General features: G+C 41.6%; 2 protein-coding genes and 2 pseudogenes across 7 annotated transcripts; 3 read left to right on the top strand and 1 right to left on the bottom strand.

The window, feature by feature from the left end:
• Nucleotides 1–28,346: 28,346 nt before the first annotated feature.
• LEO1 (LEO1 homolog, Paf1/RNA polymerase II complex component) lies at nucleotides 28,347–55,305 on the top strand. 2 transcript variants are annotated; one of them, XM_045823795.1, is made up of 12 exons: nucleotides 28,347–28,480; nucleotides 32,569–33,327; nucleotides 35,324–35,428; nucleotides 38,499–38,593; nucleotides 39,873–40,018; nucleotides 40,765–40,849; nucleotides 44,533–44,627; nucleotides 45,125–45,259; nucleotides 46,412–46,547; nucleotides 48,455–48,641; nucleotides 50,136–50,233; nucleotides 55,078–55,305. In XM_045823795.1, exons 1-12 carry the CDS (start codon nucleotides 28,423–28,425, stop codon nucleotides 55,180–55,182), a joined length of 2,004 nt encoding a protein of 667 aa, XP_045679751.1. In that variant the 5' UTR covers nucleotides 28,347–28,422; the 3' UTR covers nucleotides 55,183–55,305. The 2 variants fall into 2 exon arrangements, with proteins under 2 accessions (XP_045679751.1, XP_045679752.1); XM_045823796.1 differs by having other exon boundaries at nucleotides 55,082–55,150.
• A 914-nt stretch (nucleotides 55,306–56,219) lies between these two features.
• Nucleotides 56,220–56,468, top strand: LOC123808717 (annotated as a pseudogene).
• Nucleotides 56,469–57,998: 1,530 nt separating this feature from the next.
• LOC123808988 lies at nucleotides 57,999–58,097 on the bottom strand (annotated as a pseudogene).
• Nucleotides 58,098–66,849: 8,752 nt separating this feature from the next.
• Nucleotides 66,850–70,837, top strand: LOC123808654 (RNA polymerase-associated protein LEO1-like). 5 transcript variants are annotated; one of them, XR_006783814.1, is made up of 5 exons: nucleotides 67,118–67,187; nucleotides 67,907–68,099; nucleotides 68,887–68,984; nucleotides 69,648–69,670; nucleotides 70,642–70,837. XR_006783814.1 is itself a non-coding variant. In XM_045823430.1 (5 exons), the coding sequence occupies exons 1-5, from the start codon at nucleotides 67,506–67,508 to the stop codon at nucleotides 70,646–70,648; spliced, it is 525 nt and encodes a 174-aa protein (XP_045679386.1). In that variant the 5' UTR covers nucleotides 67,254–67,505; the 3' UTR covers nucleotides 70,649–70,837. The 5 variants fall into 5 exon arrangements, 3 of the variants coding, with proteins under 3 accessions (XP_045679387.1, XP_045679386.1, XP_045679385.1); XR_006783815.1 differs by lacking the exon at nucleotides 67,118–67,187 and adding an exon at nucleotides 67,188–67,244; XM_045823430.1 differs by lacking the exon at nucleotides 67,118–67,187 and adding an exon at nucleotides 67,254–67,709.
• Nucleotides 70,838–71,062: the final 225 nt, after the last annotated feature.

Raw genomic sequence — 71,062 nt, 5'->3', positions numbered from 1 at the left:
TAAATATCAAGTACTGTGACTTTCCTCAAGGAGCTTAAAATGTAGTGTGAGCTCCTGACTTCCAACAAAGACCTCCAAAATAACCTGTTGATCATGCAAAGCCAACTTTATTGCTTACAGAGCAATAAGAGAGACCACAATATTGACAGTCTTAGCAATATTTCAAAGAGGGAGGTCAAGAGAAAGTTAAAAGATTTGAAGGATCTGGTTTAAGATGGTTCTTTCAGTGAAAGAGCATAGCTAAATTTATGACATAATCATTTAGGATGAGTGGACATAGGGAGGGGACAGTCTTGAAGCAAGCCTGGAAGAGTAAACAGTTCTTTGATAAACCCAATAGAGTAATCTGTTTGAGGAGGGGACTGTTTAGCCTAATAAAGGCAAGGTCAGTCAGTAGTCTTGTTCAGAAAAATGGACTTTGAGGAAGTTCTGGAAACTGCAATTAAGTTATTTGCAACTTATGTTGGGCAAGAGTTTCTTGAAATTAATGTTTATGCAGACAGTTGCATGGTAAGATGTGCAATTAGTCTTAGTTTTTAATCTTATTGTGTGGCATTCAGTTCTCAGTAATTTTCCACAAATTCATAAGTGAATAATGAATTCATTTTGGTGAGTTATGACGAGCATTTTCTTCTTAATGAAATAGACCAAAAAACTGGAGAGCATCACCCATAACAAAGAATAAACATTGTTTTGTGGAACTTTTGTTTCAATTATATACCATATTTCAACAACTGTACAATGTCATCAATTGTGATATGCCATTATTTCATATACTATTGAGAAAGTTAATACCCTATCAAAATATGATAGCCTATTGCTACATCCTGATTCAGCAATATTAAAATGGAGAAAGTACTTCTTAAAATTGACTAAATATAAGGTATATATAAGTGTGCCAATTGGGTCAAAATGTATTTCTATTGCCCATTATTGCTATGAGCTATGATGTTGTTAGAAGAGGGTAAAGGCCCTGTTTTGGTGGAAGAATGCAGGAGAGGAACAGGTAAGTACACTATAAGGCAGCTTGAGATGAGTACTTCCTGAGCAGAGATACAAATTACTTATTAGAAGGACAATTGATGACAACTGGAGACATTAGGAAATGTTAGCTAGGAAGAAAGAATATTTGAGCTGGGCTTTATTCCATTAGAAAGTATCAGGAAAAAGACATTTCTGGATGAGAGAGCAGAGTGTACAAAGGAATAAATGTGCAGGGCACATTTTGGAAAATAGGGCAAGTCTGACAGGCCTGGGAGGATGAAGACAAGTTAGCACCAGATTGAGAAGGCCTTGATTGGATGCCAGAACTTTTGGATTTATGCTAAAGGTAGTAGAAGAGGAATTTAGATGATACAACTAGTTTTTTAGAACAACAATTCTGGCATGAATGGGAGGGAGAAATTAGATGAGCAGGAGGTTGGAGACAGGGAGAGGGTAAGAGAGTTCGTTGTTTTTTTGTTACCCTGCATCCAATCTACTTTACTCTGGTAACAATACACTACGTCTTTTAAGGGACCACCCATTCCTTTTTCCTGTAGTCCCTTCTTATCCACGATTTCCATGGTTTCAGTTACCCGTGCTCAACTATGTTCAAAAATATTAAATGGAAAACTCCAGAAGTAAACATTCATAAGTTTTAAATTGTGCGCTCTTCTGAGTAGCATGGTGAAATCTCAAACCATCCTGCTCCATCCTACCTGGGCTGTCAATCATCACTTTGTCCACTGTGTAAGTGCTGTATATGGTACCAGCTACCCACACTTTAGCCATCTAGGTTACCAGATGGACTGTTGAGGTATCACAATGCTTATGTTCAGGTAACTCTATTTTACATAATAATGGCCCAATACCCACTCACATAACTTTTATTACACTACATTATTATACTTGTTCTATTTTTCTTACTGTTAGACTCTTATTGTACCTAATTTATGAATTAAACTATGATAGGTATGTATGTGTAAGAAAAACAGTTAAAAAAGAAAAGAAAAAAAATAGTATATTTAGGGTTCAGTATTATCTGTGGTTTCAAGCATCCATGAGGGGTCTTGGAACGTGTCTCCTACAGGTATGAGGGACTACTTTTAAACTACAATACTGGAATTGTGTCATTTGGGTAATTTCATATGGGAGTTAAATGCTCTTATATTTGTATTTTAAACTGGCATTGTACAATATAAAAATTAATTCTAAAATTCTTGCTAATAACTTAAATTTTTAAAATTTTCCTGGGTCGGGGGGTGGAGCAGGGGAGAGCAATGGGGTAAAATTGGAATGACTATAATAGAACAACAATTAAATAAATAAAAATGTTTTTAGTTCTCCTTAGAATGATATTAAACAGTTATCATAGTTAAAACTATCTAAATTTATAACACTATGACGTGTCAAAAGGAAGAGACTGGAAGAAAGGAAAAAAGATTTATACTTTAATTCTTTAACTGCATTTTTTCCTACTTTTTGAACAAGTGGCCCCAGGAATTATGAATCCTTGAACCCTCACCCCACAAAAGAATCCCAAGAGCCCTACTCTGAAGAAGGTAGTCAGGGAAGACTTCCCACCCGTCCCCACCCCCCTCACTGACAGGGCTAGGGCAGGAGAGGTGAGAGAGCGAATACATTTCCACCCTGTGGATAAGGCATCCAAGGCCACAGCACTGGGCTGCCCACGTTCAGAAGCAGCATTTCCTATCATAAATACGCTGGATTCATTACTTATGGAGGTAGGAAGTGGGGGGGAGGAAGGAAGAGCTTGTCCTGCTGCTGGAGCACATTTTCCCATAGAAACAATGTTGTGGGTCACAGCTCTCATCCTCTCATGGTCCAGCTGCATGTGTGCTACATGGGCTTCTGAGTTGGCCTGAGAAATAACCAGCATTTGTCACATTGTTTCTCTGGGGAAAATGTATTTTCAGTTTCTAATAACCAAGTTAGAAATCAACTTCTTGTAGTATAACTCAGTCACACAGGGACTCTCTGTACCTTCCTAGCTCAGAAATGCTGAGACCATAAAGAAGAATGGTATCTGTAAAACTCAGGTAAATGACTAAATGTCAATGAGAAGGCTATTAAAAGTCATAACTTGCCCTGGCTGGTGTGGCTGAGTGGATTGAGTGCCAGCCTGTGAACCAAAGGTCACGGATTCGATTCCCAGTCAGGGTACATGCCTGGGTTGTAGGCCAGATCCTCATTAGGGGGCATGCGAGAGGCAACTGCACATTGATTTTTTTTTTTTTAATTTTTAGGATTTCCAGCCAAGATGGTGGCATAGGTAGACACACTGTGTCTCCTCTCACAACCAAAAGAAGGACAACAAATTTAAAAATAAAAAACAACCAGAACTGACAGAAAATAGAACTGTATGGAAGTCTGATAACCAAGGAGTAAGCAGAAACATTCACTCAGGCCAGTATGAGGGGTGGAGATGGGCAGCCAGGTGGAGAGGACTCACAGCAAAGTGGCAGCTGGAGGACTGGGACAGGCAAGGTGTGCTTGGCAGGCTGGTTGGTCCTGCATTCGCATGTGGATAAACCAAGAGGAACAACTAGGGAGCAAGACAGACCGTGCAATCCAGAGTTCCAGAGCAGGGAAATAAAGCCTCAAAGCCTCTGACTGAAAATACCTGTGGGGGTTGCGGGGGTGGGAGAAATGCCCAGCCTCACAGAAGAGTTTGTTGGAGAGACCCACAGGGTCCTAGAACATACACAAGCCCACCCACCTGGAAATCAGAACCAGAAGGGCCCAATTTGATTGTGAGTAGCAGGGGAAGAGACTGAAAATCAGCGGAGAGTGGAGCAAGCAGCATTGTTCCTTCTCTGACCCCTCCCCCACGTATAGCATCAAACCCAGCAACTTGGGTTACCCCACCCTGGTGAACACCTAAGGCTCTGCCCCTCACTACATAACAGGCACTCTGAGACACACACACACACACAAAAGCCCTAAGTGAAAGAACAAATCAAAGCTACAGAAAAAAATACAACTAAGTGACAAAGAGATAGCCAACCTATCAGATGCACAGCTCAAAACACTGGTAATCAGGATGCTCACAGAATTGGTTGAATAGGGTTGCAAATTAGAGGGAAAAAAAGAAGGCTATGCTAAGTGAAAAAAAAGTGTACAGGGAATCAACAGTCACGGGAAGGAAACCAGGACTCAAATCAACATTTTGGAGCAGAAAGAAGAAACATTCAATCAGAACAGAATGCAAAAACAAGAATTTTTTTAAAAAATGAGAGGCTTAGGAACCTCCAGGACATCTTTAAACATTCCAACATCCGAATCATAGGGGTGCCAGAAGGAGAAAAGGGAAGAGCAAGAAATGGAAAACTTATTTGAGAACATAATGAAGGAGAACTTCCCTATTCTGGCAAAAAAATAAACTTCCAGGAAGTCTGGGAAGCTCCAAGAGTCCCAAAGAAGTTGGACCCAAGGAGGCACACATCAAGGCACATCATAATTACATTACCCAAGATTAAACATAAGGAGAGAATCTTAAAAGCAGCAAGAGAAAAGGAGACAGTTACATACAAAGGATTTCCCATGAGACTATCAGCTGATTTCTCAAAAGAAACCTTGCAGGCAAGGAGAGGCTAGAAAGAAGTATTTGAAGTCATGAAAGGCAGGATCTACATCCAAGATTGCTCTATCCAAGAAACCTATCATTTAGAATGGAAGGGCAGATAAAGTGCTTCCCAGATGAGGTCAGGTTAAAGGACTTCATCATCACCAAGCCCTTATTATATGAAATGTTAAAGGGATTTATCTAAGAAAAGAAAGAAGATCAAAACTATGAACAGTAAAATGACAACAAACTCATAATTATTAACAACCAAACCTAAAACAAAACCAAAAAAATGAAATAAGCAAATGATTAGAACAGGAACAGAATCACAGAAATGGACATCACATGGAGGGTTATCAGTGGGGGAGGGGGAGGAGGAAAGATACAGAGAATAAGTAACATAAATGGTAAATAGAAAATTGACAGGGGAGGTTAAGAATAGTATAGAAAATGGAGGAGCTAAAGAACTTATATGTAAGACCCATGGACATGAACTAAAGGAGGAGAATGTGGGTGGGAGGGGGTGTGCAGGGCAGAGGGGAATAAAAGGGGGAAAATGGGACAACTGTAATAGCAAATATATTTTTAAAAAAGAAATAACAAAAGAAAATTTTGTAAGTCATAACTTCACGTTATGCTCTGGGTGGTATGAGGAGTCCAGTCCTTCAGATTTATAGCTTGAAGAATTTGATTGCAGGTTTACCAGGGTTGAATGGGCTCTGGCAACCAACACCCACCAACCAAAGCCCAGAGACTATGCACTATAAACCAGATGCTAATCTACCTAGTACACAAGAAAAACTGTGCTGAATTGAGCTAAAGATTCCTCCAGTCTGGTAACCTGATAATGACAGTGAACTTAGATGTTTACTCATTGTAAGCTCTAGTGTTGAGCACAATGCCTGAATATAGTGTTCTTTCAATAAATGTTTGCTGAAAATGAAGTGGTTTTGAATATTGCTATTGACCTCTATGACTTCAGAAAGGTGAGTAAAGATTTCCTCCAAATGTTCATCTGTCTGAAATGTATAATAATCTCCTTAGATTATTTTAGTTGCCCTTTCCAATGATCTAGTGTATCTACTACATTTTTTTTAAGTTTGGGGGCAGAATTATCTGAATGATTCTAGGTACAGCTTCATTACCATTTTGTCGAATATAGGACAAAACAATGGTGTCAAAAGCTTTCAATATTTGTTTTAAATTTATTTTTAGAGAAAGGGGAAGGAGAGAGCAAGAAGAACATCCATGTGTGAGAGAAGCGTAAGCCCCCAACCTGGGGACCTGGCTGGGAATTGAACTGGCAACCTTTTGCTTTGTAAGACAACACCCAGCCCACTAAGCCATACCAGTCAGGGCAAAAATCTTTCAGCTTTTCCTTCCACATTCTTAGCAACAACGATGCCCAGCATTTTATTGTTGTATGCCTTTAGGTAACAACAATAACTTGCGGTTCTCTTTCTTGGACTAAAACATTGCCCCAAGCTTATCTTCTTTTAAGTGTACTTCAGACTAACAATCCTAAATGCATTATCCAAAATCAGTACAGAATGAAACTCATTTGCCATATTGTGTCCATTCACATAGCTTTGTGCAATTATCTTCAATTCAGGTCCACCTGCTTTGTGTTTACTGCTCTGGAGAGCTTAAGGACATCTCCGCCCAGTGACTTTTCTTCTAGGAGCCCACAATCAGACAGTCCATGGAAGTCTTAAATAAGACAAATCCCCCAGCAGTAACCCTTGAGGGCTCCACTCTGAAAGTGAAAGATTCCATGTGGTATTCTGGCACCAGCAGTAATCCACAGACCTGGGCAAGGCTGGCCCCAGCTCTACCACTTGCTAGTTAGTTGTTAGACTCCAGGCAAGTCATTTAATCTTATCTTTTAAATGGTAGAACCAACAATGGCCTCATCTCCCTGGCATGATTGTTTCAGGGATTACATGAGATAATGTATGTGAAAACATTTTGAAAATGCTAAATGACTATACTGTATAAATAAGGGGTGTTATTAATACCTGCATCCAGAAACTTGACTGTTTAAACCATGGTTTCCTGAAGTTAAACCAGCTTTCTCTTCTTTCATTCATTTCATTCCACAGATATTCTTTAAGTACCCTTATCTAACATAGAACTTTCTCTCCACTTTCTTGGTAACTTAGCTGGGTAGGGTGTTTTTTCAATGTTTAATGTGTAAATTGGTAGAAACTTTTTAAAAAGTGCAGCATGCCAAGCCCTGGCTGTCATAGCTCAGTGGATTGAGTGCAGGCTGCAAATCAAAGCATCGCAGGTTCGATTCCCAGCCAGGGCACATGCCTGGGTTGCAGACCACGGCCCCCAGCAACCGCACATTGATGTTTCTCTCTCTCTCCCTCCCTTCCCTCTCTAAAAATAAATAAATGAAATCTTTTAAAAAAAGTGCAGCATTCCCTGATTCCATATTTATCCCTCAAAGAAATGTGTTCAAAGAGTGGAGCTTGAGACAGGCATGCTAACGTGCTCAGGCATGTTAGTGCAAAGGTAGAAGGCCTGCATCTCTCCACAGAACACAAGAGCGCCTCCTCCTCCTCCCAGCCTAGGAGAGACAGAAGGGAAGTCCAGAGGCGGGCACAGCTGAGGAGATGGCAAGAAGGGGATGAGGAATGACTGTATACAACCTCTCAGGTCCCAGCAACCATGATTATAATAAATAGATTTACTTACATGACAGCAGCTTAAGGCAGTCTCCTTTAATTTAGCCTGTGGTTCACTCATCAAAGAAAAATTTCTTCCATTTTTAGAAGCCTCTGGTGAAGGTTTATAGATGCTGTTCCAAAGGAAAAATAAAAGGCAAACAATTCTTTGGGGAGAGGGAAAAAGAAAATTTTAAAACATGATTTAGCTGTACAGCAGATTATGAGGGAGAGGAAAAGAGATTAAAATGGTTCTTTCCCTCCTCCCTCTATGACTCAGAAATTAAACCTAAAAATAATGTTCATTCCAGTATGGGGAAGTTGAACAAAGACTCACATCTCCATATTGCAACTTCCATGATGGCCTTGGAGAGGAAAGGAACAAAAGGCAGAGGGAGATACGGAATAGCTATTAAAGATAATCTGGGCCCTGGATGGTGTGGCTCAGTTGGTTGGGCTTCATCCTGCAAAGCAAAAAGTTTCTGGTTGGGTTCCCCAGTGAAAGCACATGCCTGGGAAGCAGGCTTGGTCCCCTGGGGGGGTGTGAGAGGTAGCCAATTAGGTGTTTCTCTCATCAGTGTTTCCCTTTCTCCCTCCCTTCCCCTCTCTCTAATTAATTAATTAATTAATTAAAAGAGTAGATAATCTCGAAAAGACTACTCAAAAATGGTGAGATGAAATTGAAGGCCAGTCTACCTGTGATGAAATAGGTATTTTCTCTTCTTGTCCTATTCTGAGGTGTGTTGCATAAGCAAGGATGAAGCCTAAACTTGCCTTTTCAGTCTTATCTCCTACTAACTCTCCTGGTGATCCATATTTTACTCATTCAAATGAATTCTCATCTTTCAACATCATGCTCTTTTCTCTGTATCAGCAACAGGAGGCTCCTTTTAAGGGGTTTCCTTAGTCACAATTTAAGTATGTTCATTTAAAACAAAAACTACTTATTTTGAAACAGTTTCAAGCTTACAAAAAAGTTACACACATAGCATAATGAACTTTTTGGTTTTTAACTGAACAATTTGAGAATAAGTTGATAACATGATACCTGTGGTGTACATTGAGATGCATTGACCAGCTGCCCTGTAAGGAAGGACTTGTCCCCCCATTGTGGGGACTGTGGTCAGCACACAGCTGTCAGTTCCCATTTCCCTCCTGGTTTCCCACTCTGCCTCGTCTGCAGAGAGCCACGTTGCCCAAGGAGAGGCCCCTTTCCTGGGTGACCCAAATCCAGTGACTGATCACAGCAAGGACAGAAAGGCCTGGCTGTTTCAGCCCTGTGCAGCACAACTTCCGTGGGCCAGTCTGCTCAAGAGCTCTCACTGGGGTCAGCTGAGGCTATCAGCCTGCATCTCAGATCAGCTTCTTCCTCTGTCTGAGACTCTTTCTTTCCCCACCCATCCACAGATACTGATCCCAAGAGCTCTACCAAATAATTATCCTGAACACGAAGTCTTCCCAAGTTTGCTTCCTGGAAAACCCGAACTGCCTCAGTTGGAGCCAGGAACGGCCTGAGAGAACAGTCGACTAGAAGGGTTTTTCAAGCAGGATCACTTTAACACCCGGCTGATAGGAGGACTTCGCCACTGCTGATAGATGGGGCACAGATAGCCCCTTTCACAGGGTGCCAGCCAGTTGTGAAAACTTTCACCAGTGGTGAGCTGAGATGGTTCACTAGTAAAGGAATGTATTAGTGGGAACAATATATGACGGAAATAGTAACTATAACAACAATGGGATTGGGTGATTATTGCTTAGCTCTCTTGAAGTTCTAGGAAAAGAAAACAAAAAGCTAAGAGAGAGACTACCAGGCAACTGAAAACCAAATGTGAAAGCCAGAGGGTCTCTGGTAGCATATACAGAGGCTTTGTTACCTGCAGTAGGAGGGAGGAGAAAACCAAATTAAATGTTTAATGTACAAATTGCTGAAAAAGTTAAAGTTACTTTTGACACAGCAATTCCACTCCTAAGGTATACACCCGAGAGAAATAAAAACATATGTCTACACAAAAATGTGTACACGGGTATTTATAATAGCATTATTCATAATAGCCAAACAGTGGAAAAATCTAGATGTCCATCAACTGATAATGGATAAATGAAGTATGTTAAATCCATACAATGGAACAGTATTTGGCTATAAAAAGGAATGAGACTCTGATAATGTTACAACATGGATGAACCTTGAAAACATTATGCTAAGTGAAAGAAGGCCATGATAGGAGACCACATAAAGTATGATTCCATTTACATGACATGTCCAGCATAGGCAAATCTATAGAGGCATACAGTAAATTCGTCATTTCCAGGGCTGTTGATAGGGAAGGATAAGGAGTGACTGCTAATTGGCACAGGGTTACATTTTGGGTTGATGAAAATATTCTAAAATAGATCGTGGTGATGGTTGCACAACCTTGTGAACATTCTAAAAACCACTGAGTTGTACACCTCAAAATGATGAATTTTATGTATGTGAATGCTATCTCAATTTTTAAAAAAGAATTCACAGCAGTGGGCATGTTGGTATAGATATACTCTGTAAAACCAGAAAATTCACCAGATGACTGTTCCACAGGAGGACCTGGAGGGTATGCTATCTACCAAAGCACTAAACAACGTTTTGGTGGGCACTGGCTGGTGTGTCTCAATGGATTGAACACCACCCTGTGAACTGGAAGGTCACCGGTTTGATTCCCAGTCAGGGCACATGCCTGGGTGGCAGGCCAGGTCCCAGTTGGGGGGCATGCAAGAGGCAACCGACTGATGTTTCTGTCACACATCAATGTTTCTCTCCCTCTCTTTCTCCCTCCTTTCCCTTTTCTCTAAAAAAAGAAAAAGAATGAATTGGTGAGAGGGCACCTGCATCACTATGAAGTTTAGTGGTGGCTCGATTTTGCAGGCTGGACTTGTAGTAGGAGATGCCATTTTAAAGCTGAGCTCCTATTATCAGTGGAGATCATACAATCCAGAAATAATTGAGCCAGATGACATCATGCACCTGTCAGAAACCATGTAGACATAATTAGGATAATGAGTGGCAAGATCAAAGTGACAACCAGGAGCACCTGACCTGTAGGGCATTGTGGAGATAGTTAATAAAACATCATGTCACTTAGGCCTGGTGGGGTGGTCGGAGCTTTGTCCCATACACCAAAATGTGGTGGCTTTGTTTCCCGGTCGGGGCACATACCTGGGTTGCAGGGTGCATGCTATGGGCAGCCAATTGATGTTTTCTCTCTCTCTTCTTCTCTCTAAAATCAGTAATTAAAAATATCCTCAGGTGAGGATTTAAAAAATACATAGTGTCATTTGATGAAAAAATAAATGGACAACCAATAAGGGTACAAGCAAAGAAAACAGAGGGTGAAGAGAATGGAAATATTTGGGAGCAAAATTTTTGTATACTTTTGAAATTAAGTTGTTATTCTGAACTAGATTGTTAGGAATTAAGAGTTAATTCATATATATATAAAGAACTGACAAGGGAATTAAAATGGTACATTAGAAAATATCTTTGCCTAGGCCAGTGTGACTCAGTTGGTTGGAGTGTCATCCCATAACCAAAAGGTTCAGTCCCCAGACGGGGAACATACCTAGGTTGCATGTTTGATCCCCACTCAGTCCAGGTGCATACGGGAGGCACCAATCGATGTTTCTTTCTTGCATCAATGTCTCTGTCTCTCCTTTCCTCTCTCTAAAAGCAATCCTTGAGTGAGGATTAAAAAAAATTCAAGGAAAATATCTTTTTAATACAAAAGAAGGCAATAACATAGAAATAGAAGAAGAAAAGGATATGGCATATAGAAAAGAAAGCAAAATGGCAGGTGTAAATTCATCATGCATAAAATGACTCAGCCAGTTGATTCTGCCTCTGTCCCTGACCACACTATTTCTGGCACAATGGATAAGCAAATAAAGTAGCCATAATAGAAGATACTGAGGCTATTCTGGGACCAACAGCATGGGTTCCCACTTATCAGGGTTGATCTAGTTATTGCCACTGGCAAATGTCCAACTTGACAGCAAAAGAGACCGATGCTGAGCTCCTGATAATGTCACCATTCCTCAAGAAGACCAACCCATCATTCAGCAGCAAGTTGACTATTTTGGATCCCTTCTACCCTTAAAGGGCCTGTGATTTGTTCTGACAGGAATGGAGACATTCTGGGTAAGGGCCTTACCTTCAGGCCTCACCCTGGTCTTGTACAATGTTTGATTCACCAGCAAGGGACCTTACATAATATTGCATCAGACTAGGGGACCCAATTTAAAGCAAAGAAAGTGTGAGAATGGACTCATGATATGGTATCTACTGGTAGTATCAGCTACTGCAGCTTCCTAACACTCCTGGCCTAATAGAGCATTGAAATGTCTCGCTGAAAGCACAGATGAACTGTTAGCTAGAATGCAATGCTCTGTGAGTGCCATCTTGCAGGATACATTAAACCTATCAAATCAAAGATCTTTATATGGTGCTGTGTTCCCAACAGGAAGAACACAGGGATGGGCAAAAGTAGGCTACAGTTGTTTGTATGGAAAAATAATACAATTAATAAATAAGACAAGAACAAACTCTGCATTTTGCATGCTCATGACCATAAACCTACTTTTGTGCACCCCTCTACATGAGTCTGTAAAGCAAAATATGGAAGTAGGAGCGGTCCTCTTTATCATCACTCCTAACAATGCCTTTGGGAATTTATGCTTCCTGTTCCTGCTATTCAGGGCTCTGCAAGGTTAGAGGATCTGATTTCTAAAAGGGGAATATTTCCACCAGGGACAAGTGGGCTGAAAGTAGAGGAACAATCTTGGCAGGAGTATTAACCCCAATCAGGAGGAGTTAGGTCTGCTATTGTACAACAAGAGTAGGGAAGAATATTTTAGCACTTAAACAATCTACTGCTTCTTGTTATTCTCTTGCCCCATTGCAATGGCAAATGGATATTGGAGCAAGGATATGGCAACTAGGAACTCATACCTCTTTGGGATGAGAATCTAGATGATGTCCACAGGTAAGTCACCAAAGCCAAGAGAAGTGAAGCTGAGAATGAGAGACATTTAGAAAGGAAGGAGGCTGTTAAGTTTTAACTGCAAATCTAAGAACAGCTGCAGCAATGAAGGCTTTTCTTCTAAGTTCCCCTGGGAGGAGAGGCTCATCAGAAACCTGGAGCAGCTATTCCTCAGCATATATGGAAAAGTGGATCTGACAACAGCACAGGGAATGAACATGGAGGGAGAAGGGAGATTTCCCTTTGCAGAGGACTTCTTGTCCCAGCTACTCGGAATACTGTCTGGCAGACAGCCTTCAGTTACCAGCTCCTACAACTGCAGAGATGCCTCATCAAAGCTCACACACTCTTTTGGGGACAACCCACATCCAATGACTAATCAAGGCATGATTTTAATTTTTTTAAAGATTTTATTTGTTTATTTTTAGAGAGAGGAGAAGGGAGGGAGAAAGAGAGGGAGGGAAATGTCAATGTGTGATCACCTCTTGAACACCCGCCACTGGGGACCTGGCCCACAACCCAGGCACATGCCCTGACTGGGAATCGAACCAGCGACCCTTTGGTTTGCAGGCCAGTGCTGAATCCACAGAGACACACCAGCCAGGACAAGGCATGGTTTTAGAACCCAGACATTTCAGCCTGGTTTGGGACAATGCTGAAGAGCCATTTCATCTCCAAAGATCCTTGTAGGGTCAGTTGAGGATGCTGGGCCTTCCTTACACACAGCTTCCTTTTCCTTCCCCCTAAGCCTACTTCCTTCTCTTCCCTACCACAGGTGTTAATCTCAGAGGCACTCCCTAATAAACATCCTGGACACCAAACTCTGACTCAGAGTCTTCTTCCTGCAGAGCCTAAACTGTGAAAATGCCCCATCATACCAAATACTTCTAGTGTGTGTTTCTTACTAATGAGCATTCATCTACATAGCCCAGTCCAAATCTCAAAATCAGGAATTTAACATTGACATGTTACTGTCTAATCCTCAGTGGTTCCAATAATGTTCTTCTTACAGTAAAAGGTTCCTGCCCAGAAGTTATGTATTGCATTTAGTTGTGTCTTCAGTATTCTTCAGGCTTGAACAGTTCCCTAATCTTTACTTTTATGACCTTGACACTCTTTAAGATTACAGGCCACTTATTTTTGTAGAAAGTCCCTCAGTTTGGGTTTGTCTGAGGCTTTTGCATGATCACATTCAGGGTGTACACCACTGGCAGCACTGTTAGAGAAGTGGTCCATTGTTCTCATTGCCTCTGAGTAGGTGGCACATGACTTTAATTTGTCCCATTACTGATGGTGTTAATTTGATTAAGTTGGTGTCCACCAGGCTTTTCCACTCTAAAGTTACTCTTTCCCCACCTTGGTAAGTATTTTGTTGAGGAAATACTTTGGGGCTATGTAAATACACCATTGTTCACCAAACTTCCTGGTTTTATTTATTTATGTCCATATTGGCTAAGGAATTTTCATTTTACTCAATGGATTATAATCCATTACTGTCATTATTTTGATACTCTAACTGTTCTACATTTGGTCAATGGAATCTCCTTCAAGTTGGTTTCTTTTTCCTTCTGACATGTCCCCATCATTCTTTTTATTTTTTCTGGCTTGCTCCTCAAGGTTGTCCAAGATTATTTTGTACTTTCTCTGCCACAACCCTGGAAACAGCCATTTCTCCAAAGAGCTCTTGTTCCTTTTGGTGGAGAATGGCATTTAGAAATTAAGATCTCAGCCCTGGCTGGTGTGGCTCAGTGGACTGAGTGATGGCTACAAACCAAAGGGTCACTGGTTTGATTCCCAGTGACGGTACCCGCCTGTGTTGCAGGCCAGGTCCCCATTAGGGGATGTACGAGAGGTAACCACACATTGATGTTTCTCTTTCTCCCTCCTTTCCCCTCTCTCTAAAAATAAATACATAAAATCTTTTTAAAAAATAAAATGAAATCTTTAAGAAGAAAAGAAACTAAGATCTCAGTCTTAGGGGTTCTCATTATATTCAGGTGTCACTGTTCTCGGGCTCTTACAGTGAACAGAGCTAGGGCTGTTATGAAATATATGTATGTATGTTAAATAAATACATATGTGTATTTCATATATGCTTACACAAGCACACATTTACTTCTATATTTATTTCTATATCTATCTATATATTCAAAATCATGGGTTCACACAGATATCTCCAATTCCAATCCAACACCAACTAATTCATTTTTTTTTTAAATTTTTAGAGAGGGGAAAGGAGGGAGAAAGAAAGGGAGAGAAACATTAATGTGTGGTTGCCTCTCCCACGTCCCCTACTGGGGACCTGGCCTGCAACCCCGGCATGTGCCTTAGACTGGGAATTGAACCAACAACCCTTTGGTTTGCAGGCCAGCACTCATCATCTGCTGAGGCACATCAGCCAGGGCCCAACTAATTTATTCTTATTTTTTCACTTTTCATCTATGTAACTACCATTTCTACTAATGAGAAACCTGATTCCCATTATCTTTAACATGACTGCTTACTCATGATCAAGCCTTCTGTACACAGTCTCTTGTGATTGTCCCTTCCCCCCAGTCTGGACGCCCTCCTCACCCTGCATTGAGCTGCTGCTCTGCCCAGATACCTTCTGCATCCTATTGGGGCTCCAATGCCTTGAGCTCAACCACCCCCTGCATAGTCACCCTCCTCACCCTGGTCTGACCCCCTGTGCCAGATGCCCTTCCTTCATGGATGCTCTAGTCGCCCATCTTGATCTCTGCACCCATGCTACACCTCCTCTCTTCTTCTCCCCTTTCCCTGCCCCATGAGGATAGCAATCTCACCCCCACTGGGCTTCAACACCTGGCACCAGGATGCCCCTCTATAGAAACTCCTTTCTCACTCTGCTCAGGATAGCACACAGGTATCCCCCTCCTTGTAGAGACACCCTCTTCGTCCCAGTCAGACCATACAGATGCCCTTCTCCCACCGCTTGGACTCTGACACCTGCACCAAGCTGACCTCTTTTCAGATGCTCTCCTCACACTTCTTGACCGCAATGGCTTCACACCCCTACCATAGACACCCACCTTGCATGGTCCCATGCAATGGCTTTGGGTTGATTTGTGCAGGAAGGGGAGGGCAGAGAATGAGAAGGTGGAGGAAGAAGTGGCAGACCATTACTTCATTTTTTAGTTCATTTTTAATAGAATCATTTTTCTGAGATTCACTTCCATCTTTGTTTTTGGCTAGATCTATTTCTGTCATTGTGTCTGTTAAATTCATATGTGCTCAGAGAGCCAAAGCTGCCTGCTCAACCCATGTTTTAAAATCTATGATAGCCACCATCTCATTTACCAGAACTGTTACGGCCACACAGGTCAATACATAACAAGTCAATACATACAGTTTGCTAAACCAAAAATTCCCTTCTCTCACCATGCTTTTCAGCTGGGTTTTCAGGATAATATGTAGATATGGGCATGCATATTTGGGAGGGGGTATCTTGCTTCAATATTTTCAACTACTTTTCCATTTCATCTATTCCCCTGTCAGAACTCTGTTAATCTTTCTAGGTGAGTTTAAATAGAACCTCAGTTGACTCTAACTTTGTTAGAATTTTTCCCATAGGGATTTACTTCAAATGTCCTAAAGTTGTATAGACCCCAGATCCCACTAAGAATGGATTTAGTCACTTCTCTTAAAATGTGTCCAAGCTCTTCTACCTGTGTGCCCTTGTTCATCCTGGTGCTCCTGCCGGATCCATCCTCTCATTGCTTCTCTGGAAGTCAAGGACCTACAACCTGCAAGGTATGCTTCACTTCACTACCTCCCACCCAAGCCTTTGCCAATATGCCCAGCTCTAGACCCCCAGAGAATTTTGTATCTGTCCGTGACATATATCTGTTCCTGACACATTCTGATTATTGTTCCTAGGAGACTGGAAACTAGTTCTTCGGGTATAGGAACTATTTCTTTTTCAACTCTTTACTCCCTGGAGGCCTTGCACATGATAGAGGCTCTACACATACTTGCTGAATTAAAACATAATAAAGGTTTATATATTTTTACACAATGGAATACTATTTGGCCGTAGAAAAGAAGAAAATTTTACCTTTTGTGACAGTATGGATGGACCTAGAGAACATTATGCTAAGTGAAATAAGCCAGTCAGAAGAAGACAAATACTATATGATTTCACTCATATGTGGAATCTAATGAACAAACTGAACTAACAAGCAAAACAGAGACGGACTAATAGATGGAGAGCAGATGACAGCTAGTGGTGAGGAGAGGTTGGGGTGTGGAAGGACTGAGCAAAAAGGAAAAAGGACTCACAGACATGGACAACAGTGTGGTGACTGCTGGGGGGAGGGGTATAAGGGGGATAAATGTAATTGGAAAAAATACAGTAAAGATTTAAAAAATAAAACATAATAAAGGTTTATATATTTTATATTAATTTTTCCTTACATAGTACACTCTTCAAAACCCAACTTCCTAGTAGTCCCTTCTGGCCTGAAACCTAAATATTCTACCTCATAAGAAAGAAAGATGTTTACTTTTATCATCTAAAGGGCAAAGAACTGAAGGTGTTTATCTTTTTCCAACATGATGCAGTAGGTTGGGTTAGTATACCAAGAGATAAAAAAATCAATTCTCAAAGCAAACTTATATTTGCCTATGGAAGCTTATATTTTTATCCTACGCAAATGGTACACCATTTAGAAGCTATTAGATATTGACAGTGTCTCTAGAACATATGTATTACTTTACACAGTGAATAAAATCAAATTTTTACCTGCAGAGAGATGGCCCCAATTCATCACTCCCGATGAGGATTATGTAACTACAGTAGGAGACCAATTTTTTTAATTAAAAAAATTTAGATTTTATTTATTTATTTTTAGAGAGAGGAGAAGAGAAGGAAAAAGAGAGGGAGAGAAACATCAATCAGTTGCCTCTCCCACACCCCCAACCAGAGACCCAGCCCACAACCCAGGCATGTGCCCTGACTGGGAATTGAACCAGTGACCTCTTGGTTCACAGGCCAGCACTCAATCCACTGAGCCATACCAGCCAGGGCCTAACCTATTTCGTTTGTGTCAGTCTTAGACTGGATTCTCATAATCTGTTCCAAAGTACGCATTGTATAAAAATCCAGGCTGCTTTGTCATATTTTCCCCTCTATTTTAACTGCTTATTGCAAGGGCAATCATTAGATTGTAAATTCTTTGACTCAGAGACATCTTCTATTTTGTAGCCTTCTTCTATGTATGATAATAGCACACTTTAGATGTGCAATGAATTATTTCATCAAGTGAGTCTTAAGTGTGCTTCACTTCCTAGGCTGTCACCACTAATCTTGTTGTTCACTAGCCCAAAATATGAACTTTCTGTGTTCTTCTCCTCATGCTTGATCCTCCTAAAGAATGTTAAGCTTCTCTTTCCTTTTTTTGGACAGCTTTTAATTGTGCTTTTATTCACCTTAGCTGGTTAAAAATGTACTTGTTTTAAAGATCCTATAAATACAGAGTTACCACTGACTAATATGGGATATAAGTCACCCCTCTCACCAGCTTCTCTTTCCTTGAAATTGGAAGAACTGAGTGGAGAAAGAAGGATTGGGGGCCATAAAGAATTTTTCCCGCATACTGACAGAACTCTTTCTGACAGTCATCTGTGGTAGGCTGAATCAGTGAACATTTTGTCCATTTATATTTGCCTATCTGTCAAATTATTTCCTCAGGATAAATTTCTAGACACAGATATGTTGAATCAAACAGTATACCCATTTACAATTTAGACAGATAATACCAAATTGCCTTTTCTTTTTAAAAAAATATTTTATTTATTTACTTTTTAGAGAGAGGGGAAGGGAGGGAGAAAGACAGGGACAGAAACAGTGGTGTGTGAGAGAAACATCAATCAGTGGCCTCTTGCACATCCCCAAATGAAGAAACTGACCCAAGATGAGGGCATGTGCCCTGACTGGGAATCAAACCAGTGACCTTTTGGTTTGCAGGCCGGCACTCAGTGCACTGAGCCACACTGGCCAGGGCCAAATTGCTCTTTCAAAAAGATTGTTTCATTTTTATACTCCCTTCACTAATATATGACAATGCTCTGAAAAACATAATTTAAATAATTACATATCATTTCAGTTTATGGATGTCTGATAATTTATTTGTTCAATTCCCTACTATGGTGTTTCCAATATTTCTCATTTCTATAAACAATGCTATAATAAATACCCTTATACTTCTTCATGTGAATCTCTTTGAGATAAATTCTTTGATGTTGAATTACAGAGTCAAATATAAGAGTGTTTTTATGACATTCTGATATATACTATTTACTTCAGGTCAATATTTAGAACTTAAAGTTGTTTTAAGAATTTACTTGATGCTGAATAGAAAAATATTTCTAAATAACTAATATTGTTTATGGAAATAGAGTCTTATGGAGTTTTAAAAAACTTAGGCTGTTTTCCCTTTACTTACTTCTTTGGTATTTTAGGCCCAGGTTCTAGCTTATTCCCCCAACTGAATTTTGTTTCTGTTTTAAGTAGCAGATAAAAGGTATGTGCATGTGCCTTCACATGTTAGAAAGTTAAATGTATCCATACATCAATATGAGTCATTATTAACATAAAATGACACACCAATTTAAGGTAAGGGATTAACCCTTAATGAGTAAGGAAATAAACTGCAGTCAAGGAAATAAAATCTTCACTTACTCTTCAGGGGAAGTTCATTTTATAGAGCTGGAGGAAAAAATTAACATTTTCCCAAAAGGTAAGAGTTAAAGGTAACAGTTTAAGTGTATCGCTTATCAGTAGATAACAAAAAAATCAGAGTATCTGTAGTTGAAGAATCATTTCCTCAGTGTTAGCCAGTCTTAAAAGTACTGCTTATTTTTTTAATTGGGAAAAAAGAGAAACCAAAAAGAAAAATACTTCCAAGTTTTGTTGCAAGAAGTGTTTTGATTACCATCTAAAGTTAGTTAGATATTCAAATCTCTTCTCTTCCTCACACCACCGCCTCTCCACTGAGCCAATTTTTTGCTGAGGAAAATTGGCAAGGGGATGGTTGTGTGTGTGTGTGTGTGTGTGTGTGTGTGTAATTTTGGGTGTACTATCACCATCTTGTGGCCTTTAGCCATATTACCATTAAGGGTTTTAATGCCCCAATGTTTTTTGTTTTGTTTTGGGTTTTTTTTTTTGCAATTGGAATCATGAAATACAGTGTAACTCCTTTTAGAAATCCCTCTATGATGACATATGCTCAGGGTCAGATTTGGCCTGCATGCTAAGGGTTCCCAACCTGCATGAGATGTTATTGCTGCATTTATGCTGTGTTCTCACATGGTTCTACAGTGTCAGATGGGCACCAGATTTATCAGGTGATCACTAAGTTATACAATGTCCAATCACTGGGTTATACCCCTTAAACTAACATAATATTGTATATCAACTGTCATTGAAAACAAAACAAATTTTAATAAAATAAAAATTTGAAATGTTTCTCAAAAATAAAATTAAATAACTAGTTGAATAAGGATTCAACTAGTAAAAAGATTTAATCAGAGTGGTTTTGTTATAAAGTGAAATTTTTATTTTTTAAAAAATTTGAATGTATTGGGGTGACATTAATAAAATTATATGGATTTTAGCTGTACAATTTTATAATACATCATCTGTATATAGCATTGTGTGTTCACCATCTCAAGTCAAGTCTCCTTCCCTCACCACTTATCTCTCCTTTACCCTCTTCTACCTCTCTCCCACTTTCCTTCTGATAATCACCATACTGTTGTCTGTCTATGAGTTTTGTTTTGGGGTTGTTGTTTGTTTGTTTGTTTGTTTTTGCTTAACCCCTTCATCTTTTTCACCTAGCTCCACAACCCCCTCCCCTCTGAGATCCTCAAATTTTCAGTTTTACATTTAAGCCGAATCTGTTTGAGTGGTTCCTTTTGATGTGTAAGTTATATTGGTTGGCAGGGGAGTCTGTAAAATCTAATTTTTTTCTGTCTCATTAGTTATACTGTTGGTTTTCCCCTTTTTGTTTCAATAGTCCCCCATCTTAGTACAATTTTATTTTACTTTTTTTAGAAATGTCTTTTCTATCCTGTTCTCTCTCTTGTGAATGGTTCCTCCTTTCCCTTTGTCTTCATTAATTTGTTCTTCTTTTCTCCCCGTCCTCGTATTTCTCATTTTCAGTTTCTTTGGTATCCTTGCTGCACGTCACTTACTTACTCAGCTTCCTCTACTAACACCCACACTCACAGCCGGGGAGGGCGGGCCCTCCCCTTTCTGTGTCCTCGTTTCTTGTTCCTTCCAATTCCTTCCCCCAGAAGTTACTGTTCCGGCTCAGTAGTGTTGAGTGCACTGACCTCATCCGGTCTGCTGTTTGGGTCTTTTAAGGACACAACTCCCTGGTAACCCTTAAGTTTCCGGGAGGAACCTAAATCCTCCCTGTTCCAGGAAACGAGTCCGTATATTTAAGCATAGATTTAAGAGGAAAGCTTTCAAAAGGACTACCTTTGCTTCAGTCCTAAGAAACAGTCTCTGACTCATTACCTTTTGTTCTTTTTTCTCAACATAAGTGCAGATTTTCATAGGACGCGTACTGGGATATTTCCAAGCTCATATTCGCCTGTCCAAACTCATATTTGCATTGCGAACAATTGTGTAGCAGTGCTTTGGAGCTGACACTTGAATCTCCTGAAAGTGAGTTAGATGAATAATAATGAGAGGAAAGAAATTTTGTGGAAAGACTATCATTTTGGAAAACAGTTTAAATTTTATTATGAGATGTTTGTTTAATAGCCTGAAAACTCTTCTATGATGTAACCAGTTTTACATGTAAATAGTTTTTATACTTCCAGCTGAGTAGACAGAGCTCCTGTAGAAAAATAATTAGTTGAAGACCACCATGGATTATGACAATAACAACTTTCATTTATTAGTCCAAGAACCCCAGATTTACACATTCTTCAAATCTGAACATGTTTACAGTCATAGAATCCTAGATACCAAATTAGTAAGAAAAATATAGTTGAAGTAAAGAATATACATACTCCCAAAAGAAGGTTTTCTCCTCTCCTATTCTAAAACTGACCCATGTTCATTGTAGAAAATGTAGAAAACAGAAAAGAAGAAAATAGAAGATCTCAGCAGCCAGAGTTAAATAGGCAGTACTGACATTTTGGTATCTATTTTTTTACTACTTTTAAATTTAGTCTTGGGGGAAGGGTTTGCAGGAACAAGTATAAAGGACACATGGACATAAACAAGTGGGGGAGGAAACAGGAGGGAGGTGGGGAGGGCTGGGGCTGGGCTGGGATTGGAGTAAAAGGCAGAAAAGAACAACAATTAAAATAAAATAAAATAAAATAAATTATTTAAAATTTTTTTGTTTCAAATTCAGTTACTTGGGACAAAATTCAAACAGTACAAAAAGGTACACAATACAAAGAGACATTGCTCTCCTACTGCCTTCCAGTCCCCCAGCTCCTCTCCTCTGGGGCAGCCGCTGTTTCCAGTCTCCCAGAGACAATCTAGCTGTTTACATGTCACACACACACACACACACACACACACACACACACACACACGGAAATTTCAATGGCAGCTTTACACACACACTATTCAGAATGTTTTTTCTCCACAGGTACCTTGAATTCTTCCATATCAAAACATAAAAATATTCCTCGTTAAAATCATGAGTGTGTGTGACATTATAAAAGTTAAGTATTTACTACTACACTTAAAATATTCAGTGTTTATAATGTTATGACTAAGCAAGTCTCAATAGCTTTGTGGCCTATGGCAAAGCCACTTAGCTTCTCTGTGCTTCCTTCTGGTTCTTCAAGTATAAAATAGGAATGTAATAGGATCTATTTTAAAGGCTTGTTGTTTGGATTGGGTAAGTTAGTTCTGGTCCACAGGCCCTTATCCACAACTCTGAAATCCATATAGCTCTGAAATGTAAAAATTCTTTCCTAATTCATTTGGTGGCAAATGCTGCCTGGAATGACCTCAAGTTATTTAAAGTTCTGTTTATCCCTTTTAGTTTGGATTTTCATACATTTTACCATAGAAATCTAATTTTGATTATAGGGTACTGCTCAGACACAACTGGATATTTTAAATAATAAAGACTATATACATGTACTGTATTACCTTTATAAAGTCTGGGAAAAGTTCTGACTTTTGAAACACATATGGCTCCAAAGTTTTTGGATTAGAGACTGAGGACCTATACATAAAAAGCACTTAACACAGCACCTGGCACAAAGTATTATTGGTTATCAGTATCAGCTTAACCACACAGTATGCTGTCTGCACATTCATCTTGTTTTTCTTGGAGTTAATAATTGCCTTGGTTTTCTGTTTGCTTAGTTTTAATGTGTCAGCTACAAATTTTTACATGCTAATTACAAAAAAATACTCAAAATATTCAAACATATCAAATATAAATATACAAAACTAAAGGTGTGTGTGTATAAATGTATATATGTTTATAAGTACAGTGTATTCCATTATTGTCTCTTCTTCCACCAAAACACAAGTTTCTGAGAACAGACGCTTGGTCTATTTTATTCTCTGTTGTATCTAGTGCCTAGATCAGTTTCTGACACAGAGAAAGCACTAAAATCGTATTTGATGAGTAAGTATAGCAGGTATTTTATTAGTTCGTTTCCCTCTTAGCCTGCTTGCTCTTGGAACTTCTGTGCTCTTGCTCCAACCTGGACCAGTGCCCTCTAGGCCTGCAGGCCCAAATATATCCTCCTGCTAGTTTTTTTTTTGCCCCTTTCCAATCTTACGTTTCCTGCCTCTAAAGCTTTTCTTTTTCTCGGTTTAGTCCCTCATTTTCGTGGACTACAATTCATAGACTGTAAAATTTCTGAGTAACTCTTCCATTCGCATTGCTGTGTAACAAACCTACTTGAAACTTAGAGGCATTTTATGCCACGATACCCACTTATTGTCTCTTGGTTTCTGGGAGACAGAAGTAGAGGAAAGGCTCAGCTGGGCATTTGTGGCCTGGGGCTTCTCACCCAGGTTGCATTCAGACTGGAGGGGGAGGGCAAGCATCTGCAGCCCCTGGGGGCTGTCAGCATTCTGCAGTTTCAGGGCCTTTCCACTTGGTCTCCCAGTGTGGTCTACCTGGGCCTCTTCAAAGAATCACAGCCTCATGGCAGTTAAAATGCTCACATTGGTGCAGACTTCTGCCCAATATCATTATTCTTCCCTTGTACTTAATGATAATTTGATGGGTATAGAATTCTAGCGTGGATCATTTTTCTTAATGATTTTGTTTTCTAACAATTCTTCATTGTTTTCTAACTTTCAGAATTGTTGTTAAGTCCAATGTCATTTTAATGCCAGATTCTTTCTCGTCAGATTTTTCTCTCTGTAAGTTTTTAAATGTTCTCTTTATCTCTGGTGTTCTGAAACTTCATGTGAATCAGGAAATAGATTTGATAAACTAACTGAAGTCTTGCTTGGTTGAATTTTATGTTCTGCTCCATTTTATGTCCTGAAAACTGGGTTCCCTTCCGTTACTTCATTAATCTAGCTTGAATTATCCTATCTCTCTTAGTTTTTCTGGGCTGCTACAACTATAAAATACCACTGACTGGGTAGTTTATAAGTAGCAAAAATTTATTTCTCACAGTTCTGGAGGCCAGAAGATCCAAGAACAAGGGGGCAGTATAGTTGCATTTTAGTGAGAGGTGGCTCAAAGCTAGCCCCTCAAGTGTCCTCACAGCTAGAAGTGCTAGAGAGTTCTTTGATAAGAGCACTAATCCTATCCATGAGGGCTCCACCCTCATGACCTAATCACCTCCCAAAGGACTCACCTCCTACTACCATCACTTTGGTGTTAGGATTGCAACATGAATTTTGAGGGGGGCACACATTCAGACCACAGCACTGTCTAAGCAACCTTTCCTGACTAACCCCGATTCATAATGATCATTTTCTAATTTTCCATTCTTTAGCACCTGCACATAGTTTATAATATACTTCTGAAACTACAATTCTTTAGATATTTTAGGCTGTTTCATTTCCCCCAAAACTCTTTTACATATATAAACAAATCATGTTTGCTATTATCTTTATATTCCTATTTTTTATATCCCTATAGTGCCCATTGCAGAGCCCTAATTCAGAAAAGAATCTAATAAAGGCAGACTTTGAGTGAATAAAGCCTCGGTGTCTTCCCAGAAATAAGCTGCCCACTGTTTACTGCAGGACTTTTCTCTTGCTTTCTTTAATTCAGATCAACCTCCCCCTTCCAAAGACTAGCTCCTTCTATGGTACTCAGAAATAAGTCATGTAGTTCTCTTACGGAGTGGCAGTTTACCATAACTGGAGTGAATTTTCAGTTAATGTATTATTTAATCAAGCTGTTGTTTTTCCTTCAAGTCTTTAAGATATTATACAAGTCTAGCCCTGGTTGGTATGGCTGAGTGGATTGAGTGCCAACCTGAGAACCAAAAGAGGTCATGGGTTGGAATCCCAATCAGGGCTTATGCCTGGGTTGTGGGCTGGGGCCTCACTAAGGCTGCATTCAGTTGGGGGTGTGCAAGAGGCAACGGATGGATGTATTTCTCTCACATTGATGTTTCTCTCCCTTCTTCTGCCTCTCTGACCCTCTCTCTAAAAATAAATAAAACGTTTTTCAAAAAAAGATATTGTACAAATTTAAAAACACATATTCCTATTTTCCTACTTGATATGAGCATGTATTTTATGAGTATAAAAGTATTTTCGCTACATTGTAAAAACATAATGTATACCTTGTGTTGTAATGTAAGCAATTAACCTAGTTAAATCTCTGTCCTTTGACTGGGTTATCGTGGTGCCTCACAGGTCACTGTTCTGAGAATCTCTCTTCCTGTTATGAAGGCAGAACATGGGGAAAGGAGGCAACTTCTTGAAAGCCAGGAAACAAGATAAAGTTACTCTGGAGTTGTTTTATTCAATCTTACACACCTAATAGATGAAATTCTTCACCCCGGGAAGAAATCAAGAAATTTCCTTGCCCTGACCAGTGTGCCTCTGTTGGTTGGGCATGATCCCGCAAAGCAAAAGGTTTCCAATTAGAGTTCCAGTCGGGGCACATGCTTGGGTTACAGGTTCCGTTCCTGGAAGGGGTGTGTACTTGTACCATCAATTTTTTTCTTGCTCACATCAATGTTTCTCTCTTCTTTCTTGCCCTCCCTTTCCTTCTCTCTAGAAATAAATAAATAAATACACAATCTTAAAAAATATATATTATCTTTTAACACCTTCTACTTGGGTTAGTCAAACACAAACCCAATAGGATGAACTTTTCTATCTCTGCTAGTAAGTGAAAAGGTTATTTTAACACTCTAAACATCAATGAAAGTGATCTGGGTGTGACCTCAGGCAAGCTACATTGGAAAATAATTGTGATTGATATAGCTGAAATATAATTGATTGCATTATATTCCATCTGAAGAACAGCAATGATTAGGTCAGCATGATGTATAATAAAAACAAAAACAAAAAATATCAAAGTACTAGAAATTATTTGCTTTGAATTATCCATATGGGAAAAACACATTATTTCTGCTACCCATGACATGGGCACAGTGCTTCAGCATGCCTCACTGTAATTCAACTTAAGATTTAATCAATGCACTTTTCAAGGCTAGTCCTTTTTTCCTTACTTTATTTTTATTTTTAACACTATTAGAACTGCCCATTTCCTCCCTTTTTGCCCCCCTCCACCCAGCCCCTCCATTCCCTCTGGCCATCACCAGGTGGTTGCCTGTGTCTAAGGGCTACACATACAAATCCTTCGCTAATCCCTTCATCTTCTTTCATCCAGTCCCCTCTCCCCACTCTTCTCTGACAGCCGTCAGTCTGTTCCCTGTATGGGACAGTACTTTAAATGAAAGTGAAGCTGAATCTCAATCAAATAGGATACTTGTTTTTCCAGTATTCCACAAAGTTTTTTATTTTTTAAAAGATTTTATTTATTTATTTTAGAGAGGGGGGAAAGGAGGGAAAAAGAAAGGGAGAGAAACACCAATGTGTGGTTGCCTCTTGTGTGGCCCCTGCCACCCCCCCACCCCACCGCTGGGGACCTGGCCTGAAACCCAGGCATGTGCCCTAACTGGGAATGGAGCCTGCAACCCTTTGGTTTGCAGTCCACTGAGCTACACCATCCAGGTCCAGTATTCCACAAAGTTTTAAAGTAATCCCATCTCTCTACTCTTACATCATCCACTTTATACACAACAGCTCTAGGATTGATGATAACATACCAAGTCCCATTTCTTTCCCATTGGAACCCTGGCAGGCACTCTTATTTGCAGCAAACATATATCTTATAACCTCCAAACTAAAAACCTATGTTGCTTGTCCAAGGTCAAAATCCTCATACTGGTCTAATTAGGTAATAATTTAACACAGGATGTACATTTTTTTAAAATTTAAGCTTTTGAAAGAGGCCCAGTTCTTTAACCTATGCAAGTCACTTCATTTTATTTTGAGCTTCTGTAAGGCAAGATGATTTTACCCATTGCTGTCTGATTTTCCAGTATACAATTGTGGTCATGTTTTCCAGAAAAACAAACTTTTCCTCTGCAAAATAAACAAGCCAATGGAACCTTCTGGATAGAGTTTTAGCGGTAGTTTGTAATCCATTAGCAAATCACAAAATCATTTTAGTGGGTGCACTCCCTGCTAGCATTAAAAATAAAACAAACAAAAAAAAGCTGAAGTGGAATAAAATAAAGGAGAATAGGAAATCTTAGACTGCATCTCAGCAGAAAGGGAAGTATTATTTTGTGAAATATTTATTTCAATATTTTACATAATGTGTGTACTGGACTAGAATGGAATTTTTTTTAAAAAAATCCTCACTTGAGTATGTTTATTGATCCTAGAGAGAAGTAGGGGAAGGGCAGGGAGGGGAAACAAGATAGAGGGAGAGGGAGAGGAGGGAGAGGGAGAGGGAGAGGAGGGAGAGGGAGAGGGAGAGGAGGGAGAGGGAGAGGAGGGAGAGGGAGAGGAGGGAGAGGGAGAGGAGGGAGAGTACAGGGAGAGGGAGAGGGAGAGAAGGGAAAGGGAGAGGGAGAGGGAGAGGGAGAGGAGGGAGAGGGAGAGGGAGAGGGAGAGGGAGAGGGAGAGGGAGAGGGAGAGGGAGAGGGAGAGGGAGAGGGAGAGGGAGAGGGACATGAGTTGCCCCCACCCCGCCCCTGTTATGTATTTCACCCAGAAGGGTTCGAACCCACAACCTAGGTATGTGGCCTGACAGGGAATCCAGGCCTTGACCTAGACCTTTTGGTGTACTGAGAGCATGCCAAACAACTCAGTCACTCCGCCAGCAGGACAAGGATGGGAATTTTTAATGTGTGAGATAACACTGCTTTAAGGCTGCTGTTGCAGGGTGGTCCGAGAAAGACCTTTTCTCCAGCGGGGGCTCTGAAAGGTCTTCCTTTTCCCAATCACATACATACCTACATAAGGCCAGATTTTCTTCATATGTCATCAACCAAAACAGACTGAATGTTTAAAAGTGGGTGTAAGAATTCAGCTGTCTTCAATCTTTTAACAAACAGATTGAATGAAAAAGCTGGTATGAGAATTCAACTTTCTTCTTGTAAGCCAGACATTAAAATCCTCAACTCTGTGAGACAATTTCACTCTTCTAATTTTTTTCTTAAAAAATTTAGTCATTTAAAATTTTTAAATGCTATTTATGTTAACTTGCTTATTATTTTTTAATGAATTTTTAAAATTTATGCTTTGGTTACTAATTCGGTAAATAGCAACAAATACCCACATATAATCAAGCGTTTTGGAATTCTCAACAATTTCAGAACCACTTGTCAATGTGAAACAAAGGACTTCAGGCCTGACTCCTGGCAGGTTTAACACGGTTAGAGGCCTTTCTAGGGAGCGTGCCAAGCACCAACGAATAACCGACACCCGGACGGTGAGAATCCTTGCCAATAAGAAGAGAGATTGATGAAACGGCGGGGTTTGTCCACCGTGTGAACGTACAAGAGTCGACAAACATACGTTAATGGGGCACGCGAAATCTAGGTCACAGAAAGAAAGAACCTTTTAGCGGATCTTTGCGACACTGTCGCGTGTCGTTGGTTCAGTGCCGTAAAGACAGTTGCGGACTAGCCTTCAGCTAGGCAACGGTGGAAGTGCGCGGCAATGGCGGATATGGAGGACCTCTTCGGGAGCGACGCCGACAGCGATGCTGAGCGTAAAGGTGGGGTCGACTGGGCTTCGCGGGAGGGGCGCGTGGCGGGACATCTGCGGCCAGAGCCCGACCGGGATCCTGTTCCGGGTTTGCGGACGCTACGACGCTACGTGCGAGTGGTCGCTCTTCTTCCAGTCCTCTCAGCGCCCCCTGCAATCCAGGCGGTGCCAGCTTCCCTAAGTGTTCATGGAACACTCTTGGTGTTCGTGGAGCATGCGATGCCTTGGCAGTGTGTGGAGAGAAGGGGGCAGGGTGCAGGGGTGCAGGCGTAGAGCCTTGGGGTCCCACTTTGATCTGTCTTGTATGAGCTAGCGCAGAGTAAGGGTTGTAAGTAAATGGGAATTAGGTATTCAGGAATCTGAGGAATGGGAGGACGAGTTTACAAAGGAGCTGGAATGCCCTCTTGAATGAAACCAGACAGACCATCGTGTGATGGGCAGTTTGAGATGTCTGGGTGGAGGGATTGGGAGGGATACCGGGGTAGGGTATGCATGGGCGTTGCACACCCGAGAGAATGTGTTTCCTGATAGCCTGTTCGGAAACTCGAGAATTTCTTGAGTCAGTCGTATTAGATTCAGGAGGGTATGGGGTCTGTGTTTGGAGAGGAGAGATGAAGTATTTGTTGATGGAATGAAAATGTTTATGGTGCGTGGAAGTATTTCTGGCACAAGGACTGGATATTTGAGTTTGAAATATGAATAGGAGTTAATTTGAGTGACAAGGGGCCCAAGATCAAGTTCAGAATTCTTCTAACCCTCCAGGCTCAAAGTAATTTTATCTACATTTTCCCTAAGCAAAATGCATTATTGTGGTTGCTTTTGTTCCCTCTAATTCCTGTGTGTGTGTGTGTGTGTGTGTGTGTGTGTGTGTGTGTGTATTTATTTAGAGTGTAGTAAGGGCAGCACCAGGTGGAAATCTAATCTGAAGGCTCTATCCAGTATTCTAGTCGGGATGAATCTGGAAATACAGAGTCCTATATACTACCTCTTGTTCCACTGTCTTTGCTGGTGTTTTTCATTCCCCCTCATTTTTATTTGTCCATATCCCATTTGCCCTTCAAGTCACACTTCTGTGTGAACCCTCCCACAACTCACTTCTATGGAATTGTTCATTCAATTCAGTTAAGTTTTTATTGATCCCCTGTCTTGTTCTGGCTACCTTGCTAGGTGTCAAGGATATAATGATGGAAAGATTGTCTCTGCATTCCCTGCTTCTTCACTAGCTTACATTGATGGTTAATGCATATTTGATAAATAATTAGATGGGTAGAAACAATAGTTCAGTAACATGTATCTTGCAGTGCTTTCCCACTCAGTGTATGGGGAAGTGATATATAGAGGTAGCTGCTTCTCTGGGCTCCATGTTTTACCTTCTTTTAAGTCAGGGGTGTCAAACTCATTCTTACCGGGGGGGCCACATCAGCCTTGCAGATGCCTTCAAAGGGCCAAATGTAATTTTAGGACTGTATAATGTAACTACTCCTTAACTACGGGCAAGGGGCTCGGCACTGCCGCTGGGTAGAAACAAGATGCCGGGCCAGATAAAACCAGGTGGAGGGCCAGATTTGGTCTGCGGGCCTTGTGTTTGCCAGCTGTGCTTTAAGTCTTTATTTCATCTTACCATTAGATAGTAGGACTCGGTAGGACTTACTTCCAATCTGCCCGTGAAGGTTGCTGTTGGTCCTTCAGGTAGTGTGGATGTGACAGGGTAATTCCTGTTGTGCCTACCATATTTTATTATCTCCCTGTGCTCAAAGGGCTGTAGAAAATAACCACGCCTGACAAACATGTTGGCATAACAATGGGTAGAATCTGTACCAAAGCCCAGAGTGTTTCTTTCATGCACAAATGTGCTGCATAAATCCTGCACCTACTAGGTTAAATTTATTCCTAAGTATTTTATTCTTTTGGATACTATTGGAAATGGAATTGTTTTCTTAATTGCACTTTTGGATTGTTTGTTGCTAGTGGAGACAACTGATTATCATGTTAATCTTGTATCTTGTAACCTTGCTAAATGTGTTAGCTCTAATAGTGTGTGTGTGTATGTGTGTGAATGAATTCTTCGGATTTTCAACACAAGTCATCTGTGGATATAGTTTTACTCTTCCCTTTCAATTTGGATGTCTTTTTTTCTTGCCTAATTGCCCTGGCTAGAACTTTCTGTGCAGTATTGACTAGAAGTGGTGAGTGGACATCCTTGCCTTGTTCCTGACCTTAAGGAGAAAGTATTATGGTTTCATACAGTATTAGCTGTGGTTATTACACAGGTGCCTTTTATCAGGTTGAGGAAGTTCCCTTCTGTTCCTAGGTTGTTGAGTGGTTTACACAGAACCATGCTGGTTGTAAAGTAAATCTCTTTTTTTTAAGATTTTATTTACTTTTAGAGAGAGGGGAAGGGAGGGAGAAAGAGAGGAAGAGAAACATCAATGGGAGTACCTTGGTCAGTTGCTTCTCCCATGCTCCCATCCAGGGACCTAGCCTGCAATACAGGTGTGTGCTCTGAGTAGGAATTGAACTGGCAACCTTTTGGTTCACTGGTTGGCACTGAATCCACTGAGCCACATCAGCCAGGGCATAAAGTAAATCTTTTTAGACAGCCTATATAGATGGATCATTTTTTAAAATCCATTCTGCGAATTTCTGCCTTTTCATTGGAGAAGTTAGTCCATATCCTATTTCAAGTAATTACTGATAAGGGAGGACTTCTTCCATTTTGCTGCTTGTTTTCTTTTCTTATTTTTATCAGATTTCTTGGGGGACATTGGTTCATAAAATTACATAGGTTTCAGGTGCACAAGTCTATAATGCATTATCTGTATATTGTATTATGTGTTCACCACCCCAAGTCAAGTCTCTTTCCATCACCAGTTATCTCCACTTGACCTTCTACTTTCCCTACCCCCTTTCTTGGTAATCACCATATTGTTGTCTGTGCCTATGAGGTTTTTGTTGTTGTTTTCTTATTCCCTTAAACTTTTTCACCCAGCCCACCAACAGCTGTCAGTCTGTTCTCCATCTCTATGAGTTTGTTTCTATTTTGCTTGTTAGTTTATTTTGTTCATTTGATTCCACATGTAAGTAAAATCATATGGTACTTGTGTTTCTCTGCCTGGTTTATTTCACTTAGCACAATACTCTCCAGGTCCATCTATGCTGTTACAAAAGGTAAGATTCCCTTTTTTTTTTTAATGGCTGAGAAGGAAAGAAAGGGAGAAAGAGAGGGAGAGAAACATGAATGTATGGGAGGTACATCAATTGGTTGCCTCTCGCATGCCTCCAACTGGGGGCCTGGCCTGCTACCCAGGCATGTACCCTGACTGGGAATCAAACAGGCAACCTTTTGGTTTGCAGGCCAGCATTCAATCCACTGAGCCATACCAGCTAGGGCTATACCACAGCTTTTTTATCTACTTATCTACTGGTGGGCACTGTTAATTGACTGATTTTAGAGAGAGGGGAAGAGAGAGAGAGGGAGAGAACCATTGATTTGTTTTTCTACTTATTGATACATTCATTGATTGTTTCTTGTATGTGCCCTGACCAGGGATCAAACTATTAACCTAGGGCATGGAGGTGGGGGGTGGAGGTGTAAAAAGGTATAAGGGACATGAATAGTAATGGAAAAAAATACAATAAAAAAGTAAACATTTAAAAAAACCCAGCAACCTTAATGTATCTGGATGATGTCCTCACCAACTGAGCTGCCCAGTCAGGGCCTGTGATTCTTTTTGAATGAGGTCCTTTCTGCTCCTTAAGTAGTGGTACATGTACCAGAAATTCAGACTCTTATCTTCAAGGCACCATTGAGCTGGGGAGCAGCAGGTGGCAGGGTATGGTGAGTGGCAGGCGTGTCTAGGGTACTGTAAAATGCCACAACAAGGTTCTGTTTTCTTTCTAAAAATTTAGCTGGTTTTTCCTGTTAAGCATTCTCTTGGTTGCTGCAAGTTTTGGCTAGTCTTCAGAGCACCAAGAAAACTCATACTAACAATTAGTATTTGAGAAATGTTTTCATTGCTTTTATGTTGGGATAGGCTTTTGGTGTTCCTTATACTGCCTTTTTTGATGACATCACCCAGTTTTTATGTGATTCCATAGATTCTGATTCCGGATCAGACTCGGATTCTGATCAAGAGAATGCAGCTTCTGGCAGTAATGCTTCTGGAAGTGAAAGCGATCAGGATGAAAGAGGTGATTCAGGAAAACCAAGTAATAAGGAACTGTTTGGAGATGACAGTGAGGATGAGGGAGCTTCTCATCAGAGTGGGAGTGATAATCGCTCCGAGAGATCAGACAATAGATCAGAACCTTCCGAGCATTCTGACCATGAAGACAATGACCCTTCGGATATAGATCAGCACAGTGGATCAGAAGGCCATAATGATGATGAAGATGAAGGTCATGGATCAGATGGAGGGAGCCATCACTCAGAGGCAGAAGGTTCTGAAAAAGCACCTTCAGATGATGAAAAATGGGGCAGAGAAGACAAAAGCGACCAATCAGATGACGAAAAGATACAAAATTCTGATGACGAGGAGAGGGCACAAGGATCTGATGAAGAAGATAAGTTGCAGAACTCTGACGATGATGAGAAAATGCAGAACACAGATGACGAGGACCGGCCTCAGCTCTCAGACGATGAGAGGCAACAGCTTTCTGAGGAGGAGAAGGCTAATTCGGATGATGAACGGCCAGCAGCTTCTGATAATGACGATGAGAAACAGAATTCTGATGATGATGAACGCCCACAGATGTCTGATGAGGAGAAAATGCAAAATTCTGATGACGAACGGCCACAGGCCTCAGATGAAGAACGCAGGCATTCAGATGATGAAGAAGAACAGGACCACAAATCAGGTAATTCGTTTCTGAGGGTCAAAATGGATGAGTGGAAGCATCTAGGTACAGATATATCCCATTTATTCTTTTCTCAGCCGCATCTTCAGTGCCCTGTTTTTTCTCTCCTGTCCCTCCATTTCAGCCTTTTCTAACTCTATACATTTTGCCTTTGGAAAAGTTTCCTAATCTGTGTATTATTTCAGTTCCCCTTCCATTTATTAATTGATGGTAGGTCAGGAAGAAAATAATTTAAAGACAACAGTCTTAGAGAAGGATGTATGGTGCGCGAGTAGTGAGAGGTGGTTCCATTTCTGTGGGTAACTGAAGAGCATGCCTCTGGTGAGTATAGGTTTGTTTGGTGGGGAAAAAACTAATACCATTGAAAACTCATACCATGAAACATCCCAATAGGGTAGCTGTACTGAGATGTGAACATGTTTCAGCTCAGGTTTCTGAGATACAAAATCTGATTATTCAGAGATAATTAGGCTCCAAGGTGACTCAAAATAATTAGATTCATGGAAACTGATTTATAAAAGTTGAATTGCAAAATTGTTTCAAGAGAATCAGTTATTTCTCTTCTCATAGTATTCTTCCCTTGGTGAAAATCCACATTGGGTGACAGTTTATAATAATTAGAAGGTTGCCTGGGGAACATAACATCCAGAAAATGAAAAAGAGCTGGATGATCTCAAGGAGCTATGATAGCTTGAAGCCTACATTCTTACCCTAGGGAGATGTGGTTGGGTCAGAACATGCGTGCACTGGAGCACACTGGGAATGTACAGATGGCCTTGGGCTCTGGACCCCTTCTATAATAGTTGTTTACACTGTTCTGCTTGAGTTACACTGTTCTGCTCGAGTTAACACATTCTTGATGTAGAATATTTTTTAAGATGTAGAGATTTTTTTTGATATAAAATCCACCTTCAATATAAAAAGTCTTCCAGAAGGAAATCTGGATTGCTTCATTTCTGTAGGTGATTCATTATAATTATGTAGTAATTCTATTTTCTTAGCTTAAATATCAGGGGAAGGGTTTTTTCTCCTGTAATACGTATGTCATAGGGTAGTATTAAAGACCACATTTTGTCATCATTTGGGAGAGGAGGTCAGAAAATTTCCAGAAACATATATAGGTCCATATGGACCATAGGACTGCAGTAAGTATTCGGTAGCTAGTTCTGGGTAGAGTTAATAGTACTGTTGTCAGAATTGTTAAGGCTCATGTACTACTTCTCAAATACTATCAGACTGACCTAAGACAGTCTTATAGCTAACTGGTTATTCTGCTTAATTCTTAACTAGTTCTGCAGTGGTTCAGTTGATTTTCTTAAAGTTTACAGTTAGGTAAACAGTTGTACCATCCAGAACATGATGTGTTTTTCTCTTCCATTGCAGTATTTTTACCTCTTTTTTTATGTTATGAGTTATAGATAAATTTAATCACAAGTTTCAGTACTGCTTTTCTCATTGTACCGAGTTTTTCTGCTGACAGAAACCAATGTTCTTTTTATTAATTTTATTTTTTAATTAACTACAGTAAGTTGATTTTTATTTTTGTGTGTGCAGCTAGTTATTTTAATGTTAACATGCATACAGATTTGTGTAACTACCACCACTCCAGTCAGGATACAGAGCAGTTTTGTCACCCTAAAAAACTCCCTCATAATACCCCTTTTGTAATCACATCCTTCCCCCACCTCTGACCCCTGGCAGCTCCTCGTCTGTTCTGTCACTACTTTGGGTGTTTTTCAGAATGTCATCATATAAATGGGATCATATGGTATGTAGCCTTTTTTCTTTCCCTTAGGCTTCTTTCCGTTAACACAGTGCATTCGAGATGCATCAAAGTGTTTCATGTGTCAGCAGCTCCTTCATAGTCATTGCTGAGCAGCGTTCCATTGCATGGGTGCACCACAGTTTGTTTATCCCCAGTGTTGCTTTTCAAACGCAAAATTCAAAGTTGTGATAGGACTGCGATCATGCAGAACCTCTCATTTTACTCTTACAGAGTCCGCACGAGGCAGTGATAGTGAAGATGAAGTTTTGCGAATGAAACGCAAGAATGCAATTGCATCTGATTCAGAAGTGGATACTGACACTGAGGTTCCAAAAGGTACTTCAATTACTTCTTTTTTATGTATTTATTTCTGTTCCTCTTTCTGCATTTAACTATAGTACATGCTCAGTGTGGGCACACTTAGTGTACACAGGGAAGTTGTACAGATAAGAGAAACTGCTTATGCTGTTTGACGCTCGTTTGACGGACCTGTTTCTTCATTTACAGTTAGAAGGAATCTGTCGGTAGGGGCTGAGGCTCTGGTTCAGGCGGAGGTGGCAGTGTTCATGCTTCAGTTTGAGTGACAGTTCCAGAACAGCCTCTTCTTAAGTTCTTAAACAGGTTAATGTCAGATGAAGAACCTGGTTCTTTGAGCTGTGGGTTAGATGAAGAGTTCATAAAAATCAGTGTCAGATAAGGTAGGTTTGTTGTAAGGATAAAAGATCTTCCTCTTCATCTCTATGGATGACTGTTTCAAATGGCAAATTATTATGCATAAAGATGTTGGTATAAAAGTTACAGCAAGCAATATTGATAGTTTGATTATGCACAACCATTATTCTGCTGACTGTTAAATAAGCATTAATGTTGAATAGCTTATGTAAATTGTCATAAATAACATAACTAAAGCAAACACTTATACAGGCAACTAGAGAGAAAAGGAGAGCTGGACAGAACAGCATGCTCTACGCACATAACTAGTAGACTTTGAAATTAGATAATCCAGGTTAGAATCTTTGTAGCTCCACTTTCCAAACATATGATTTTGGTCAAATTAATTACTACACTTCAATTTCCTGATCTGTAAAAGGCAGATGATACTAGCCATCTTATAGGGTTGTTGGGAGAATTGGATATGTTCATTCTTTCATTTTGTTCACAGTTATTCCTTGAGCATCTCCTGTGTGTTGGTACTGTTCTGGGCACTGGGAATATAGCAATGATCAAAACAGATAAAGACCACTCTCAGCCCTGGCTGGCGTAGCTCAGTGGATTGAGCGCGGGCTGGGAACCAAAGTGTCCCAGGTTCGATTCCCAGCCAGGGTACATTCCTGGGGTGCAGGCCATAACCCCCAGCAACCGCACATGGATGTTTCTCTCTCTCTCTTTCTCTCTCTCTCTCTCTCTCTCTCTCTCTCTCTCTCCCCCCCACCTCCTCCCTTCCCTCCCTAAAAATAAAAAATAAAATCTTAAAAAAAAAAAAAAGACCACTCTCTAGGAGAACTTGCAGTCAGGTGGGGCCAGGGGAGGGCAGGGAGACTGATGATAACACAGTAAGTAAATTAAACATATAGTATGTTGGATGGTGGTAGAACTAAGAACAAAATGAATCAAGAAGAGACATGAGAGTGTTAGATGGTGGGTTGTAGTTTTTGTGATTTTTTTTATCATATAGATGAACTCTTTAGTACTTGACTGTCATTGTCTCATCTTTGTTATTATTAAGACTTAATTTTTAGACTGATTTAAGTTTCATAGCAAAGCTGAGGGGAATGTGTAGTGATTGTCTGTATACCCATAGCCTTCCCCATTGTCAGCATTCCTCACCAGAGGGAACGTTTGTTACAGCTGATGAACCTGCACTGACACATCATTATCCCCAGAGTCAGCAGTTCACACTGGAGCTCACTCGTGGTGTTGTATATTCTCTGGGTTTGGACAAACGCGTAATGACGTGTATCCTTCATTAGAGCATCATACAGCGTAATTTCACTGCTCTGCAAGTCCTTTTTCTCGCATATTCGTCTCTCCTCCCTGCTGCTGACCCCTGGCAATCACTGGTCTTTCACTATCTCCATAGCTTTGCCTTTTCAGAATATGCAGTTGGAACGTAGCATTTTCAGATAACTTCTTTCACTTAGTAATGGGCATTTAAGTTTCCTTCACACCTTTTTATGGCTTGACAGCTCGTTTCTTTTCAGCACTGAATGACATTCCATTGTCTGGAAGTAACAGTTTATCCACTCACCTACTGAAGGACATCTTGGTTGCTTTAAAGTTTTGGCAGTTATGAATAAAGCTGCTATAAATATGGGTGTGCAGGTTTTTGGGTGGACATAAGTTTGCAGTTCTTTGGGTAAAAATACCAAGGAGTGGAATTGCTGGAGTGCTCGGTAAGAGTATGTTTAGTTCTGTGAGAAACTGCTAGACTTCCAAAGTGGCTGTACCATTTTGCATTCCCACCAGTAAAGAATGAGACTTCCTGTTGCTTCACATTTTTGTCAGCATTTGTTGTTGTCATTGTGCTGGATTGTGGCCATTCTAATAGGTTGCCTCTCCTTTTTCAGTGATCTGCCCTTCACTTTGTCTCAGTAGCTCACTGTTTTATCCTAGACTATGTCATCGGTAATTGTAACACTTCTATGATCTCAGTTTCAAGCAGTCTACTTTCTGACCACGCTCCTGTCTTTCTCTTCACCCCTGTACTACCCACCTTGGTGTATTGGTTTATTACAGATTATTGTTGTTTCGCCCAAACCTAGGTGAAGTTCTGCTTGTGCACAGAGGGGCCTGGGTAGAAATGGACCTATAATTTTTTGTGTTTTTAAAAAAGATATTTATTTATTTATTTATTTATTTATAGAGAGGGGGAAAGGAAGGGAGAAACAGAGGGAGAGAAACATCAATGTGTGGTTGCCTCTCACGTACCCCGAACTGGGGACCTGGCCTGCAACCCAGGCATGTGCCCTGACTGGGAATCAAACTGGCATCCTTTGGTTCACAGGCCTGCCGGCACTCAGTCCACTGACCCACACTAGCCAGGATGGACCTGTTGTTTTAAAACTTGAAGGACTATGTAGAGAATAGGCCAGTATGGACTGTTTAAGCCCCAAATTTGAGTATATGGACTGTAGGACATTTGGGCTCCTGTGGTTAAAGGAAAGTAGAACAAGAAGCATACTGTGAATGGAGCAAGAAGTGTCTCCTCTGCAGCTTTGCCTTTCACTGGATTTGCCCCATTCCCTCTCCACAGACTTGCTAGTCAGCTCTTTGAGAGCCAGGCTCGGAGTGGTGTTTGGGTGGTTTCCTGGTGTGGTCCAGAGACCTTGGGAATGTGTTGAAGTGATAGCTTGGAAGAACCTTTGTTACAGATATTAATACTGTGTGTTTTTCTCCTAAATTGAAGATAATAGTGGAACCATGGATCTCTTTGGAGGTGCAGATGATATATCTTCAGGTAGTGATGGAGAAGATAAACCACCTACTCCAGGACAGCCTGTTGTAAGTAAAATTACTGATGTGAACTGGGCCCTTATTCAACGTTAATTAAAAAGTTTCTGAGACTAAGGATCTCTCTTACACCAGGAAGAGAAAGTTGAAAACTGAATTACAGTATAAAAATACATTGAACAGATGTCTTTCTTAGTTATGTAGGGGACTCTTGTTTTTTTTTTTTTAAGATTATTTATTTATTTTTAGAGAGGAAGGGGGGGGGGGAGAGAGAGAGAGACAGAGACATCAATGTGTGGTTGCTGGGGGCCATGGCCTGCAACCTAGGCATGTGCCCTGACTGGTAACCGAACCTGCGAGGCCTGGTTCACAGTCCATGCTCAATCCACCGAGCTACACCAGCCAGAGCGGAACTCTTGGTTTTAAGGGAGAGTAGAAATAACTCACCTGGTACATCTGTACTGAAGCAATAAAAAGGATTGAACTATTGATACATGAAGTTCCAGGGAAGAATCCTGAGTTGAAAAAAAAAGCCAATCTTGAAAGGTTACATACTGTATGATTCCATTCACATGACATTCTTGAAGTGACAAAAGTTATAGAAATGGAGAAGAAAGTAATGGTTGTTTGAGATTAAGGAGGGGTGAGGGCAAGAACCTAGTGGATGTGGCCATAGAAGATCAGCATGAATCTTTGTGTATGGAAATGTTCTATATCTGACTCTGAGGGTTAGCTTCCTGTTGTGATATTGTACTGTAGTTTTGCAAGATGTTACCATTAGGGGAAACTGGGTTAAAAAAGAAAGAAAGAGAGAGAAAAAGAAAGAAAAAGAAGAGAAGAGAAGAAGAGAAGACAAGACAAGACGGGAAGACAAGAGAAGAGAAAAAACTGCCCAGCATGAGGTTGGTGCCATGTTTTAAGAGACTAGACTGCAAGGGCTGTGATTTGAAAACCATTGATTTAAATGTTTTTCTTGTTTCTGCCGAGAAGTGTGTTGTGTGCTGTGTTGATAATCTTTGATCTTAATTGGTAGAGTGACTTCATAATTCCTATTGAAGTGTTGATTAATTTCTCACTTCTCTTGGTGAGTATGCGGAAGACAGACTTATCACAAGAGATTTTCTTATATCGATGCTTCTAAGCTGATCTTGTGTCCCAGGAGGTTTTGGGGGCTGGGTGGGTAGGAATGGGGATTGAGGGCTGCTTTCGCCCTGTAGCAATGTCTCAATGTGCTCTTGCCTACCTAAGTAATTAAAGTGGGGGGGTTGAGCTAGACCATTTCTAATATCCCATGAAGCTCTGAAATTCTATGATTTTTTTTTTTAACTAGGATGAAAATGGATTGCCTCAGGATCAGCAGGAGGAGGAGCCAATTCCTGAGACCAGAATAGAAGTAGAAATACCCAAAGTAAACACTGATTTAGGAAATGACTTGTATTTTGTTAAACTGCCCAACTTTCTCAGTGTGGAGCCCAGGTAAGGGGATCAGCAAAAAGTTTCTGTACATCGGGTAGAAATATGCGGGATGCTGACATCTTTCTTATTTTACATGAGTTGACTGATCACAGAGTGGTAGACTGGTCATGTGTCTCTGAAGAAATAAATCAGAGATATTCTGTGATAGATAAAGTAGGGACTATTATATCGATAAAGGAGATTTCTAATACTTGTAATTGTTTTTAGCACTTTGATACTTAGTCATTAACAGATATCATAAGCCTTTGAGTGTTTTTGACTAGTACAGCCCTGAAAACACTGAAATTGAGAGTAGGAAGTTTGCTAGGGAAATGGCAAATGTCCACCATGGCATCCATTGTGGATCTAGAAAAGCTAATAGTTTTGGACAGCTAAATAGTGTTTGTGGGTATTATTCACTACTAACATTCAAGTTATGTGTGATTTAAACTTTTTTTCCCCAAGCAAAATGATGGAGAAAGCAAGAGAACATGTGGCTTATTCCTTGAAGACTTATATAAGAATACAGAATATTTAGAATAGTTAGCCTTGCTTGCACTCTATTTCAAGCAACATGCATTAACACCAAATTTCAAGAAAGTGCAATGATTTGATTATTTCCTTAAAGTTGAACATGAAGATATTTGACCATTATGAATTTTAATTATATTATGATTTTTAGTACAGCAGTATTAATACATATGTTATTATATAGCAGTGATAATATTCTTTACAAAATATGATTAATAGTTTTTAAAAATTTACAGACCTTTTGATCCTCAATATTATGAAGATGAATTTGAAGATGAAGAAATGCTGGATGAAGAAGGTCGAACCAGGTTAAAATTAAAGGTACCATTTCATGTTTTACTCCTTTCTGTTTTTTTTAATAAAGTAAAATGTAGAGACCCTAACTTGAGACTTGAGCCTTTAAAAATGATTTTTTCCGGGGTGGTAATCATAAAATACAATATACAGATGATATATTTTAGAATTGTATACATGAAACCTATATAATTTTATTAATCAATGTCACCCCAGTAAATCCAGTAAAAAAAAAAAGAAAAAGAAAATATGTTTTATTAACAAATGAATTTTCTTCCCTTTAAAATTATTTTTTAGGAAGAAAATATATATCTTTTGCTCTGTAAATATGTTACTTTCTGTCACTTTTCTTGCTATTATACTTTTTTGATGCTTTAAAAAATAATTAGATACTTCCTTTAGAATAAATGGTACTGTGGTTTGGTGTTTTGAACAACTATCTCCATGTGTACTGTGGGTTAAGTTATAGCAACTTCCTGCAAGAGTAAACTCTTCAGGCTCTTTGATCTGTGAATAAATAAATCATGTAAAAAAGGAGAATTTGTTACTCATTCCTAACACTTCCCCTGTGGCTCTCTTTGCATTCTTCTGATTGCTTCTACCAACTCTTTATTGTATGGAATTCCTATTAATTCTTCTCTTTGATACCTTGTACAGTCTCGTTATGCCCCTAATCTTCCTTTAATGAAGGTGGATGTAGTTTAAGCTGATGCTTTAGCTGAGTTGTACCAAAGAACAAGAAGCAGTTTCTCTCATTATACTAAAACGAGCTGTGCATTTTAAATTCTTAAATCTGAAGGATTTCCTATAAATACTTTTCAATGAATATTGTACATGGTGTTAGAATGTTAAGAAGTGGCAGTCTGGCATTCTTAGAATTCAAGAGCTGAATTTTTAGAACAGTTTCATCCCTTCAAGTGTGATGGATCCACAAGTATCTAAAGAAGCTTGATATAAGCTAGTTTCTCGCCAAAGTGCATGGGCTTCCAAAGCTTTTCAGCAAAATTTCACCATTCCTCCCTCTTAATGGAAATGCAAATCATATGAGAAAATGGAGATATAAAGGTATGAATAACTTGCTCTAGGTCACAGAATTAATAGGTTTATTGCTTAGAGTGTTTTTTTTTTGTTGCTGTTGTTCTCCGTGTCCTTTGCCTTGCGTCTGCATAGCTCTCATTAGCCCATCTGTTAGTATTTTTCCTTGGAACATGTGTATCTATTTTTCATGCCTGTTTTAGTGCCTCTGGCATTATTCTACTTCTTTTCATTATTTCCCATCATTTATATAAGTTAGTGTGGTAGTTCCTTATTTGTTCACTTTTTATTGGTTTTTGCATTTTCCCTTACTCTCTATCATGACACATCAGTGAGTGATTCAGTATATCTATTGTATTTTCAGATCATGTAACATAAGACTCTAGTAGATGCACCGAAGTTTAGAAATAAATATTTTCTCTAAAACTTTGGTGCCTAGAGTTCAAAATGTTGGTGTTTAACAGACTATGTCTTAAAACCTTGGTACACAGTGGAAAACAACACCGCACCCTTTGTTTCTTGAGTGATATTCTTGAGACTAGGCTGACCATTCTTAGAGTGAGTTGGTGGGGTAACTAATTCTTTAAGGCACAGGAAACTGGGTACAGTTTATGTACGTACCTCTGTGAGGCCTCTGACTTTAGAAATACCTTCATGTGTCTTTCACTCCAACGGGGAAAGACCTAGCATTATTATTATTTTTATTACTATTATTATTAGAATCACCTTATATAATAGAAAGCATTTTTCTTTTTTTTTTTTAAAGATTTTATTTATTTATTTTTAGAGAGGGAAGGGAGAGAGAGAGAGAGAGAGAGAGAGAGAGAGGGGGAGAGAGAGAGAAACCCAGGAATGTACCCTGGCTGGGAATCGAACCTGGGACACTTTGGTTCCCAGCCCGTGCTCAATCCACTGAGCTACGCCAGCCAGGGAGCATTTTTCAAAAGTGTCTTCTCAATTAATAATTGTCCATATGTGTTTCCATATTTACATGTGGCTAAATATTTTGGATGAGAGGGAAGAAAGGAATTAGTGACAGATATTATTTTATTTAAGATTTTAAATTTTTGTTTATTTTTAGAGGGGGAAGGGAGGGCAAAACAGAAGGAGAGAAACATCGATCCATTGCCTCTTGCATACCCTGAACTGAGGACCTGGCCTGCAACCCAGGCACGTGCCCTGACTGGGAATTGAACCGGCAGCATTTTGGTTTGCAGTCCGGTGCCCAAACCACTGAGCCACACCAGTCAGGGCGTGACAGGTTATTTTGTTTTGTGTACTTTATTAAGAAAAATATATTTACTTTTTTAATATTTTAAATTTTTTTATTTTTAGAGAGGGGAAGAGAGGGAGAGAAACATCAGTATGTGGTTGCTCCTGTACACCCCCCACTGGGGACATGGCCCACAACCCAGGCATGTGCCCTGACTGGGAATCAAACCAGCGACCCTTTGGTTTGCAGGCCAACACTCAATCTACTGAGCCACACCAGTCAGGGCTATGAAGAAAAACTTAAATATACACAAATCTAGTGAGACCTGTATAAGAAACTCATGTACCAATCACTCACGTAAACATTTGTCAAGTTGATAATCTATATTTCCCATGCCACTGTACCCTCATTATTTTGAAATGAATTTAAAAATGACATCATATTTAACTCATGCATATAATTGAGTTCTTTAATCAGCTGGCCTTGTAGTTGTTTGTTTATTTAATGAGGAATATAGAAGGGAAAGGGGAAAAACTGGAAGGGAACCATTAGAAGCCAGTTGCAAAGACAGTCACATCTAACAGAATGGAAATCCAGAAATTCTAGTGGAAATGGGAGCAGCTGCTTTTGGGGTTGATGGCAGGGGACTGTGTCTAGGGAAGGATGGCCTTAGCTATCAGTTTCCACAATGTCGGCTTCTCTTTGCTGCTATCTTAATTCATAGTCTCTTTATCCTTGTGAGTGCATCCTTTTTAAATTCTTCACTGTCACATTAGTGGGTTTCAAGGATGCAGCAGTGATAAACTACATGCATTTAGTGTACTACATTTTCCCAGAAGTCCCACTGAGTTTTTAATTGCAGTAAGAGTTTTTCATTGTCGGAAGCTCTTGAATGTTTCTTTAATCTGCCTGGTATTTCCCCTCCATGTCGTTAAGATCAAGTTGGACTCTAAATCTGCCCAAAGCTGGGGTGTTAATTTTCATAGGGTGTTTCTTTTGGCTTATGCATGTGCGGGGAGCCTCTCTAGCTCCCTAGCCTGGTAGGCACAGTGTTTTGGTCCCACATCTATCAATTTGTAGCCTTGTGAGAGAACCTGCTTCATATAGGGAGTTGCAGTTCTAAATTGCTACCTCACACGGCTTCAAGCCTCACCTCTGTCCTGGTAGCTCTTGCTGTGACTTAGAACATCCCAGGGCTACTACAGGTTTAGTGTCTGCTGAGATGCTCTGGCCCTCAGTTCCTTCTGTGGTTCCAGCCCTGGGAGCTCAGAAATTCACTCAAGCTTATTTTTGTTCTTGTTGTTGAATTATTCAATGTCTCTTAGGTGATTAAAATTAGAGGGCTTCAATGTTTTATGTTTTTCTGTCACTACCTATACAGGCCTATTTTATGATTATGTGTTTCTAGAGAATAAAGGAAGCATAAGCTATAGTGTTCCAAGGCATTTATGCTTTAAAACAGGTAGAAAATACTATCCGATGGAGGATACGCCGGGATGAAGAAGGAAATGAAATTAAAGAAAGCAATGCTCGGATCGTGAAGTGGTCAGATGGAAGGTGAGCGCTGGCTGCCTGCAGAGTACTGAGACACCCAGAGTCAGGTTTTGAAATGAGACCTTATTGGTGGGTCACCTCTTATTAAAGAATTTCCAGTGCCTAGTCCCTGGCATTGAATAGAAAACCTGAGAGAAATAAGTAGGTGGTTGAGGGTCATTCCAGCTGGTGAAGATGTTAGAGTGGGCTGAAAATGTGATCGTCCTCTTGGCTATAGCACAGTAGTTTGGAAAAGGCACACCACTCCCCTCCTCCTGTGCACTGCTCACTGTGAGTTGACATTTTAGAAAAACTGCCTTTCACTGGGAGGTAGGAGAGGCTGAGCGAATGTCACAGCATGTTGTACTTCTAGGTGGGTGGTTTTCTGCATCCTGCCTTTTTTATTCTTCTGCGTTCTGTGTGAGGAGAGACAGCAGCAGTCGAATCACATTTTCAGTGAAGTAAAATGGTAGGAGCAAAGCTCTATAACTTTTAATATGTGAAGCGTTCCTTCCTTTCAGCATGTCTCTGCATCTGGGCAATGAGGTGTTTGATGTTTACAAAGCTCCACTGCAAGGCGACCACAACCACCTTTTTATAAGACAAGGTACCGGTCTACAGGGACAAGCTGTCTTTAAAACCAAACTCACATTCAGGTAACTATTCTTACCAATGTACTGTTGTTCCTTACAGTAAAGCAGCAAAATACAGGTGTCTAAAATGCCTGACATCTGACTGACATAATCTCACAGTATAATTTGCCAAAGACCAAGATCTGGTCCTTAGCTCTCTTGGTTCAAAGGCTGTTCTGTCTAGTGCAGTAAAAGTTGCTGTTTCACAGGAAACCAGGTTATGCTAACCAAACTTACAAAAAACTGTTATGTAAACCAGAACATCAACTTATTAATTTCAAGTGGCTACTACTTACTGCTACTAGTAAGAGGCCTAGAGTACTTGGTAGGCAGTGTGTCTTGTCTTTGTGGTACAATGGATCTGGGAGACTGATAACTAGAGGTTGTTAGTGTGCCTGCAGTCAGGAAAGGCTTTTGGGGGGGGCGGGGCGGGGCCCATCCTGTCCCTGGAGCTGCTGCATCCAGGACCACTCCAGGGTGCTTCCCCCCCCCCCCCCGCGCAGCCCCAGACACTCAGGTTAGCTGGTGAGAGCAGTCCCCTGCTCCAGACCGTAGACTCCACACTGACGTGTTCATGTTTTCTTTCCTTCGAACTGAGCAGATCATCCTCCTTCGGTAATGCTCATGTTGGAAAGGGCACAATAATCTTGGTCAGGACTTAGCTTTTTGAGAATTGGAACAGTCAAAAGTATAGGCTTTGGAATCAGATAAACCTATATTTGAGTCCTGTTTCTACTTGCATGACCTTGTGCAACTTTCTCAACTCCTCTATGCCTTGTTTTTCTAATATATAAAATGTAATCATTATCTCTTAGAGTAGCTGTGACTTGAATTCATGTAACATCTCAAACACAAAGCACAGTGCCTGGCACTTAGCGCTCAGCAAATGCTGCTTGAGCCTATTCATATGCTGTTTTTAGAGGGTGGTGGTTCTTTGTAAAGCCTTTTTGAGTCCAGCTTTCCATTCTTCACTTTACTCGTGAGATACTGTTTTGGTGAGCCATAGAATGAAGAAAGTTCAAAATCCCCCACTTGCTGTATTCGCTTTAGCGTCCCTGCCTATTTTTTCTAGAGACTTAAGTAATGGGCACTGGCCCTTTGGTTTTGTGATGTGTGACATGACTGGGCCACAAACATATATGGGAAGTAGTGAAACGTTTTGTTCACTTCCTGCAGACCTCACTCTACAGACAGTGCCACGCACAGAAAGATGACCCTGTCACTTGCAGATAGATGTTCAAAGACACAGAAGATTAGAATCTTACCAATGGCTGGCCGTGATCCCGAATGCCAGCGCACAGAGATGATTAAGGTACGTTTGCTAAGCTTATTCTGGGATTTTTGGTGTATTAACAATAGCATTTCCCAAAATGTTCGTTAATTACCTCCAATTGACTCACCTTTGTTCCTCCCAGCTGGTGTGAACAGGGAGCTGGACCCGTGTCCTGAGCATGGGCTGCACATGGTGGTGGCCAGAGAGCAGCTGGGGACAAAGAATCCGAACTTCAGCAGATACTTCCAGATATGACTAGATCATATGTCTGGTTTAGAATCCATGTCAAAAACTAGTGGAAATGCTAGAGATTTAGTCTAAAGTAAAGTAAAAATAGGACAGGATTGATGGAAAAGTGCCTAACAGCAAATCGGGCAAAGAATAGATGTGGTTTCTCAGGGCAGTTTATAACATTCTGCCTGGTAGGTGTTTGAACCTGACACAATGGTCAGTGAGGTGCAAATGCAGCCGTGGGGCGTTGCCCCTGGTAGACGGAGCGTGTGCTGTGTGGGCGTTGACACCGTTGCCCTTTGTGCTGCACTTGCTTGGGGAAGCTGAAGGCCCAGGTGCAGGCTCCCTCACTCTCCTCTGCCTTCTCTGGTCCGTGCTGGGTCTTCCCGCAGCCCTGCCTGCTTCCGGAGGTTTCATTCCCTAGTGCACCAGGGCACGCTGAGGCGCTCTGGTTGCCTCAGGATCTTTCTCAGTAATCTCATCATCAGGTTCAGTGGAAGATTTGGCCCTTTTCACTCCTTGTATTTTCTTCATGGGGGCAGGTGAGCAGAACCAGATTCAGTAGCAGGGCCTCAGTGGTGTGAAGGGACATTGGCTTGAAGTCTGAAGTGTTCATGTTTTCGTGCTCCATTTCCCCACTTTTTTCTCTTCACGGGAGCCAGAAGGAGCTGCAGACTCCAGTCTCAACATTATTGGAAGACCCTTCTGGACCACCTTGAGAAATCCCCCAAGCTCTCCTCCACTTCCCCCGCCCTCCACGGGAATTCACAAGGGGTCAGCTGGCTTGTTCTTGAGCTCTGTCCTGCTAACACTGGTTTTTACTCTACAGGGTCCAGCACAAATAACATCCCTTTTCATTACAAAATCTTTTACTATAAAATCATAAGCATGTGATTCTGTAACATAATAACATTACACTCAAGCATGCCATATGACATTTTAGGTGAAATGTTCAAATTAAAACTAAATTATTACACCTGTATTGTTATCCTACCAACCACACTCAAGCATGCCTTACTTCTTCCAGACCCTGTATATTCAGTACAGCCACATTCTACTTAAGGAAACAGTTTGCTGCATAGAATGTCTAGAAACAGAATCAGAGTTGTGTGTAGTAATACAGAGCAAATGCCAGGATATCCCCGACCTCTCATATCCTGCCTCTGCCTTGTGCACCCCAACATGTGGAATGCCAGGCAGATGGAAAGGGGTGAAGGCTGTAACTTTGGGGCTCAGGGACCCTCCCCCACCTATGCCTCTTGTCAGCAGGCCCTGTGGGGAGCTATCTGTCTGGATGGAGAGCCCCAGGCAGGAATGTCCGGGCACTGTGGTGGTTTGGGGGAGCCTGGCCAAGTCAGGTGTCTGTGTCGGGGTGACAGAAAGAGCCTCCCTCAGGTGTCCACTGGGCACACCAACATTGCTCAGGCTGGTCGCTGCTCTCCGGGCCCTGCCTGGCAGCACAGGGGACATGGCAGCTCCCAAGGCTGTGCCTGTGCCTGTGCCAGTTCTGCTGAGACAGTGAGTGTGGGGGAGCCTTCTGCCTCTTCGCCTGTGAGCAGCCCTCACGCCCTGGAACGAAACAGGGCGGTCACTGCGTGGTGACAGGTGTGGCATGGAGATAACGTTCCTGACAGAAGAAATAGAATGGAATTAGGTTCAGGCAGGCACAAAAGTTGTTCCTTTTTAAGTTCAATGATGTATTTGCTTCTTTACAGAAAGAAGAAGAACGTTTGCGGGCTTCTATTCGTAGGGAATCTCAGCAGCGCCGAATGAGAGAGAAACAGCACCAGCGGGGACTGAGTGCTAGTTACCTCGAACCTGATCGATATGACGAGGAAGAGGAAGGCGAGGAGTCCATCAGCTTGGCTGCCATTAAGAACCGATACAAAGGGGGCATTCGAGGTGAGTCTGTGCAGAAATTTCATTTCAGGGTTCAGGAACTCATCTTTGCATTGGGCTTGCTCTGAATGCTCACTCACTGGACATTTTACTTTAAAGGGGTGGTATACTTCAAGGTCTAATGACTAATTGTTGCAGAACTCTTCCAGGTGAGCCCGAAAGAGTGGAAACTGCTGTGGCTCCCACTTTCAGACTGTTGCTAAGTTTCTGCTTTTCTGGTTTGAGAGTTTGCCAATTATATTTGTAACTTTTCTCAACCTTTTAGAAATTACTAATTGGTACAAAACACTAAGAGGTTGTTTTGAAATTTAAGGATAATGTACATATAAAGCACTTCACCCAGTCCTGCCACATCACAAGTGCTAAATAGATGTCACCTAAAAGTGTTGTCATTGTTCTTACCACTCCTCAGCTTTGGGCAGGTGACTTCACATCTCTGAGTGTTGTGTCCTGCATCTGTACAGTGAGGCTTGAATCCTCCCCAAAGTAGCTTGGTTAGAGCTTTGGGAGTGCTGTTCACTGTAAGATATTACCACGGATGACCGTGCACTATAGTGTTGTCCGTATTGAGGGATAAATTTTAAGCACACTTAAATTTCCCCTTCTGTGACTGTTGTAAAACTCCTTTCTCCTTTTCTTGCAGTGATTGTCTCTGTTCTAGTGTGCTTCCTTCCTTCCTTCCTTCCAGTTATTTAGTTCTGAGCTACAGTACAGAGACCTTTTATTTATTTATTTATTTATTTATTTATTTATTTATTTATTTATTTTTGTTAGTGCTAATTTCCCACAGAAAGCATTAATTGTGGAAATAACCACACACACACACACACACAAAACAAAAACAAAATAAAAACAAAAAATTGAGGATGCTTTTAAGGAGAGAGTTCCATAATATTCAACTTACTAGAGAAGTGAGGCCTAACAGACAAACTCATTGACACTTAGTTTTTTCCAGGAGTCGGATAGGCAGGGATGGGGACACCGGGAAGGCTTTGGGTTCTGAGGCTGGAGGGTGCGCCTGGAGCAGGCTGCTGCTGCTCCTCCCCCACGTTCACCTGGGCTGGGGCATCGGAGATTACTGCTCATCTACATCTCCTTTTGAAATGTCTGCCTGGCAACAAAAGGTCCTCAGAGGACCGGGAAACCACCTCTTGCTTTTATCTTAAGCTTATTTTGGAATTAGCTTACCTCCCTATGAAAGAAGACTTGGGCTTCAGTGGCTTACTTTGGAAGAGCAGTGGTGTCTGCTCTTTAGTCACATTGCCACAGCCTTTTTCATGTTTAAAGTAGTCGTGAATCATTCTTGTATTTTGAGAGGGTAAGTGCTTTATTGCAACATTTCTAAACTTATATTTATCTTTGAATCAAAACACTTTAAATTATTTGCTTCCTCTGGGAAAATGAAGGAACTAAAGACATTCGTCAGAAGAAAAATCCAGAAATGAATAGCTAGCTGTCTTTGAAAGTCATTCACCGAGCTCATTCCTTTGCTTTCAGAGGAACGAGCCAGAATCTATTCATCAGACAGTGATGAAGGATCGGAAGAAGATAAGGCTCAACGGCTGCTCAAAGCAAAGAAACTCACCAGCGATGAGGTAAAACCACATTTATTCAGTTCCGGGGCTTCACTCCATACCCACAGTCAGCTCCTGGAATGAAAAGGCGCTCCCAGACAGCCCAGGAGCACAGCAGCCGCCTGCACATGTCACTGAACCTCAGATAATTGTAGTGACAAGACTTGGAGTGGCCCAGACGAGGGCCTACTGCCTGTTTGGACGGGTGTTGGAAGGCTCAGAGAAGGAGACCTTTCCCTGGCTGTTGAGGAAAGAGTGTTAGCATGTAGGGCGTACTGGTCGGAGTGGGCGTGCCAGGTGGATGGAGAGGCTTGTGAGAAAAAACATGCAATCCCGAGACATTGGGGCTGGACTGGAGAACTAGAAATCATTCAGTGTGGCAGATCAGGGGGTGTATCTTTTTTTTTTTTTAATTTTTATTTTCAAGATATTTTTTTAAGTTGTGGGAATAATTCTGATGATAGAAAAAACTCATTTCTTTTTATTCAGGCGAAATAATATTTGAAATAATACTAACTCAAAAAATTAACATAAATTTACAGTTTGTTATTGAAACAGATTACTTCAAAGTAGCTTTTCATCTATATTCTTAATAGTATCCTTTTCCAATTAGAAGAGTACAGGCAGTAAGTTTAAATTTTTTTTTGAGATGTAAAATTTACATATACAGCATCAGTTTCAGATGTACAACATAATGGTTCGATTGATATATGTATGAGGTCTCTCCAGAAAGTATCCAGCCATGGCCTGTGAAAAATAGAAGCATTTGTTGAAGAAACTATAAGAAACAGTGTACATAGGACAATGACACCTCAGTTCCCTTCAAAGTAGGCATCTTGGGACCTCACATAGTTCTAATTGACGTCAGCTGCCCCATTGTATTTTCCTGAATCTCATCAATGGTCTGAAATCTCTTCTCTTTCAAAGGTGGTTTTAGTTTTGGGAAAAGCCAGAAGTTGCAGGGCACTCAATCTGGGCTGTAAGGGGACTGAGTCACCTGGGTGATTTGATGTTTCACAAAAAAACCACAAGATTTGATGCATGAGAGGTTAGGTTGTCATGATGAAGCTGCCAATCACGAGTTGCCTGTCACTGAGGCCTTCTGAATCACCCAAATATTCTGCAGAGGAATGTTCAAGCTTAACACAAAATTTGATGCAAGTGCATTACTCTGCTTACTCAGTCATTTTGAATGTGATGGCCACATAGTACACGTGCTCACTCATTGGCATCTACGGCCCCCACTGACTAGTATAGTGAAGTCGTCATTGTTCATACATGCGCATTCCAGTCCACTCCCCTTGGCTGCCAGGTTACATTGATGCTGCACAGAGCATTCTAGTTATATTAACAATGGCTGGACTTTTCTGGACAGACCTCGTATATTTTGTGAAATGATCACTGCAATCAGTCTAGTTAACTTTCATTCCCACACATAGTTGTAAATTTTCTTGCAATGAGAATTTTAAAGATCTCTCTCAGCAGCAGCTTTCAAATATATAATATAATATTATTAATCTATTCTCCATGCTGTACATTACATCTCTAGGACTTATTTACATTTTTTAAGTCTTTTTTAGATTTTTTTTTTTAATCTGGTGTTCTGGAATTATACTGTGATTATTTTGTGATTGGAATTTGCTAGACTTCTTAATCTGTGGACTGGTATATTTTTATCAGTCCTGAATATTTTTTAGTCATTAATCTTTCAGATATTACTTCGGTACCATTTTTTCTCTCTTTTGTGAAACTCTGATTAGAGTATGTTATTCCTTCTCTACCCGCCATAACTCTCAAACTGTCTTCTATATTCTTCATGTCTTTGTCTCTCTGCATTCTGGGACATTTCTTCAAATCCTGCTTCTAATTCACTTCTTTCTTCAGCTGTGTCTTATGTGTTAATAACTTCCATTGAGTTTTTACTTAGTTTTCATTTTCATTGCTAGAGATTTAGGTTTTCTTTTAATTTGTCTTTTTCTTTACAAGTCTTTTATTTATTTTTTGGAGAAAGAGGGAGGGTGGGAAAAGGAGGGAGAGGAACACTGATGTGAGAGATACATTAAACTGTTGCCCCTTTCACGTCCCCAGCTGGGGACTTGGCACGAGACTGAGGCATGTGCCCTGACCAGGAACCACACTTCCAGTGTGCTGGCTGGTGCCCAGTCCACTGAGCCACACCAGCCAGGGCCAAATTGTCATTTTTAAAACTCTGGCTCCTAACTCATATTTTTAGTTTCTCCTTTTTGTCTTTAAATATTTTAAACTTCATTTGTATATATGATCTTTCATGTCTGCTATTTACAATGAATGAAATCTTCGCATGTGTGATTCTGCTGCCTATTACACAGGTCCTCAAATAATGGCTTGTTGAGCGTCGTTATATTATACATTGATGTGCTGCCACAGGAACTTCGGTCTGCAGATCAGTCAGCCTGTGGTCACATTGGTTTCCTCGTCCTTTCTCTTCAAGTCGCAGAACCTATTGACATTGAGGACTTGCTGTACCTCTGCTGGCTCTATTTCATGATGGCTTATTTCTCTTTGTGTTCTGTAATTAAATCATTTACTTAGTTCAGATCAGTGGAAGTTTTTGAGGCCCGGATTGATTGGTTTTCTCCCAAATTGATTTATACTTCCCTCTGCCAGTTGCATTGGATAGCAGCTCCCTGGACCCACTCTAAACTGTATTCTGGAAGTAAGGTCTTTTTAGATTACCTGGAAGTATGATTTCTGACTTATGATTGTGAATTTTCCTTGAATTTTGTTAAATCCCCTGCTAATTAGTTCTGATGTTTCAGATTAGAAATTGTTCTTTTTAGTCATTTAGAACGGGGGCTGGCAAATTACACAGCACTTACTCACCTGGCTTGTTTGACTGGAACCCGCCCGTGTATATTTCTGTGTTGTCTGGCAGTGCTTTCCCGCTGCAGTGGCAGAGCGGAGTGGTTGCAGAGGCTAAGACATGTATTATTTGGCCCCTCACCAAACAGTTTGCTGACTCCTGCCTCAGAGAAATGGGCTTGGGTGTGTTTCTGGGTCACCGTGACACTAAAAGGGAGACACTAAAGAGGACCTTCTGCTAACCCGCTCCACTTGGCCTTTGTCTCCTGTCCTCAGTCGCCCTAAGACATAAAAGCCCAAGCTCAGGTTCGCAGAGTTGGGTAAATGTGTGCAAGGAGAAAGCCTGCTTTAGTGTCTGCTTATCTCTCTGGGTTTCTAGTTTCACTTCATTTTTTGGCCTCTGATCATACTTTGTTTTCTTGCCATTACACTGAGTTGTTTATGTTTCCCCATCATTGTTAGTTGTTTTCAGTGGCCTGGTTATTGAAAAGATTACCCTGTCCTCCAGGAAATAGATGTATGTTCTCGTTATCCATGGTTTCAGTGTATTTCGGTCTGTTTGGCCCTCTGTGACCTGGGCTCCTGGAAGCTGTTTTCTCATGTGAAGCAGAATTCCGTTCTTGCATTATTGTTTGTTAATCACAACGCTGAATATTTCTCAATCGTTCTTGGAAGTGGCATGCTATGGAAGATAATCAGATAGAAATCGTTAACTTATTCTGCAGAATATTTGTTTTAAATTCTGTAGGAAACGTCTTAATGATGCATTTACAGTGTGTTGAACTGTTGACAAATGGGAATCTTCATCTGAACAGATGCTGTTTTATTTCTTGGCAAGCGGAGACTGAATGAAAATTGAGAAGTGCCATGGGATTTCTCTTTATTCCTTGCATTTTCAGAAAGGAGATTTTAAAATGTGATCCATTAAATAGCCTTCTTTGGGGTTGAGCAGTTATAAACGTGTAACTGCCCAATGTACAAATGTCTCTGTAAATGCCTCCCAGCTGTCTGTTTTAGCAGCCACCCTCTGTCTTCCTCACCCAAGTACCGTTAGGTCCTCCAGCACCCTTCCCTCCCTTTTTCGTGACACCAAAGGTTTTACTTCTGCCTGGACCTCCCAACTCCTGCCACTATCTCCGCACATGACCCCAGGTCAGGTCCTGGCCGTGGGTTACAGTGGGAGAGAGTAGGAAAGGGCCATACCTGCTCCAGGTCCCTCTCCAGTATGCGCACATGAAAGCCCCACCTAAATGCCATGAGCCTGAGTGTGCCTCTGAGACACGGGGGAGTTTTCAGACCCCAATTTCCCCGTGCCAGAGAACCACCATTATTGCCCATCACAGCATTTCTTGGCATTTGGGGGAAGGGGCATGAGTCTAGATTAGATGAACTGGATTATTGAGTCTTGGTGCTACCCTTTCCCTCTCACGCGGCCTGGAGCAAGTCATCTCACTCTGCTTCCTCATCTGTGCAGCAGGATTTGTGCTCGCTGCCTTTAAAGTCATCGTAGTATAGTAAATACCTGATGTGAAACTGGGTAGCACAGTGACAGACATGCAGTAGCTGAACAGTCTCCCTTCCCTGACAGGATCTAAGTTACAAAAGAGGAGACAAATAGAGCTTCTTATCTTCCCTTATTTTTGAAAGCAGTGAAAACTTTGGAAAACCTCAGTTACTGCAAAGGTAGAAAAATGGGTAAAAGGAGAAACTGCAGGAAAGGGAAAGACACGTGAGGAAACACGAAAACAGTGGAAAGGAAAGGTATCGTGGCCGGTCCTCAGCTCTCTGCGTCTTTGTAGTGTGAGTTACTACTCTGTGTTGTTGTCAGTTTTGAATGTCTTCTAGTACTTGTAGGTTTGGAAACTGGCCATGACCTGGACCACTGTTTTTATTCATCTGGTAAATGGTCTTTTTAAAATAGTTGTTTTGAGTTACATAGAGTCATTCATCTCAGAGCTATTTTTGATAAACATTTCTAGAAATACTCTTGACATTTAGATTTAAAATTTTTTTTATCTGTTCAGGAAGGTGAACCTTCTGGAAAGAGAAAAGCAGAAGATGATGATAAAGCAAATAAAAAGCATAAGAAGTATGTGATCAGTGATGAAGAGGAAGAAGATGATGATTGAAGTACAAAATATGAAAACATTTTATATATTTTATTGTACAGTTTGTTTTATAAATATGGTGTAAACATGAGTTATTTTGATTGAAATGAATTGATTTCCTTCTCTGTAATTTTAATTGTAATAAAATTTTTTTTTAAAAAAACAAGTCTCTGTTCAAGAAATCGACTTTTCCCAAGATGAGTTGGTTTTGTTAACGGTGAGTCTCAGGGTTTAGTGGATTCCTGCTGCTCTGCCACACCCCTTCCCCCGCAACGAAGGAGCCTCATGGGCAGGGCCAGGTGAGGCCAGGGAGGCAGTCTTTGGGATACAGAGTTTAAAGGGGCACCAAAAAGTCCATAACTGCATTAGTTTGCTAGGGCTGCTATAACAAAGTACCGCAAAGTCGGTGGTTGAAACCCACTGAAATGCATATTCTCTCACAGATCTGGAGCCTAGAAGTCCCAAATCAAGCTGTCGGCAGGGTCACGCTTTCTCTGAAGGTTCTAGGGAAGATTCCTTCCTTACCTTGCCCTAGCTCCTGGGGACCCCCAGCTATCCTTGGTTTGTGGCAACGTAACTCCAATGTCTGCCTCTGTCTTCACATGACTCATTTCCCTGTGTGTTCACTCTGTGTTTCCCTGTATCTCCAGGTCTCCCTCTCCCAGACGGACTAATCCAGTGTGACCTCATCTTAATTAATTAACATCTCTAAGACCCAATTGCCAAATAAAAATGACACTAAGGTTCTGGGTGCATCTGAATTTTGGGGGATCCCAACTGTAGTCACCAAGATAAATAATAATGTGATGCAACATTTAAAAATTGAAATTAATGGTCCTGGCTGGTATGGCTCAGTGGATTGAGCGCTGGCCTGCTAATTGAAAGGTCACTGGTTCGATTCCCAGTCAGGGCACATACCTGGGTTGCACAGGTGGGAGTGTGTGAGGCAACCAATTGATGTATCTCTCACATGATTCTCTCCCTCATTCTCCCTTCTCCTTGCTCTAAAAGTAAATAAAATTTTTTAAAAAATTAAAATTAATGTTAAAAAAATCATGATGAACAAAATGTCAGTATTTTATGTAAAGACAGGACCTGCTCAGCCTCTGCCATCGTGGTATGTGTGGCTGATACTTGCCATATCTTTTAACAAGACTTGCAGGATAGAGTGGTTCCTGGACAGGAAACAGAAGCAGAATTGACCCATTCCCCAATGGATTCAGATGAAAACCTGTCATAAAATCAGGTACAATAACAAGAGGAGACATCGGAGCAAAACTAAGCTGAGTCTGGAAGGAATCACATGAGGTGGCTGACGTGCGGTATCAGGTTGCTTGCATCTTACCATGTCACTGCTACCTGGACAACAGCACGTTATACTGAGAAATTATTAGAATGATTTTTCTCTTTGTTAATATGTTTCTGCACTACTAGGCTGGTTCAGTAGTAAGTATGTGAGACCTTTAAAAAAGGATGGGATGTGATAGGGCTGGGTTAGAGTGATGTCTGCTCAAGTACAGAGCTGTTTGGGTTCTGTCTTTACAATTCTGATTTTTTTTTTTTGGCTTGGAGTTTAAAAAATACTGCAATATTATTTATCTTGATTACTGAGATTTTGGCATCCCTCATATTTTTCACCCAAAGTGAGTATCTCACTTGTTGCATCCTGGCCCTGGCTCTGCTTTCTCACAGCAAGGTGGCTGAGTTCCAAAGGTGAATACCACAAAGGAGCGAGCCAGGTGAAAGCCATGTCACCTTTTCTTGGTATTGCCTTTTGTGACTAGCATCAGAAGTCACATAGAAATCTACATTCTGTTCATTGGAATTCAAAGGGTGGGAAGCTTGACACTTCTTGATGGTAGGAATGGCAAGGAATTTGTAGGTGTGTCTTAAATCTACCCTCTCACACCTGCATGTCTTTTCTGTGGCATGCTTCTACGTAACACTATTCTTACCAGTGGACTGCACCTCACTTCCTTCCTAATGCTCTTAGTACAATCTGGGTGTGGTGGCTGTGGGAAGCTTATCAAGTTACAGAGAAAGAAAAGTGACATCAAGGAAAAGGTTCTGGCCCTGGCTGGTGTGGCTCAGCAGATTGAGTATGGCCCTGTAAAGCAAGGGGTCGCTGGTTCAATTCCCAGTCTAGGCACATATCCGGGTTGTGGGCCAGGTTCCCAGTAGGGGACACACAGGAGGCAGCCACACATTGATGTTTCTCTATCTCTTTCTCCATTCCCTTCTAAAAATAAAAAAATACAATCTTTTAAAAAAAAGGCTCTGAATCACTTTCCTAACTCAGAAATCTTCAGTCCCTTTGCTGTTTTTGACTTACAAGTTGAAACTCCTCTGCATCGTTTTCAAGAGCCTTTATTCTGACTCTTCTTTCCAAGGCAACATAATTTTATTTTTTAAGGAAAAATGTTTTAATGTTTAATTACATAATGACTTATTTTTTATAATTGTTGGTTTTAGAATGGAGAGAGAGAATGAGAAACATCATTTTGTTATTGCACTTATTTATGCATTCATTTGTCGATTCTTGTATGTTCCTGACCAGGATCCAACCTGTGACCTTGGCATATGCGGATGACACTCAAAGCAACTGAGCTACTGGGCCAGGATCAATAGTGATTTTGTTAACGGGGGAAAAACTTGTACCTACATAACAGCCTGTTAGAGTAGTGGATGATAAAACTACAGTTTCTGTTCCAAGACTTAGCTTTTACAGATTTGTCAATGATTTTGTGACAAGTAAATTTTTTAATGCATATTCATTTTTACCATAAGTAGATTTGTCAATCATTTTGCTTGTATCGATTCCACTTTTCATTTTTATAAAAAATACGGAACGCTTCACAAATTTGCATGTCATCCTTGCACAGGGGCCATGCTAATCTCTGTATCATTCAGTTTTAGTCTATGCTGCCGAAGTGAGCACTGTCAATCATTTTTTACTTATAGTTTATCAAACACTTTATTATTCTTAATTTCAAGAAATTCTCATAAAATATTTCACAATAAATTCCAGAAATTTCAATTCCCTCCTTCCCTTGGATTAATTCTAGCAGTTTTCAAATGTCTCTACAGTGGAAAAAAATTTAAACACAAAAACTAATCACATAGAGTGGCAGAATTGAAGTTAGTCAAGTTCTATTCATCTTTATCATTGTGTTTTTTACTGTTTAAACACAGAAATGCATAGTGCTTTATGAGTTGAAAATACAGCCCTGTCTGGAGTGGCTCAGTGGCTTGAGTACCAGCCTCCAAATGAGTCACCTGTTCAGCTCCCAGTCAGCACATGCCTGGGTTACAGGCCAGGTCCCCAGGAAGGGGTGCGCAATAGGCAACCACACATTGATGTTTCTTTCTCTGTCTTTCTCCTTCCTTTCCCCTCTGTCTAAAAGTAAATAAATAAAATATTTAAAAAAAAACACAAGCTACACCCAAAATGAGCTTGAATTATTCCAAACTGTTGTAAACTGCTCTTTAAATAAATACATGTGACTAAGTCCCTGCATGTTGGGAGTTTGATTGTATAACCAGAGTTCCCCAGAGTGACTTTGATGTATATACAATTTTTAAAAAAAAAATTTTTAAAGATTTTATTTATTTATTTTTAGGGAGGGAAGAGAGGGAGAGAGAGAGAGAGAGAGAGAGAGAAAGAGAGAGAGACATCAATGTGCGGTTGCTGGGGGTTATGGCCTGCAACCCAGGAATGTACCCTGGCTGGGAATCCAACCTGGGACACTTTGGTTCCCAGCCCGCGCTCAAACCACTGAGCTACGCCAGCCAGGGCTTGATGTATATACAATTTTTATTTAAAGATAAATAATATGTGCTAATATGAATACTACACATGTTATTAAAACAACATTCAACTGTAATTGCAGCAAATGTAAAAGTAGAGCAACAGAAGTTTTGTTTTGGGAAAGAACGTTGTGTCATTGACGTTACGTAGAATGGCTGGCTACGTTTATTGAATAAGTTCCAAGGTAGACCTCTCCCATCTGTCCTGTTCTTGACACCCCCCTGTTAGGAGGCAGTTTTCTTTATGAATGTCTCATACTCATTGTTTGGTAAACTGAGACACTGACTTGTTTCTGGACTATCTTCCCAAGAAGCATAGTTTTCTTTTTGTCTCTTCTGCCCCCCTTTTTTTTTTTTAGCGAGTAGGCACTTGGGTGTCAGGTATTAAGCTCTTGTCTCTCTCATCTGCAAACCCACCCAGTAGTACACCAAGCTTGGCAATGCTGGGGCCAATCAGGTTTCAGCTTCGCCCGCAGCCCCCTGTTAGGGGGCGCCACAGAAAGACTGGAAGCCTGCATAGCCAGGACTAGATTGCTCCTTCCTGTTTGTTTGTGGTACTTTCCAGGGGCTTCCTGTTGCCTCTCAGGGGTCAACACTTCTTCACCCCCGAAGAGGCAGTTCCCTCCCAGGGCAGCTGGTCCAGTGTGCAGAGCCGCCAGCGCCTGCAGGGCCAGCTCCCCTGCGCTCCCCTGAGAGATGGCAGCACAGCTGGGCACTCCCTCAGGTAGGAGTTTGGTTTAATAATCCTCCCCTTTTGTTCCCTCATCTTTAGCGCTGGAAGTTCTCCTCTGAGTTTGCTACTTTTGTAACCCCTCAGACTTCTTATACTTTTTGTAACGTAATTAACAGCTTTAAACCTAATGATGTTTTCTATTAAATCCTGTCTGTACAGACAACTGGTATGTTTTCTGTTGCTCAACTGGGACCTGACTGGGTCGCCCAGGAAACAAATCCTCAAAGATGAGATCTGGAGATTGGTTTGGGTTTGGCCGCAGGTCTGGGGCCCCCACCGACGGGGACAGGGGTGAGAGGGTGCTGGCCACCCACGGTGTGCAGGAGCATCTCGATGGATCTGGTCGCCCCCTTGAGGTTCAAGGGCTGCTGCCTTCCTTCAGCAGGGACCACTACTCTGTGGGATGGATACTTCTAACTGCTCAGAACACTCACTGAAGGAAGATCACAAGCTTAGGTCTCTGAGATGTACAGCTCAAGGCCCGGTCAGAGAAGCAGTGAGCTTTCATGACAGCCCTAAAACCATCTCGTATTTACAGTCAGAGGGTTCTGGTAGCTGGAAAGGCAAACAGCACTTGATGGTGCGGTTGCAGAACTACCTCACCCATTGAATTTGCAGCCTCTTCAAGTGTTTTGTGAGAAGGGACATTTGAGTGAGAAAGAAGCTAGGGGTGGGGCAGTCTGGACTCAGATGAAGCTAAACCACTCATCATACCTCCCCATCCCTTCTCAAACTACACCCCGTGGAGGGCCAGCTCAAAACAGGCATTTTCTACAACTCACAGCGTCTGAGGGCCAGAGGCGGCTGAGCAGGGCGGTGCTGCTGGCTCAGGGTCTCTCAGGAGGCTGTATTCAAGACATTAGGTCCTGCTGAGACTGTATTATCTAACCGCTTGCCTGGGGCTGTTTCCAAGATGGCTCGCCTGGCTCTTGGTGAGGGGCTCAGTTTCACCACAGCCTTTACACCCCAGGAGCTGGCTTTCCCTAGAGCAAGTGACCCAAGAAAGAAAGAGTGAGGCAGAAAAGCCACAGTTTGTGGCCTGGCCTCGGAAGTGAGGTTGTATCGATCACAAAACCAACCAGGATACATGTTGGAGGGGACCCCACCAGGGCAAGGACACCAGAGGCAGGAATTGGGAACCACCTGGAAAGTGGTCTGTCACAGTGACATTGCTCCCGCAGACCAAACTTGTCACCTTCCGTCTCTATAGACGCTCTCATCAGGCTTCTGAGTTTGAGGTTAGGTTTGTTGAGTTTTGGTGTATGGATCTTGGGAATATGTTGAAGTGATAGTCTAAAAACCATGTGAAGGGTTTTTCGAAGAAATTAATGCTGTACACTTCCCCCCTGTGCTGAAGATGGTAGCAGAGCCATGGATCTGTTTGGAGACATAGACGACATTTCTTCAGAGAGTGATGATGACAATGAACTGCTTATCCCAGGACAGCCTGCTGTAAGTGCAGTCACTAACCCCAACTGGTCCCACTGTTCAGAGTGAAGAAGACATTTCCAGAGGCTGAAGGGTCTGACTCCCTCGTGTGGGGAGGGCACGTGGGTCACTGAGTGGCAGTCGGGAACATCTGATGAATGGGTGACTTTCTTAGTTATGCCGAGAATTTCTGGATATTAATGAGCAAAGAAGGAACTGCTTAGAATGAGGTTGATATCAAACTTTAGGGTCTAGACTGTGAGGACTCAAAATTTAAAAACCTTTGATTTCCAGGTTATTCAGGCCTGTGTCAAGAAGTGTGTGCTATTTGATATTCTTCTCTGATTTTAATAGTTACTTAACCTTGAGGTGTTGCATAATTTCATACTTCTATTGTTATCTTATGCAAAGTAGATATGTCAGCAAAATAGACAATTTTTAAAAAAGATTTTATTTATTCATTTCTGCAGAGAGGGGGAGGAAGGTAGACAGAGAGGGAGAGAAACATTAATGTATGAGAAAAATGTCAATGGTTGCCTCTCGCACATCCCCTACTGGGGACCTCTCCTGCAACTCAGGCATGTGCCTTGACTGGGAATTGAACTAGCAACCTCTCAGTTCACAGGTGTGCTGCTTAACCCATTGAACCACACCAGCCAGGGTGAAATAGACTATTTATTTCCTGGTAGTGAAGGCTAGTGACTCTAGTGGGTTTTGGGGGTTGCAGAGGATGAAATTTTAGGGAAGGCCTGGAGGGGTTGCTGACTGCTTTACCCGTAAACCGGTGTCTAAATGTACCTCCAGTCAAACCTATACCTGTCTGGTGTCACGTCAAGCAAGCCCTGACGTTCTGATTCTTCTCTTAGGATGTACACAGATCGCCCCAGGGCCAGCGGGAGGAAGTGCCGATTTCTGAAGCGAGGATGGAAATAGAAATTCCCCATTTCAACTCTGATTTAGGAAATGAATTGTACTTTGTTAAGCTACCCAAATTTCTCAGCATAGAGCCCAAGTAAGAAAACTGATTAAAATTTTCTTTTCACTCAAGATACTGAATAAAAATATGTAGAATGTAAATGTTTTTTCTTATTTATCATGAGCCAGCTAATTGCAAAGGTGGGTGATTTCTCATGTAACTGAAAAAAATAAGTTTAGGGTGTTCTGTGATAGAAAAATGATGGATTACTGGTGTGACTTTAAATGCTAATACTTCCAGCATTTTGGCACTTTCTTATAAATAAACAGACATCACAGGCAATAAAGGTATTTTTCATTAGTGTAAAGCTTAAAAATCAGAAAACGAGAGTAAGTGTGCTAATCTCAAGTGTTCAGTACACAGGCCATCGTGAATCTAGAAAAGGCAAGGATTTTGTGCAACAAGGTGGTGTTGATTGATATGATTTACACAGGTGCATGAATGTTGCTCTTGTGCAATTAAACACGACAATTTTCTTTGAAAACACAGAAAGATAGATTGTGTGTTACCTGTATTTTAGAAGACATTTTTGTCAAGCAAAGACTTTGAATTATAAGTCATGTTTTGGTTCTATTTCATAACATATTTTAAAATCAGATTTTAAGAATGTATAGTAATTTTCATATTTCCTAGAAGTTTTTACATGAAATGATTGGTCTACCGTGATTTTTAAAACATATTGGTGCATGTTATAAAGATTATAATTTATAGTATCATATTTATTACTAATGTGCTAATATGATATTAAAAAACAATTTTTAGACCTTTTGATCCTCAGTATTACGAAGATGAATTTGCAGATGAGAAAGTGCTTGACGAGGAAGAAAGAACCAGGTTGAAAATAAAGGTACCAGTTTATTTAAATCCTTTTTTTTGTTGTTTTTCCTTTTATAAAATACAGTGCAGGCATACTAACTTGAGACTTGAGCTTATGAAATGATCTGTTATGCAAGGAATTAAATGTCTTTTCAGAATATGTTTAGAGGAAAAAGTATATCATCTTTTGTTTAAAATGTTTTTATTAATTTTAGAGTGAGAGGAAGGGGGCCTGGGGGAAAGACAGGGGGAGAGAGAGAAACAGAAAGATTGATTTGTTGTTCCACTTATTCATTCACTGGTGGGTTGTTGAATGTGCCCTGACCAGGGATTGAACCCACAACCTTGGCGTATGCGGACAATGCTCTGACCAAATGAGCTACCCAGCCAGGGCCATCATCTTTTTCTTATCTCTGTAGAATTGTCACTTTTCTAACCTTTTATTTGTTGTAGTTTTTTTGAGAGAAGTAAAGACAAAAATTATTGAAAATTGTTAGCTACTTCTTTTGAGATAAATGATAATGTAGCTAGGGACAAAGACTGCCTTCATGTGTTATAGGGGATAGATCCTAGCGACTTCCCACAATGGGAGCATCTCAGGTCCTTTATGGACATTCAGACTGTGCACAAAAAGAGGCCTGGTCCTTAGGCAGTCCCTTTGGAGAAGGCCTGGGATGGTCAGGCACGACTGTTGCTCTCACAGTGACTCACATGCGCTTCTGTCCGGGCTCCTGTGGCAGCCGTGGGCAGGATCCACTTCCAGGCTACTTCTGTGACTTGGCGTTCCCTACCATATGCGTAAGATGAACTTGAACTAAAAAGTAGGGCAAAACAGAAGTCTCAGGTTTTAATTTGTTGTTAATTCTTTGTTTATTCTTTAAAAATATTTTGTAATGTAAGGCCCAGAGCTTTGTTATTGGGCTAATGGGCACTTTTTTAGCCTTCTTTCATTGGGTTCAAAGCCCTTCAAGTGGCCCTGCCACAGGCAGAGGTCTCAGCTTCAACTACCCACCTCAGGGGACCCACAGCCTCCTCTTCTCCCCCTCAGAGCTCTTGATATGCAGGTAACAGCTCCATCCTGCCTTGTATTTAGCTTCTGCTTCCACTGTTGTTTATGAACTGGGGCTCAGAAAAGATTTAACACAATGTCTGGTTGGTTTAACCAGTAGCTCTAGGTGTTTGTAGCAGGAGGGTGTCAGTGTGGCCCGATCAGCTATTGTTTTTCAGCTTGTTCTATCACTGCCCATGAATTCTTGGCACGTGATTAGAAGTCTCTTGAGAGAAAAACATGCAAGCCCACCATGCTGGGTTTCTAACACCTTTGTGCTCGGAGCCAGGTGGAAAATACTATCCGATGGAGGGCACGCCGGGATGCAGCAGGAAATGAAATTAAAGAAAGCAATGCTCGGATCGTGAAGTGGTCAGATGGGAGGTGAGCGCCTGCAGAGTACTGAGACACCCAGCGGGAGGCCTGGGAGAGTGTGAAGTTGTCTGTGTAGGACCTTCTTTTGGGGTCATGTTTCATTACACCATGAACAAAGTCTACGCCTCTGATATTACCTGGGAAAGCTGAGAGAGAAAGATGGGGTTGCGGCCACAGTGTTGTGCTGGTGGGAGATGAGGACCGGACCCCTCGATATGGTTCGGTTCATGGTGTCTGTCTGCCGGTTCAGGTGAAGTCGTATGTTAGTTCCTGTGTGTGAGCTATTAGGTATTTTACACTGATGTGTTTTTAAAAGTTGTTTGTTTTACTAATGAAGTGGTAGAGACTGGGAAAATGACAAAACAACTATATTTCAAGTGGAAAGAGGATGGGTTTTTACCACCTTTTGCTTTGAAGGGAGACAGGTTAGTTATTTATAGTATCTTTTCTTAGGAGTTTGGCATGAGGACGGGGCCTACACTTCTGCAGCATTTAGGTGAGGTGAACGGGGTGGAAAGGCAGCTGCAGGACTGCTCATCTAACCACCCTCATAATGGACCTGTTTCTCGTTTCCAGCCTGTCCCTGCACTTGGGCAGCGAGGTGTTCGATGTCTACAAAGCCCCACTGCAGGGCAACCACACCCATCTGTTTGTTAGAGAAGATACTGGCCTACGAGGACAAGCCATCTTTAAATACAAACTCACCTTTAGGTAACTATTCCTATGAATGCATTGCTATTTGCAGTTAAAGAGCAACAAGGGAGAGAGGTGTGCAAAAGCCCTAATGACCTGCTTTCGAGGCGCAGTTCACCAAGGACCATGGCCTGATTCCTGGACTAGTTTTCACTTTTGCTGCCACGGCCGTTTCCCAGGGAGCCGGTTCATGCTGACAAACCACTGTGAGGAAGCTATATGAAGCACAGGCCCACGGTATTAATTCGCCTTGATTAAGGCGCCTTGGAAGAGGCCCGGAAGGCTTGTCTGTGCTGGTCAGTGTGTGCTTTCTCTTTACTGAAACTTTCCTGGGAAGTGAACAGATCATGAGCACGTTCGTGTGCACCTGCAGCTGAGGAAAGGGAAGAGCTAGATGGTGCGACAGGCGGCTGCCCGACCCACACAGACAGCCGCTCAGTGCTGTGCACGCCTGTGCTTTGGCCGGCCGCTTCCCTGGGCGCCGCAGTCCGCCCCTTCCCATGCCCTCCCTCTGAAGGACCCGCCAGGCAGCTGTCCTGGAGAAGTGTCTCAGTGCGCACAAGGCTTTTCTTAGGGGGTCATGGAAAAGCTCTAAAATCAGATGGCGGTAATGGTGTAAATTAACTGTGTAAATTAAAAATTGTTTAATTATATATTAAAATGGGTGAATTTTATGGTATAAAAATTATACTTGATAAATCTTTTGTTCTGTTTTAAAGACTGTACTGGATAGCTCAGAGGTGCTGCTTCACATCTGTCCGCAGAAGCTTCAGGAGGAGTCTCAGTCTCACTAGTGTTTAGTTTCCTCATCTATAAAATGGAAATATAGCATCCACCTCACAGGAATGTTGTATCACTTAAGCCCTGGCCAGGTGGCTCAGTTAGATGGAGCATCATCCCTTACACCAAAAGTTTCAGAGTTCGACTCCCAGTCAGGGCACGTGCATAAGTTGCAGATTCGAATCCCAGTTGGGGTGCATATAGGAGGCAACCAGTCAATGTTTCTCTCTCACATTGATGTTTTCCTCTCTCTCTCCCCTCTCCCTTTCCTCTCTCCATAAAATCAATAAAAGTATATCTCTAGGTAAGGATTTAAAAAAACATCATGTAGTGCAGACACCTGGCACAATAAATGTTGCTCAATCCAGCCTCCTGATGATCTCTTCTGCAACGGCACCCTAGAAGACAAAGAATTCTGAGTGGGCACCATTTTCATGGTGCCCCACGCTCCCCACTGGGACAGCACTGCACTGTCTCCAGCACAGTTTCACTCCTTACACGCCCTGTCTCACAGCCACGCCCTCCTTCAGATGCTCTCTCCTAAGGACCATCCTTTCTTCTCTCTGATGTCCTTAAAACCCACCTTCTTTTACTCAGGAGGACAGTGCTTTCTGCGCCAGGGCCTCTTGTTCCATTTTGGTCCCCCTGAGCTGTCACGAGGCCCCCACGCCACTGTGACCTGCCTCCTCATTTTGACCTTCCAATTTTATTCAGATGGAAGGGCTTGTCTTTAGTTCTTAAACCATGCCTTTTCCAGCCTCTGCACCTCCCTCTTGGAACTGAGATTTCATAGCCCTTCTTTTCTGTGTTTGTAGTGGGGGATTTTCTCTGTAAAAATCCCTACCCTGCCGAGGGCCTCTCCTCCCATCCCCCTCCCACTTCACCCTGTCCTGTTCTCCAGGGGGTGGGGCAGAGGGAGGAACTTCTCCGGAGGCAGAGAGGAAGCAGGGTTCAGAGGCACCAGGACCCGGGGCGCTGCCTCCCCGCTTTGCTCAAGGAGAGGTGGTCATTGTCTGCAGCTGTTCGTGCAGTACGATTGCCTCCAAATGTTCTTAGTAACCAGACTTTCTTGTTCACTTCCTGCAGACCTCACTCTACAGACTATGCCACACGTAAGAAGATGACCCTGCCACTTGCTAATAGATACTCAAGGACACAGAAGATTAGAATCTTACCAATAGCTGGTCTTGATCCTGAATGCCAGCGCACAGAGAAGATTAAAGTACGTTGGCTAAGCTTTATCCTGGGATTTTGGGGTATTAATAGCTGTGTTTTCCCGAATATTAATTCACCATTTTTATTGCCATAGTCAATTTATCTCCTGTAGTTATCAGGGAGCCTCTGACAAGTAGGTTAACCACTGGCTGCAGGTGAGATATAGCCAATTGGGTGCTCTCTCTCCACTCTGAGATTTCAGAGGAAAACTGGTAATTTTTAAAAAATGACAGCTTTTGACAGATGTCACAAAATTGTGTTAGCCTGATAAGAAGTGATTCAGGAAGGTCAAAAGGACATTTCTGACTCTTTCAAAACTGGCCCTGCCTTGTGCACCCCAACATGTGGGATGCCAGGCAGATGGAAGGGGGTGAAGGCTCTACTTTGGGGCTCAGGGACCTTCCCTCACCTGCACCTCTTGTCGGCAGGGGCTGTGGGGAGCTACCTGTCTGGACGGAGAGCCCCAGACAGGAATGTCCGGGCACCATGGTGATTTGGGGGAGCCTGGGCAAGTCAGGTGTCTATGTCGGGGTGACAGAAAGAGCCTCCCTCAGGTGTCCACTGGGCACACCAACAGTGCTCAGGCTGGTCGCTGCTCTCCGGGCCCTGCCTGGCAGCACAGGGGACATGGCAGCTCCCAAAGCTGTGCCTGTGCCTGTGCCAGTTCTGCTGAGACGGTGAGTGTCGGGGAGCCTTCTGCTTCTTTGCCTGTGAGCGGCCCTCACGCCCTGGAATGAAACAGGGCGGTCACTGCCTGGTGACAGGTGTGGCATGGAGAGAACGGTCCTGACAGAAGAAATAGAATGGAATTAGGTTCAGGCAGGCACAAAAGTTGTTCCTTTTTAAGTTCAATGATGTATTTGCTTCTTTACAGAAAGAAGAAGAACGTTTGCGGGCTTCTACTCACCAGGGGACAATCCCTCTTCCAGAGAAGCAGAAGCAGCCGGGGCCAAGGGTCCCTAACCAGGAGTCCAGCAGTGACGATGATGGTGAGGAGGAGGAGGTGGAAGAGGAGGAGGAAGAAAGTGATGAAGCCAGTACAAACCAGTGCCTCGGGGGCCTCGGAAGTGAGTCTGAGTTGGGTGTGGAGGTAGCACTGCCCCTCGGAGCCACAGGCCTGCTCCTGCTCTGTGGGGCGCTTCCTTACTCCCTGGCCTGCTATTATTTGCTCAGGGCCACAGCAGAGGGGGCTTTTTGTTGGTTTGTTTTTGTTAGGGCCACTGTCCCACTGTAAAGCTAAGGTGGGAAAATAAGGCAAAAGAAAGAAAATGAAACAATTCTGTCCTTATGGAGGAAAATGCGTAGCAGAGGCAGTTCGCCTTCTTATGAAATTAAGGACCCAACATTTAACCTATGTATCTTGAAAGAAAATGTGTGCTTAAAGCCCCTTTGGTGTTTAAAAGCCACCAATCTGAGAAGGAACCCTCTCCAGTTCAAGGCATTTCAGCGTGTCTGACAGTTAGTTACACGGGGTGGCGGAGGTGTGTCTGCAGTTGTTTGCGTGGAAGGAGACATGCAGGCTTTGGTCGTTCCAACAGCCTCATTAACCCGAAGACTGTCACAGTGGGCAGTGCACACAGGTGCAGTCTCCTCGGTGCTCGAATCGCCGGCCTGCATTATTTGTTTGTCCTGTAGTCCACTTGCTGTGGGAAAGCACACTTTGGCACAGTCTTACCTACTTTTGCCCACCCCAGGATAGACCTTCTTATCAAAACTTTAAAAGAAAATGTTGGTTCCTCAAGGAAAAATGTGCAGTGGGAAGTAACAATAGTCAGCAGTAGAAAAATTCAGTAATTAAAGAGTCTTCATCTTGGAAGGCAGTCAGTCTCACGTCTGTAGTTGCTTCGCTTTCAGAGGAACGAGGCAGAATCTGTTCATCAGACAGTGATGTGGGATCAGAGGAGGAAACAGCTCACGGATTACTGAGAACAAAGCAACTCTCCAGTGATGAGGTAAAAGCGAGTTTGTTTCATTCCAAAGGGTTTGCTCTGTACCCAGGAGCTCACTTCCAAAGAGGAGCTCAGAGCCTGGGAGCACGTCACTGAGCCTAGTGAGATGAGAGCAGCAGCAGGACTGGGGCGGCCCTGGTCAGGGGGCGTGGGAGAGTGTTAGCTTGTGGGGCACACCGGCCAGGGTGAGCATGCCAGGGAGATGGAAAGGCCTGTGAGAAAGGCTCAGGGCCCTTACACACCAGGTCTCATCTGGAGAACGAGAAAGAGTTCAGTGAGGAGAGCAAGGGGTCCCCCATGTTCATTGTGGTAACTGGGCGTCTTTATTGTTTAGGTGTAATGGTAGTGGAGGCATATTTCATTTCCGTGTTTTTTAAAAAATATTTTAATTGTATCTTTTCCATTGCCACTTATCCCCCTTATCCCTCCCCGCCCAGCAATCATCATACTGTGGTCCATGTCCATGAGTCCTGTTTCCTTTTTGCTCAACCCCTCCACCCCTAACCTCCCCCACCTGCAACAACTGTCAGCTTGCTCTCCATCTATGAGTCTGTCTCTGTTTTTCTTGTTAGTTCACTTTGTTCCTCAGATTCCACATAAAAGTGAAATCATAAGGTATTTGTCTTTCTCTGACTGACTTATTTCACTTAACATAATGTTCTCCAGGTCTATCCATGCTGTCTCAAAGGGTAAAATTTTCGTCTTTTTTACAACCGAGTAGTATTTTGTAGTGTAAATGCCCCATAGTTGTTTTATCCACTCACCTACTGATGGACACTTGGGCTGCTTCCATATCTTGGTGATTGTAAATAACACTGCAATGAAGAGAGGGGTACTTATGTTCTTTCAAATTAGTGTTTTGGGTTCCTTCAGATATATCCCCAGAAGAGGGATCACTGGGTCAAAAGGCAGGTCCACTTTTAGTTTTTTGAGGCATTTCCATATTGCTTTCCATGGTGGTTGCACCAATCCGCATTTGCATGTTACTAAAATATTTTTTCTTTAGCCCTGGCTGGTGTGGCTCAGTGAATTGAGTGCTGGCCTGCAAACTGAAGGGTTGCCGGCTCGATTCCCAGTCAGGGCACATGCCTGGGTTGCCAGCCAGATCCCCAGTTAGGGGTGTCCCAAAGACGGTGCGAGAGGCAACTGATTTGATGCATCTCTTACACATCGATGTTTATCTCCCTCTCTTACTCCTTTCCCCTCTCTCTAAAAATAAATAAATATATATTTTTAAAAAATTGTTCATTTGTATAAGGGAGACATTTATTTTCACTCATTTATAAAAATATACATATTTAAAACTTTAAGAGCACATAAAACACCAGCAGTCATTTTTAAAAGATCAATAAGCTTTAAAATATTGAATTTAGACAGGGAGAGTAAAGTGCTAAGGAAGCAGAGGGATGCATTTCAAGATACTGACAGAAATCCTAGTGAGCACAGTGAGGAGGAGTGTCCCTCCGGCCATGACCGCCTCCAGGGGAAGCGCGGCTTTCCTTCGCCCACCTGCTAGGCACAGTGTCTACACACACTGGTCGCCAGTGGGGGGTTCTCATGTGAAGGTGGGCTCTCCTCAGTGAATTCTAAACCACTTTCAAAACAACTTCCAGAAACGTTTGATAGTGAAGTTTACCTCTTATCTCTCATGTTTTTTCAGGAGGTGAACCCTCCAGAAACCGGAAAGCAGGGGGAGAAGAGAAAGCGGATGTCAGAAGCATGAAACGTGCACTCACTCACTGTCTGTCTTTTTTTGAACAGTTTGTTTTAAAATAATGATGAAATGACTTGTTTTGTTTGAAGTGATGAATTGAATTGCTTTTGCATAATGCCAGTTGTGAATAAAGAATGTTCAGAAGCAAGTCTGTGACTTTAGAAAATCCATTTCCTGTTTACTCTGGGTCTTAGTTTTGTGTGCCTTCTTGCCATTCGGGCTTGCTCTGTCCCCTGTGGGGCCTTGCTCACCTAGAGGTGAGCTTGGGTTTAAGGCTGGTATCACCTCCTCTGGGGTGTCCTCCCTGTTCTTTCTAGCTGGGTTCAGGTTCTTCAGTGCTCTATGGTCTCTGTTGGCATGGCGCTAA

This window comes from Phyllostomus hastatus, unplaced genomic scaffold (assembly GCF_019186645.2).
Source record: "Phyllostomus hastatus isolate PE091 unplaced genomic scaffold, TTU_PhHast_1.1 phas_scaffold_501, whole genome shotgun sequence".
NCBI lineage: Eukaryota > Metazoa > Chordata > Mammalia > Chiroptera > Phyllostomidae > Phyllostomus > Phyllostomus hastatus.
Note: the sequence above shows the minus strand (reverse complement) of the source record. Positions and strands in the feature narration are given on the sequence as shown.

What these genes read in the sequence shown, in the direction of transcription:
- LEO1 (XM_045823795.1), top strand. Translation starts at nt 28,423, where the DNA reads ATGGCGGATATGGAGGACCTCTTCGGGAGCGACGCCGACAGCGATGCT. An exon ending in CTACTCCAGGACAGCCTGTT is followed by an intron (nt 38,594 to 39,872) that starts GTAAGTAAAATT and finishes TTTTTTAACTAG; the next exon opens with GATGAAAATGGATTGCCTCA. An exon ending in ATACAAAGGGGGCATTCGAG is followed by an intron (nt 48,642 to 50,135) that starts GTGAGTCTGTGC and finishes CTTTGCTTTCAG; the next exon opens with AGGAACGAGCCAGAATCTAT.
- LOC123808654 (XM_045823429.1), top strand. Translation starts at nt 67,506, where the DNA reads ATGTCCGGGCACCATGGTGATTTGGGGGAGCCTGGGCAAGTCAGGTGT. An exon ending in GTGCCAGTTCTGCTGAGACG is followed by an intron (nt 67,710 to 67,906) that starts GTGAGTGTCGGG and finishes GCTTCTTTACAG; the next exon opens with AAAGAAGAAGAACGTTTGCG. An exon ending in GTGCCTCGGGGGCCTCGGAA is followed by an intron (nt 68,100 to 68,886) that starts GTGAGTCTGAGT and finishes CTTCGCTTTCAG; the next exon opens with AGGAACGAGGCAGAATCTGT.